This window comes from Salvelinus namaycush, chromosome 29 (assembly GCF_016432855.1).
Source record: "Salvelinus namaycush isolate Seneca chromosome 29, SaNama_1.0, whole genome shotgun sequence".
In the NCBI taxonomy this organism is placed as follows: domain Eukaryota; kingdom Metazoa; phylum Chordata; class Actinopteri; order Salmoniformes; family Salmonidae; genus Salvelinus; species Salvelinus namaycush.
The window spans coordinates 1,736,765-1,808,853 of NC_052335.1; positions in this window are offsets into that span (position 1 = coordinate 1,736,765).

Sequence of the window (72,089 nt, forward strand, 5' to 3'; positions counted from 1 at the left end):
GTTGCATTGACAGTAGCTACTATTGCATTGATTCGATCAATTTTGTCAAAGTAAAGGGAAACGTTGCTAGTGATAACTAGCAACGTTTCTAGGAAAACTACACCACTGTTCTAGGAAAACTCTAGAACAGTGGTCACCAACCTTTTCTGAGTCAAGATCACTTTGAGTCAAAATGCAAGCCGAGATTTACCGCTCATATTGTTTTTTAGCATGACTTAAAAAAAGTAAGCCTATGCAACATTAACCAATTAAAAACAGTACTGTAGCAATGATGTTTGTGCAGTGAGCTATAGGCCTAATACATTATCACCACATATTGGCTTTGCTTGAATTGCCCTGCCAGTGCATTGTTGTTCAGGCCATTTAAAAATATATATTTTTCCAAATTTGATGTAGATCACACCTGTAATAGATCCGTTGTTGTATTACTTGTGAAGCACAGCTGAGTGAGCATACATTTAAATTTTTTGCTTTTTATTTTTTATTTTACTGGGCTGGTGGTGCCTCCATCTGATGGTCAGTCTCAGCGGAGGGAGAGAGCAGCAGACTGAGGGTCCGCCTCTCAACATCCCTCCGATCTTCCTTTTCCTCCACTGACACTGACCAAAAAGGGACACCGTCTTCCAGATGGTGGCGAAACCCGAGTCGCAACCCTCTCTCTGCCAGGCAGCGTACTTTTGCATAAAGAGAGACAATGTAATCCATCAAAAAATATGATTCTCTAAGACAAATTCCAGATCCACTATTATTTAAAAGGATCAATCCTGCAAAAATCCTTCATTCTCTATCATTGAGCTCTCTCTTTTAGATTTTGATTAGGATCCCCGTTAGCCGACGCCAATGTCGATACCCAGTCCTACTGGTGTCCGACACGTAACGAAAAAGAGATAATAGATAAAAGACTTTACAATTGTCACGTTCCTGACCTATTTCTGTTAGTTTGTTGTATGTGTTAGTTGGTCAGGACGTGAGTTTGGGTGGGCATTCTATGTTTTCTGTTTCTATGTTGGTTTAAGGGTTGCCTGGTATGGCTCTCAATTAGAGGCAGGTGTTTGGCGTTTCCTCTAATTGAGAGTCATATTTAGGTAGGTTGTTTCACAGTGTTCGTTGTGGGTGGTTGTCTCCTGTGTCAGTGTTTGTCGCACCATACGGGACTGTTCGGTTTGTTTGTACATCGTTCTTTTTGTGTAGTCTATTTTCCCTGTTCGTGCGTTCTTCGTGTTGTATGTAAGTTCGTATAGTTCAGGTCTGCCTACGTTTTCATTTCGTTATTTTGTTAATTATTCAAGTGTTTTCGTTTCGTGTTTATTCCGTCTTGTTTAATTAAAATATGTCATTTCACAACGCTGCGCCTTGGTTCAATCACTACTCCTCCTCTTCGGTTGAAGAGGAGGAGGAATACCGTTACAACAATTGACAGACATTTCTAAACATTAACATGTAGTGTGTGTGTGTGTGTGTGTGTGTGTGTGTGTGTGTGTGCGCATCTATCCGTTACACATACATGTCAGTACATACACACAACAAGTAGGTCACATGGATCACATGTTGTTTTACTTATTTTTTAAAAACCAGGTTTGCTGTTCACTTCCGCTATATGAAATGGAAGGGAGTTCTATGCAATCATTGCTCTGTACAATACTGTACATTACCTTGAATTTGTTCTGGACCTGGGGACTGTGAAAAGACCCCTAGCGGCATGCCTCTCTCTTCAGTAATAGTGGAATTTTAGGATTTGGTTTGCCCAGAGGCTGCTATAGACACGACTGTGTCACAAACTCATCAGGTCCTCCATCCAGCCATTCAACAGAGAACCATACATAGCACAGAGAACCATACATAGCACAGAGAACCATACGTTCCTCCTTAGGCGAACAATCAGCCAGTGCAGACAAATAAAAATTAACATTTGAACGTCTTGGCCATGTTCTGTTAAAATCTCCACCCGACACAGCCAAAAGAGGACTGGCCACCCCTCATAGCCTGGTTCCTCTCTAGGTTTCTTTCTAAGTTCTGGCCTTTCCAGGGAGTTTTTTCTAGCCATCGTGCTTCTACACCTGCATTGCTTGCTGTTTGGGGTTTAAGGCTGGGTTTCTGTTACAGCACTTTGAGATATCAGCTGATGTAAGAAGGGCTTTATAAATACATTTGATTTGATTTGATTTGAACACAAGTACATGTTTCATAAACTAACCTCTCTCTATCCATCTATGGAGAGACAGCAACGGACAAAGGAGTGCGTGTGTGTGTGTGTGTGTTCGTATGTGTTTCATTACCCTCATTGAGTGAATAGGCATTTCACATTAGGACACTGCAACCCAGCTAGCAGACAGGGAGTCAGGCATGCAGTGGTTGCTGGTTGGAAGATCCTTCCAGGGTCTATAGGGCCAACATGCTGTCCAGACAGGACAATGACCAGAGACTGGTACTGCATACTGATCATTACCACTTGAGGCTGACTACCACACACAGACACAGACAAGGTGAGACAGAAACAGGGTTCCCTCCACCACCTGTTAACTAGGACTGGGAAATGAGCAGAGAGAGAGTGATATATATATATATATAGAGAGAGAGAGTGTGAGATGGAGGGATAGATATATATATAGAGAGAGAGTGAGATGGAGGGATATATATATATATAGAGAGAGAAAGAGTGAGATGGAGGGATATATATATATAGAGAGAGAAAGAGATGGAGGGATATATATATATAGAGAGAGAGAGAAAGAAAGAGAGTGATATGGAGGGATATATATATATAGAGAGAGAGTGAGATGGAGGGATATATATATAGAGAGAGAGATGGAGGGATATATATATATAGAGAGAGAGAGGATGGGAGGGACTGAGGGCTTTGAGGATGGGAGGGACTGAGGGCTGATGGAAGAGAGATACACAATTACACATCCATGCAAATATAGTTAACCTTGATTTAACTAGGCAAGTCAGTTAAGGACAAATTCTTATTTACAATGACAGCCTACTCCGGCCAAACCCGGACGACAAATGGAAGCGAGGACACACCCAGACACAAAGATACAGACATACACAGACACACACACACCTGCCAAATTCTTCAGAGCATCAAAGGATCTCTAAACAGCTCTACCATGCCAAAAAAAAAATCAAACTCGTTCATGAATTTACCAGAAACATCCTATTTAAAGCAATTTATATTCAAACTTGTGACAAGTGGCAGAGCACAAGGGAATTGGAGAAGAATTAGAGCCCACTCGTTGACCTCCTTCACTAATATAGACTCTCAGTAATGAGCTACATCACACACACATGCACACAAACACGACCCACATACACACTCAGGTGAGGTAATCCCACCATAAGGGCAGATGCAGGCCAGCACTAGATGGCAGCAGAGCACTGATTTCCTACACACACAATGTCCTATAGGACATTCCAGCCTGTGCCTGGAAGGGATTGTATCGTTGTGACAGGGAGAACACATACCACAGAGAAAAACTGACATCCAAAACCACAGAGCAACCTAAAGATGCACAGTATATATGTACATGTCTACAGGGATTTTCATGTGCATATAGTTGACATAGTGAGATAGTTCAAAACCACACAGAGAAACTCTGTAAGAAAAGCTATTTGGGAAACGAAAGAGCATATTTCTCCAATAAATGCAACACCACAGTAATTCAAAACGGAGAAAGCATAAGCCTAAAGCATTCATTTTTGGGGGGGGGATAAGGTGAGGAAGATCTCTGCGGCTTCAACGAGCTCCAATAGAGGTTTCTACGATACATGGTCGACATATGCTCCCCGGCACCGCTGCAAGACCCTTCCTCCTTATGTCATGGCTGCCTCGACAAACATGGTGTGTGTGAACATCACTGGCGAGGCTCAGTCCGGGCAGGCTTTACTTAGAGAGAGGAAAACAAATTACTGCAACACGCTGTTGTGTGTGTCAGTCTGGACAGAGCTCGTGTCTACCGTGCCTGGCCCAGGCACGCAGGAACCTCCCGATTTAAACACAGAGAAACGTCCTGAAAAACGCCACGTGTTTCACTGAACACATAGTCAGCACCATTGAAATCTACATAGAGATATCAGTGTTTACACACACTGGTGTTTGTCGGGGTTTGAGTGTCTGACCCCATTACTGTATAGGCCTAGGTCTTTCTCTGTGGGCATCATTGGAAGATCCTTCTATGTGGATTCAAATAAGAGGCCTTACCGCGCTCTCCCTAACCTCAGACCTCTGTCACAGAGGCTGGACTGACGTGTCATTAGAACAGTTGCAGAAACAGGGACACGTAGTGACAGACGGGACAAAGGATGACCTGGTGCGTGCCACACTGCTGAGTGGACTCAAAGCACAGTGTGGACTCAGAGTGCAGTGTGGTGGGTATCCATGTTTTCTGAAACACTACATACACAACCCCAGTCAGTAATTTTCAGTAGAAAACTGGTTTTGGCTGGTGCTGGTGCCTGGGGGCGATGTATTTGCGTGTGGCGAGAGTAGTGGCTCCCAGAGTGGATGATTGCCTGTGGTTACTGCCTCTGTTCTGTCAGACTCAGCTCCATTTCTCAGGGATCGTTTGGCCAGCCCTTCTGGAGCCCTCTAAGGCTCTATTCATTTAGTGGGGAGAAATACAGTAGCACAAAGCATTGAGGATGGAAAGCACACATTTAGACTAGTTCACCTTGACATTGCCATTTCACACTAAACCAAGAGGTTGCACTGAAATACCCATCTGAGGTAAGTCTCTCTGCTAGAAATAGCTCCAACTTGCTTTGGCAATGTAAACATGTGTTTCCCATGCCAATAAAGCCCTTTGAATTGAATTGAAGTGAGAGACAAAGAGAAAGATGGGGACAGTGACAGAGAGAGAGGAGGGGGAGAGAGAGAGGTGGAGAGGGAGAGGTGTTGAGAGAGATAAAGATGGAGAGAGAGCGAGAGAGAGGGAGATAGATAGAGAGGGAAAGAGGGAGGTAGAGAGGGAAAGAGGGAGATAGAGAGGGAAAGAGGTAGACGGAGAGGGAAAGAGGGAGATAGAGAGGGAAATAGTGAAAGAGGGAGATAAAGAGGGAGATAGAGAGGGAAAGAGGGAGACTTGAATTCCTCTTGAATTTGCAGACGTGTTGCTGTGCGTTTTGTTGCTGTGCGTTTTGTTGCCAACTTTACTTTGCTAGCTGACAACTTTACGTTTTTTTTTTCTTTTTAATTACCGTTTATATTTTTAGTTTTTCCATCGCAACTTTTTTCCCTCATTCAACTTTTTCACTCCGGATGCTTTATCTGGACATGGTTCGTCAGCACCTTCAACAGCCAAAGCTAAGTAGTAACATTAACATGATGTCTTCTAATTGCAGTCGCTGTACTCATAATATACAGGAGAACGATCGCCTTACGGCGAGGATAGCTGTGCTACAAGCCCAGCTTCAGACGCAATCGTTAGGCAAGGGTAATTTCAGTGTAGGAAAGGAAGAAACAGCGTCTGTGCCACCAGTAAGTACAGATACTAACGTTAGTATAAACCCCCCCGCACAGTCCCCGCAGCCGGACAACTTTCTCATGGCTTCTGGAGGGAAATGCTGTTGGAATGCTCAACTGGTGTCGCTCATTCAGCCGACAGAAACTTTCAACCGGTTTTCCCCATTATGTAGCGAGTCAGAGGCTGAGTCTTCTCTTGTCTCTACTCCTCCCGCTACGGGGTCTGAGACGCCGAAGGCTCCAACCATTAGCTCTGACAAATTGAAAACCCTAGTCATTGGCGACTCCATTACCCGCAGTATTAGACTTAAAACGAATCACCCAGCGATCATACACTGTTTACCAGGGGGCAGGGCTACCGACGTTAAGGCTAATCTAAAGATGGTGCTGGCTAAAGCTAAATCTGGCGAGTGTAGAGAGTATAGAGATATTGTTATCCACGTCGGCACCAACGATGTTAGGATGAAACAGTCAGAGGTCACCAAGTGCAACATAGCTTCAGCGTGTAAATCAGCTAGAAAGATGTGTCGGCATCGAGTAATTGTCTCTGGCCCCCTCCCAGTTAGGGGGAGTGACGAGCTCTACAGCAGAGTCTCACAACTCAATCGCTGGTTGAAAACTGTTTTCTGCCCCTCCCAAAAGATAGAATTTGTAGATAATTGGCCCTCTTTCTGGGACTCACCCACAAACAGGACCAAGCCTGACCTGCTGAGGAGTGACGGACTCCATCCTAGCTGGAGGGGTGCTCTCATCTTATCTACTAATATAGATAGGGCTATAACTACCCTAGCTCCACAATGATATAGGGTGTAGGCCAGGCAGCAGGCTGTTAGCCATTTACGATAGCAAATTTCAATTTACAAAAAAAAAAATGACGTTTTCGTCTTTTGAGCTTCTAGTCATGAAATCTATGCAGCCTACTCAATCACTTTTTATAGCTACTGTTTACAGGCCTCCTGGGCCATATACAGCGTTCCTCTCTGAGTTCCCTGAATTCCTATCAGACCTTGTAGTCATAGCAGATCATATTCTAATTTTTGGTGATTTTAATATTCATATGGAGAAGTCCACAGACCCACTCCAAAAGTCTTTCGGAGCCATCATCGACTCAGTGGGTTTTGTCCAACATGTCTCTGGACCTACTCACTGCCACAGTCATACTCTGGACCTAGTTTTGTCCCATGGAATAAATGTTGTAGATCTTAATGTTTTTCCACATAATCCTGGACTATCGGACCACCATTTTATTACGTTTGCAATCGCAACAAATAATCTGCTCAGACCCCAACCAAGGAGCATCAAAAGTCGTGCTATAAATTCTCAGACAACACAAAAAATCCTTGATGCCCTTCCAGACTCCTTCTGCCTACCCAAGGACGTCAGAGGACAAAAATCAGTTAACCACTTAACTGAGGAACTCAATTTAACCTTGCGCAATACCCTAGATGCAGTTGCACCCCTAAAAACGAAAAACATTTGTCATAAGAAACTAGCTCCCTGGTATACAGAAAATACCCGAGCTTTGAAGCAAGCTTCCAGAAAATTGGAACGGAAATGGCGCCACACCAAACTGGAAGTCTTCCGACTAGCTTGGAAAGACAGTACCGTGCAGTACCGAAGAGCCCTCACTGCTGCTCGATCATCTTACTTTTCCAACTTAATCGAGGAAAATAAGAACAATCCAAAATTTCTTTTTGATACTGTTGCAAAGCTAACTAAAAAGCAGCATTCCCCAAGAGAGGATGGCTTTCACTTCAGCAGTAATAAATTCATGAACTTCTTTGAGGAAAAGATCATGACCATTAGAAAGCAAATTACGGACTCCTCTTTGAATCTGCGTATTCCTCCAGGGCTTAGCTGTCCTGGATCTGCACAGCTCTGCCAGGGCCTGGGATCGGGAGAGACACTTAAGTGTTTTAGTACTATATCTCTTGACACAATGATGAAAATAATCATGGCCTCTAAACCTTCAAGCTGCATACTGGATCCTATTCCTACTAAACTACTGAAAGAGCTACTTCCTGTGCTTGGCCCTCCTATGTTGAACATAATAAACAGCTCTCTATCCACCGGATGTGTACCAAACTCACTAAAAGTGGCAGTAATAAAGCCTCTCTTGAAAAAGCCAAACCTTGACCCGGAAAATATAAAAAACTATCGGCCTATATCGAATCTTCCATTCCTCTCAAAAATTTTAGAAAAAGCTGTTGCGCAGCAACTCACTGCCTTCCTGAAGACAAACAATGTATACGAAATGCTTCAGTCTGGTTTTAGACCCCATCATAGCACTGAGACTGCACTTGTGAAGGTGGTAAATGACCTTTTAATGGCGTCAGACCGAGGCTCTGCATCTGTCCTCGTGCTACTAGACCTTAGTGCTGCCTTTGACACCATCGATCACCACATTCTTTTGGAGAGACTGGAAACCCAAATTGGTCTACACGGACAAGTTCTGGCCTGGTTTAGATCTTACCTGTCGGAAAGATATCAGTTTGTCTCTGTGAATGGTTTGTCCTCTGACAAATCAACTGTACATTTCGGTGTTCCTCAAGGTTCCGTTTTAGGACCACTATTGTTTTCACTATATATTTTACCTCTTGGGGATGTTATTCGAAAACATCATGTTAACTTTCACTGCTATGCGGATGACACACAGCTGTACATTTCAATGAAACATGGTGAAGCCCCAAAATTGCCCTCGCTAGAAGTCTGTGTTTCAGACATAAGGAAGTGGATGGCTGAAAACTTTCTACTTTTAAACTCGGACAAAACAGAGATGCTTGTTCTAGGTCCCAAGAAACAAAGAGATCTTCTGTTAAATCTGACAATTAATCTTGATGGTTGTAAAGTCGTCTCAAATAAAACTGTGAAGGACCTCGGCGTTACTCTTGACCCTGATCTCTCTTTTGACGAACATATCAAGACTGTTTCAAGGACAGCTTTTTTCCATCTACGTAACATTGCAAAAATCAGAAATTTCCTGTCCAAAAATGATGCAGAAAAATTAATCCATGCATTTGTTACTTCTAGGTTAGACTACTGCAATGCTCTACTTTCCGGCTACCCGGATAAAGCACTAAATAAACTTCAGTTAGTGCTAAATACGGCTGCTAGAATCCTGACTAGAACCAAGAAATTTGATCATATTACTCCAGTGCTAGCTTCCCTACACTGGCTTCCTGTTAAGGCAAGGGCTGATTTCAAGGTTTTACTGTTAACCTATAAAGCGTTACATGGGCTTGCTCCTACCTATCTTTCCGAGTTGGTCCTGCCGTACATACCTATACGTACGCTACGGTCACAAGACGCAGGCCTCCTAATTGTCCCTAGAATTTCTAAGCAAACAGCGGGAGGCAGGGCTTTCTCCTATAGATCTCCATTTTTATGGAACGGTCTGCCTACCCATGTGAGAGACGCAGACTCGGTCTCAACCTTTAAGTCTTTACTGAAGACTTATCTCTTCAGTAGGTCATATGATTGAGTGTAGTCTGGCCCAGGAGTGTGAAGGTGAACGGAAAGGCTCTGGAGCAACGAACCGCCCTTGCTGTCTCTGCCTGACCGGTCCCCCTCTCTCCACTGGGATTCTCTGCCTCTAACCCTATTACAGGGGCTGAGTCACTGGCTTACTGGTGCTCTTTCATGCCGTCCCTAGGAGGGGTGCGTCACTTGAGTGGGTTGAATTACTGACGTGATCTTCCTGTCTGGGTTGGCGCCCCCCCTTGGTTTGTGCTGTGGTGGAGATCTTTGTGGGCTATACTCGGCCTTGTCTCAGGATTGTAAGTTGGTGGTTGAAGATATCCCTCTAGTGGTGCGGGGGCTGTGCTTTGGCAAAGTGGGTGGGGTTATATCCTTCCTGTTTGGCCCTGTCCGGGGGTATCTTCGGATGGGACCACAGTGTCTCCTGACCGCTCCTGTCTCAGCCTCCAGTATTTATGCTGCAGTAGTTTATGTGTCGGGGGGCTAGGGTCAGTTGGTTATACCTGGAGTACTTCTCCTGTCTTATCCAGTGTCCTGTGTGAATTTAAGTATGCTCTCTCTAATTCTCTCGTTCTCTCTTTCTTTCTCTCTCTCTGAGAACCTGAGCCCTAGCACCATACGTCACGGCAAACCGGGCATGATGACTCCTTGCTGTCCCCAGTCCACCTGGCCTTGCTGCTGTTCCAGTTTCAACTGCTCTGCCTGCGGTTATGGAACCCCTACCTGTCCCAGACCTGCTGCTTTCAACTCTTAATGATCGGCTATGAAAAGCCAACTGACTTTTATTCCTGATTATTATTTGACCATGCTTGTCATTTATGAACATTTTGAAAATCTTGGCTCTCTCTAATTCTCTCCTTCTCTCTTTCTTTCTCTCTCTCGGAGGACCTGAGTCCTAGGACCATACGTCAGGACTACCGGGCATGATGACTCCTTGCTGTCCCCAGTCCACCTGGCCTTGCTGCTATTCCAGTTTCAACTGTTCTGCCTGCGGTTACGGAACCCCTACCTGTCCCAGACCTGCTGTTTTCAACTCTTAATGATCGGCTATGAAAAGCCAACTGACATTTATTCCTGATTATTATTTGACCATGCTTGTCACTTATGAACATTTTGAACATCTTGGTATTGTTCTGTTATAATCTCCACCCGGCACAGCCAGAAGAGGACTGGCCACCCCTCATAGCCTGGTTCCTCTCTAGGTTTCTTCCTAGGTTTTGGCCTTTCTAGGGAGTTTTTCCTAGCCACCGTGCTTCTACACCTGCATTGCTTGCTGTTTGGGGTTTTAGGCTGGGTTTCTGTACAGCACTTTGAGATATTAGCTGATGTACGAAGGGCTATATAAAATAAACTTGATTGATGATTGATTGAGACGGAGAGGGAAAGAGGGAGACGGAGAGGGAAAGAGGGAGATAGAGAGGGAAAGAGGGAGATAGAGAGGGAAAGAGGGAGACGGAGAGGGAAAGAGGGAGATATAGAGGGACAGAGGGAGAGAGGGAAAGAGGGAGATAGAGAGGGAAAGAGGGAGATAGATATATGATAGACAGACAGACAAACAGATAGAATTCCCTGGATTGTAACAGTAACTTTACCAGCTGAAACATTCCCTTCTCAAGAACAGAGCAAGCGTGTGTGTCTGTGCTTGAGTGTGTGCATGACTGGGCAATATCCAAATCCTATTAGTGAGAGGCTGGCTGCATGGCGTCAGCAGCACTGACAGGCCGACTGTGTCCCAGCCACACGCAGATACATCGTCCCCAGGCACCAGGACCAGACAAAACCACATACTTAACTATTGCACTGGTGAGAGACAGACCTTTGAAGCTGTGACACTTTGTTTTCTTTCTGATACTGTACATGGTACATGGTACATTGTCCAGCAGTAGTAGGTAAGGCAATACCTCTTCACTCAGTTGGCAAGCGAGACTAATCGTTCAGTATGTTCACACTGCTTATCGTCAATTATCTAAATCAGCTGACTGTGAGAGAGCTACACTCTTCTGCAACCAACTCAAGTCACGAGACATGGGACTGTGTACTGTTATCCGACCTCACTCTTCTGGGGAAACCATAAAGGTAGTAATATTCAAATCCTATCAGGAGGGTCGGGAGTTTGTGGCCTGGCCAGGATCAACTCTGAGCCCTAGCTGTATATCCTAGCCACACCTATGAGACGCACCACAGAGTTAGAGTCATAAAGGGGGTTCAGACCAGCCGCTGTGTGGTACTTCTTGATTCTCCTCAGCCTTCTCTCTGGATTTATTTAAATGCAGTGAGCAACGCTGTTGTGGAATGATTGACAGCAGCCTCTGGCCTCCTGTGCGTAGGCATGCACTCCCTGCATTAACCCTACGCAGCCCTGAGGGAGGTGAGACGTCGCTCTCTCGCTTCTCTCTTTTTCTCTCTCTCTCTTCTCTCCTCCCTTCAGCCTCCCCCTGTCTCTCTCAGGGCTGTTTAGGTAGGGTAATATTGAGCTGCCAGGAAGCCGAGACTAGTGCTGTGAACCTGACGTGTGCGAATTATCAGTTGGTCTCTGGGGATCAGAACCCACCCAGCTGTGTGTAATTAAAAGAGAAAAAAGACAGATCAAGTGCTTTCTTCAACTCCCAGTTCCAGTTCAATGTGCTGGGAGGCTGATAGAGAATCCACTGGGTGCCCTGTCTGTCCATGAGGTAGGAGGAAGAGATGCCTCTATTCTATGGTTGTCCAGGAATACGTTTTTGTACCTTATTTTGGTGCTGCATTCAGTAAAAATCTGCAGATTCAAGCCCTTATACCCCTCTCCCTCTCTATTTATCTCTCGGACTGGTGGAGGGCAATGTAAGCTGGTTTAATAATATTTGTTGAGTATTTGCATCAGCTGAATAGGTGGGATCGGAAATCCAATTCTCACCTCCTCTGTCTTTCTCCACTTTCATCCCAAATCTGATTATCCTGGGCCCACCGACAGTACTTCAGTTATATCCACACTTACTTCAGTTCAAAGACTCCAGTACTGGAGAGAGAGTCTGAGCAAGGCACATTGCTGATGTGAAATTCAGTTCACACACCGCAGAACACTGACAGAGCAAAAACAGCATGCATACCTTCCTCCCTGCGTCTGCTCTCTACAATAACCTATTTGAACTATGAGTCCCCCCGCCCCAAGGCATCCACACACAGTGAGTCGGATATTTACCATCCAAGGGTAAAGGGTCCGTATTGAATAAGAAGAGCTCATCACAGTTTACAGTGGGTTGTGCGTTTTGCATAAACCCAGTATTCCCCTAGCCTTGAGGCCGGAGAGGAGACAACCGTGGTTGGAACTGCAGTGAACCACGGAGATGAATGGTGTGTGTGTGTGTGTGTGTGTGTGTGTGTGTGTGTGTGTGTGTGTGTGTGTGTGTGTGTGTGTGTGTGTGTGTGTGTGTGTGTGTGTGTGTGTGTGTGTGTGTGTGTGTGTGTTTCTGCTGCTACTGTGACTACCATGTTGTTCTCTGTCAACAGACTGTGACATGATGACTGGGGAGAAACTACCTGGAGCACAAGGCATCAAGTGCTTTTTTCACTATCCTAGTTTTTCCTATCTTGCTATCATAACCGCATACCAATGTCTTCCTACTGGATTTTGCTGGCTCAATACTTACTATTAACATCAACTCAACATCAACTATTGTCTGCTATATGTTATATAGTCCACTTTGCAAAACATATCATCGTGATGATGTAGCATGCGAAACGTTGCTTCTTCGAAGTACAATATCTTGAAAACTTGACTGCTGACATGCAAAACATTGTGGGACTTTATTTTAACACCGGACGAATGAAAAAATGACCAACATCTAGTTTTTGAGTGGATTTTCTCTTGAACACAACCAGGAAATATTGCTAGCTGTATAATTTAAAGATGAAATACCCAGCTAACCATGGGGGTTAGGGAAACATACAGTGTATCACAGAACCTGACAAAAGTTTGGTCAGACCTATTCATTCAATGTTTTCTCTTTATTTTTTTCTACATTGTAGAATAATAGTGAAGACATCAAAACTATGAAATAATACATACGGAATCATGTAGTAACCAAAAAAGTGTCAAACAAATCCAAATATATGTTATATTTGAGATTCTTCAAAGTAGCCACCCTTTGCCTTGATGACAGCTTTGCACACTCTTGGCATTCTCTCAACCAGCTTCATGACATATCAATTAACAGGTGTGCCTTGTTATAAGTTAATTTGTGGAATTTCTTTCCTTTTTAACTTCTCTAGGATAGGGGGCAGCATTTTCACGTTTGGATGAAAAGCATACCCAAATTCAACTGCCAGCTACTCATCCCCAGAAGATAAGATATGCATATTGTTAGTAGATTTGGATAGAAAACACTCTGAAGTAGTTTCTAAAACTGTTTGAATCATGTCTGTGAGTATAACAGAACTTATTTAGCAGGCGAAACCCGGAGGACAAACCATTCAGATTTTTTGTTGTTGTTGAGGTCACTCTCTTTTCAATGGATTTTTATTGGGATTACAGATTTCTAATTGACCTTCTTGCAGTTCCTACCGCTTCCACTGGATGTCAACAGTCTTTAGAAATTAGTTGAGGGTTTTTCCTTTGTGTAATGAAGAAGTACGGCCATTTTGAATCAGGGTCACTTGTTGTGTACTGTTAGATAGAGGCGCATGACCAGAAAGCATGCTAGAGATTGTTTTAATCCTGTATTGAACACAGATCATCCCGTCTTCAATTTTATCGATTATTTACGTAAAAAAATACCTAAAGTTGTATTACAAAAGTAGTTTGAAATATTTTGGCAAAGTTTACAGGTAACTTTTGAGATATTTTGTAGTCATGTTTCACGAGTTGGAACTGGTGTTTTTCTGGATCAAACGCGCCAAATAAATGGACATTTTGGATATATATCGACGGAATTAATCGAACAAAAGGACCATTTGTGATGTTTATGGGACATATTGGAGTGCCAACAACAGAAGCTCGTCAAAGGTAAGGCATGAATTATATTTTTATTTCTGCGTTTCGTGTCGTGCCTGCAGGGTTGAAATATGCTTATCTCTCTTTGTTTACAATGGTGCTAACTCAGATAATAGCATCGTTTGCTTTCGCCGAAAAGCCTATTTGAATTCTGACATGTTGGCTGGATTCACAACCAGTGTAGCTTTAATTTGGTATCTTTCATTTGTGATTTAATGAAAGTTTGATTTTTATAGTAATTTATATGAATATGGTGCTCTGCATTTTCTCTGGCTTTTGGCCAAGTGAGACAGTAGCGTCCCGCCTAAACTCAGATTTTTGGATATAAATATGAACTTTACCGAACAAAACATACATGTATTGTGTAACATGAAGTCCTATGAGTGTCATCTGATGAAGATCATCAAAGGTTAGTGATTAATTTTATCTCTATTTCTGCTTTTTGTTACTCCAATCTTTGGCTGGAAAAATGGCTGGGTTTTTCTGTGGCTATGTACTGACCTAACATAATAGTTTGGTGTGCTTTCGCCGTAAATCCTTTTTGAAATCAGACATGTTGGCTGGATTCACAACAAGTGTAGCTTTAATTTGGTGTCTTTCATGTGTGATTTCATGAAAGTTGTATTTTTATAGTAATTTATTTGAATTTGGCGCTCTGCATTTTTACTGGCTTTTGGCCAAGTGGGACGTTAGCGTCCCACATATCCCAGAGAAGTTAATGTGTTTGATTCGAACAGTTGTGTTGTGAAAAGGTAGGGGTGGTATACAGAAGATAGCCCTATTTAGTAAAGGACCAAGTCCATATTACGGCAACAACAGCTCATATAAGCAAAGAGAAATGACAGTCCATCATTACTTTAAGAGATGAAGGTCAGTCAATACGGAAAATGTAAAGAACTTTGAAAGTTTCTTCAAGTGCAGAGCTAGGATGAACGCCACAGGAATGGTTAGACCCAGAGTTACCTCTGCAGCAGAGGATAAGTTCATTAGAGTTAACTGCACCTCAGATTGCAACCCAAATAAATGCTTCACAGAGTTCAAGTAACAGACACATCTCAACATCAACTGTTCAGAGGAGACTGCGTGAATCAGGCCTTCATGGTTGAATTTCTCCAAAGAAACTTCTACTGAAGGACACCAATAATAAGAAGAGACTTGCTTGGGCCAAGAAACATGAGCAATGGACATTAGACCGGTGGAAATCTGTCCTTTGGTCTGATGACAAATTTGAGATTTATAGTTCCAACCACCGTGTCTTTGTGAGACGCATAGTAGGTGAAAGGATGATCTCTGCATTTGTGTGGTTCCCACCGTGAAGCATGGAGGAGGAGGTGTGATGGTGTAGGGGTGCTTTGCAGGTGACACTGTCAGTGATTTATTTAGATTTCAAGGCACACTTAACCAGCATGGCTACCACGGCATTCTGCAGTGATACACCATCCATCTGGTTTGCGCTTAGTGGGACTATAATTTGCTTTTCAACAGGTCAATGACCCAAAACACACCTTTAGGTTGTGTAAGGGCTATTTGACCAAGGAGAGTGATGGAGTGCTGCATCAGATGACCTGGGTTCCACAATCCCCCAACCTCAACCCAATTGAGATGGTTTGGGATGAGTTGGACCGCAGAGTGAAGGAAAAGCAGTCAACAAGTGCTCAGCATATGTGGGAACTACTTCAAGACTAGTGGAAAAGCATTCCACATGAAGCTGGTTGAGAGAATACCAAGAATGTGCAAAGCTGTCATCAAAGCAAAGGGTGGCTACTTTGAAGAATCTCAAATATAAAATATATTTGGATTTGTATAAAATGTTTTGGTTACTACATGATTCCATGTGTTATTTCATAGTTTTGATGTCTTCACTATTATTCTACATTGTAGAACATAGTAAAAATAAAGAAAAACCCTTGAATGAATATGTGTGTTTAAACTTTTGACTGGTACTGAATGTAAGCGGTGGATGAGTGAGGTAGCTAGCTATTTTAGTGCGCACTGAGGATTCTAAACTGTATTCAAGGGCATAGACTACCATTATCACACAAATACATGCACATACATACACGCTACCACTGTTGTATAGGGCTGGACAATTTACTTGTGATTGCATGGCTGATGGGTTTGAATTGAATTGATTTGGGTAAAAGAAATAAATGACAAAATGTTCAATGTGGACTCAGAGGCTAGCACTTAAAAGTGCGATTGTTGGACTGTTCACTGTCATTACCCTCAGTCTGAATGGTCCACTGAATGACAGTTGCCATGATTACAGTACGCCACTGATGGAGGAATAGAACAATTTGAACTTTTAAGACACATCACAACATGTTTTTATTTTCTTTTGGAAATGTTGATTTTGATGGGATCTGCTGTGAGATTAATCAAAATAAGTATTTTGCCACTAGGGACTTAAATACATTATATATTTAGATCCACATAAATCTCAGGGTATTATATTTGTCAAGGGATCATCCTGTGGATGTATAATCAATGTATATATGTACACTGCTCAAAAAAATAAAGGGAACACTAAAATAACACATCCTAGATCTGAATGAATTAAATATTCTTATTAAATACTTTTTTCTTTACATAGTTGAATGTGCTGACAACAAAATCACACAAAAATTATCAATGGAAATCAAATTTATCAACCCATGGAGGTCTGGATTTGGAGTCACACTCAAAATTAAAGTGGAAAACCACACTACAGGCTGATCCAACTTTGATGTAATGTCCTTAAAACAAGTCAAAATGAGGCTCAGTAGTGTGTGTGGCCTCCACGTGCCTGTATGACCTCCCTACAACGCCTGGGCATGCTCCTGATGAGGTGGCGGATGGTCTCCTGAGGGATCTCCTCCCAGACCTGGACTAAAGCATCCGCCAACTCCTGGACAGTCTGTGGTGCAACGTGGCGTTGGTGGATGGAGCGAGACATGATGTCCCAGATGTGCTCAATTGGATTCAGGTCTGGGGAACGGGCGGGCCAGTCCATAGCATCAATGCCTTCCTCTTGCAGGAACTGCTGACACACTCCAGCCACATGAGGTCTAGCATTGTCTTGCATTAGGAGGAACCCAGGGCCAACCGCACCAGCATATGGTCTCACAAGGAGTCTGAGGATCTCATCTCGGTACCTAATGGCAGTCAGGCTACCTCTGGCGAGCACATGGAGGGCTGTGCGGCCCCCCAAAGAAATGCCACCCCACACCATGACTGACCCACCGCCAAACCGGTCATGCTGGAGGATGTTGCAGGCAGCAGAACGTTCTCCATGGCGTCTCCAGACTCTGTAACGTCTGCCACATGTGCGTGTGAACCTGCTTTCATCTGTGAAGAGCACAGGGCGCCAGTGGCGAATTTGCCAATCTTGGTGTTCTCTGGCAAATGCCAAACGTCCTGCACGGTGTTGGGCTGTAAGCACAACCCCCACCTGTGGACGTCGGGCCCTCATACCACCCTCATGGAGTCTGTTTCTGACCGTTTGAGCAGACACATGCACATTTGTGGCCTGCTGGAGGTCATTTTGCAGGGCTCTGGCAGTGCTCCTCCTTGCACAAAGGCGGAGGTAGCGGTCCTGCTGCTGGGTTGTTGCCCTCCTACGGCGTCCTCCACGTCTCCTGATGTACTGGCCTGTCTCCTGGTAGTGCCTCCATGCTCTGGACACTACGCTGACAGACACAGCAAACCTTCTTGCCACAGCTCGCATTGATGTGCCATCCTGGATGAGCTGCACTACCTGAGCCACTTGTGTGGGTTGTAGACTCCGTCTCATGCTACCACTAGAGTGAAAGCACCGCCAGCATTCAAAAGTGACCAAAACATCAGCCAGGAAGCATAGGAACTGAGAAGTGGTCTGTGGTCACCACCTGCAGAACCACTCCTTTATTGGGGGTGTCTTGCTAATTGCCTATAATTTCCACCTTTTGTCTATTCCATTTGCACAACAGCATGTGAAATTTATTGTCAATCAGTGTTGCTTCCTAAGTGGACAGTTTGATTTCATAGAAGTGTGATTGACTTGGAGTTACATTGTGTTGTTTAAGTGTTCCATTTATTTTTTTGAGCAGTGTATATGCAGTGGTTGTTTAAAATATTTATTAAAGTATTCAGACCCCTTTGCTGTTTCCACATTTTCTTTTACGTTATAGCCTTGTTTTAAAATGTATTAAACATTTAAAAACAAATATCAATCTACACACAATACCCCATAATGACAAAGCAAAAAAGGTTTATTTATTTTTAATAAATACATTTAAAAAATAAAAAACATTACATTTGCATATAGTTGAAGTTGGAAGTTTACATACACCTTAGCCAAATACATTTAAAATCAGTTTTTCACAATTCCTGACATTTAATCCGAGTAAAAATTTCCTGTCTTAGGTCAGTTAGGATCACCACTTTATTTTAAGAATGTGAAATGTCAGAATAATAGTAGAGCGAATGATTTATTTCAGCTTTTATTTTCATTTATCACATTCCCAGTGGGTCAGACGTTTACATACACTCATTGCCTATAAATTGTTTAACTTGGGTCAAACGTTTCGGGTAGCCTTCCACAAGTTTCCCACAATAAGTTGGGTGGATTTTGACAGATTCCTCCTGACAGAGCTGGTGTAACTGAGTCAGGTTTGTAGGCCTCCTTGCCCGCACACGTTTTTTTTCAGTTCTGCCCACACATTTTCTATAGGATTGAGTTCAGGGCTTTGTGATGGCCACTCCAATACCTTGACTTTGTTGTCCTTAAGCCATTTTGCCACAACTTTGGAAGTATGCTTGGAGTCATTGTCCATTTGGAAGACCCATTTGCGACCAAGCTTTAACTTCCTGACTGATGTCTTGAGATGTTGCTTCAATATATCCACATAATTTCCCTCCCTAATCATGCCATCTATTTTGTGAAGTGCACCAGTCCCTCCTGCAGCAAAGCACCCCCACAACATGATGCTGCCACCCCTGTGCTTCATGGTTGGGATGATGTTCTTCGACTTTCGAGCATCCTCCTTTTTCCTACTAACATAACAATGGTCATTATGGCCAAACAGTTTTATTTTTGTTTCATCAGACCAGAGGACATTTCTCAAAAAAATATGATCTTTGTCCCCATGTGCAGTTGCAAACCGTAGTCTGGCTTTTTTTATGGCGGTTTTGGAGCAGTGGCTTCTTCCTTGCTGAGTGGCCTTTCAGGTTGTGTCGATATAGGACTCGTTTAACTGTGGATATAGATACTTTTGTACCTGTTTCCTCCAGCATCTTCACAAGGTCCTTTGCTGTTGTTCTGGGATTGATTTGCACTTTTCGCACCAAAGTACGTTCATCTCTAGGAGACAGAACGCGTCTCCTTACTGAGCGGTATGACGGCTGCGTGGCCCCATGGTGTTTATACTTGAGTACTATATTATACTTGAGTACTATACTATACAGATGAACGTGGTGCCTTCAGGCGTTCAGAAAATGCTCCCAAGGTTCAACCAGACTTGTGAAGCTTCTGATAGGCTAATTGACATAATTTGAGTTAATTGGAGGTGTACGTGTGGATGTATTTCAAGGCCTACCTTCAACCTCACTGCCTCTTTGCTTGACATCATGGGAAAATCAAAAGAAATCAGACAAGACCTCAGAAAAAAAATTGTAGACCTCCACAAGCCATGACATTTTCTGGAATCGTCCAAGCTGTTTAAAGGCACAGTCAACTTAGTGTATGTAAACTTCTGACCCACTGGAATTGTGATACAGTGAATTATAAGTGAAATAATCTGTCTGTAAACAATTGTTGGAAAAGTTACTTGTGTCATACACAAAGTAGATGTCCTAACCGACTTGCCAAAACTATAGTTTGTTAACTTCTTGAGCCTATGGGGGCGCCATTTCGACTTTGTAAAAATGAGTTCCCAAATTAAACTGCCTCGTACTCAATTCTTGCTCGTACAATATGCATATTATTATTACTATTGGATACAAAACACTCTCTAGTTTCTAAAACCGTTTGAATTATTTCTCTGAGTGAAACAGAACTCATTCTGCAGCACATTTCCTGTCAGGGAGTGAGATTTCAGAAATCGAGGTCCCTGTTCTGAGGTCAGTTTATAAGTCCCCATGTAAGCCATCGGGCTACATGCACTGCATACGTCTTCCTCTAGATGTCAGTAAGCGGGGAGAATTTGAATGGAGTGGATTGCGCAATCTGGGACCTTATATAAGACCGTGGAACGGAAGTACCGTCCTTTTCAACGGTGCGCCTGGCGCAAGAAGACATCACAATGGCGTCCTGCAAACACTTTCGTTTTAGTAGTTCTATATCTCCGGTCATGTTTTTATTCGTTATAGGTGTTAAAGACATCATAAGGTAGTTAATTTAAACCGACTTATAGCAGTTTATAGCAGTTTATTGCGATTTTCTGGGATTTCTTTGTCATGCGCTTTCACGAGTTGGACACGTCTCCAGTGGGTGGCTATCGTTAGCTGCTATTTCGACAGGAGAAGAGGACATCTTTCAACCCAAAGACGATTGTTCTGGAGAAAGGACACCTTGCCCAAGATTCTGATGGAAGCTCAGCTAATAGTAAGCAGTCTTTATGCTGTTAATTCGTACTTATGTTGACAAATGTCAAATAATAATTCCGCCATGAATTATGGTGCGGTCTCGCTTTGGCGCACGCTGTATTGCGCAGTAACGTTAATTTTAAAAATCTAACCCAGCGATTGCATAAAGAACTAATTTGTCTTTCAATTGCTGTCCAACCTGTATTTTTTAGTCAAGTTTTGGAATAGTTACTGATTAGAATAGGTGCCTCTTCAAAGATTTCTCCTGACATTTTCTGGGCAGCTTTGCTACTTTTCTCATTGTATAACCACGATTTGTGCCGCTAAATATGCACATTTTCGAACAAACTCTATATGCATTGTGTAATATGATGTTATAGGACTGTCATCTGAAGACTTCTGAGAAGGTTAGTGAAAAAATTAATATATTTTGGTGGTTTATACGTTATCGCTATTTTTGCCTTGAATCAATGCTGTTGTGATGTTTGCTATTGTGGTAAGCTAATATAACGCTATATTGTGTTTTTGCTGTAAAACACTTAGAAAATCTGAAATATTGGCTGGATTCACAAGATCTGTGTCGTTCATCTGCTGTACGCTGTGTATTTTTAAGAAATGTTTTATGATGAGTAATTAGCTAATTCACGTTGCTCTCTGTAGTTATTCTAGTCGCTTTGGTGAGAGTTGTGATGGTGGCTGCAATGGTAAACTATGATTTATACCTGAAATATGCACATTTTTCTAACAAAACATATGCTATACAATAAATATGTTATCAGACTGTCATCTGATGAAGTTGTTTCTTGGTTAGTGGCTATTTATATCTTTATTTGGTCGAATTTGTGATAGCTACTGATGGAGTAAAAAAATGGTGGAGTAAAAAAGTGGTGTCTTTTGCTAACGTGGTTAGCTAATAGATTTACATATTGTGTCTTCCCTGTAAAACATTTTAAAAATCAGAAATGATGGCTGGATTCACAAGATGTGTATCTTTCATTTGGTGTCTTGGACTTGTGATTTCATGAACATTTTATTATATGATATCCCTGTGGCTTTAGGCTAGGCTATGCTAGTCAGCTTTTTTGATGGGGGGGATCCCGGATCCGGGTTTGGGAGGTGTTAGAGGTTAACAAGAAATTTGTGGAGTGGTTGAAAAACGAGTTTTAATGACTCCAACCTAAGTGTATGTAAACTTCCGACTTCAACTGTAAGTATCCAAACCATTTATGCAGTACTTTGTTCAAATAAAATAAAATGTTATTGTTCACATACACATGGTTAGCAGATGTTATTGCGAGTGTAGTGAAATTATTGTGCTTCTAGCTCCGACAGTGCAGCAATATCTAACTTGTTGAAGTACCTTTGGAAGCGATTACAGCCTCAAGTCTTCTGGCGTATGAGGCTACAAGCTTGGCACACCTGTATTTGGAGAGTTTCTCCCATTCTTCTCTGCAGATCCTCTCAAGCTCTGTCAGGTTGGATGGGGAGCGATGCTGCACAGCTATTTTCAGGTCTCTCCAGAGCTGTTCGATCGGGTTCAAGTCCAGGCTTTGGCTGGGCCACTCAAGGACACTCAGAAACTTGTCCTGAAGCCACTCCTGCGTTGTCTTGGCTGTGTGCTTAGGGTCGTTGTCCTGTTGGAAGGTGAACCTTCGCCCCAGTCTGAGGTCCTGAGCGCTCTGGAGGAGGATTTCATCAAGGATCTCTCTGTACTTTGTTCCGTTCATCTTTCCCTCAGTCCTGACTAGTCTCCCAGTCCCTGCCATTAACTTCTACCGATTCAGAAACCCGGATCCGGGAGCACCCCCCACCCCTCCACCAGTAAAAAAGCTGAATAGCATAGCTAGCATAGCGTCACAAGTAAATAGTAGCATCTAAATATCATTCAATCACAAGTCCAAGATACCAGATGAAAGATCCACTTCTTGTGAATCCAGCAATCATTTCTGATTTGTAAAATGTTTTACAGGGAAGACACAATATGTAAATCTATTAGCTAACCACGTTAGCAAAAGACACCATTTTTCTTTGTCCACCATTTTTTCTCACCACCAGTAGCTATCACCAATTCGGCCAAATAAAGATATTGATAGCCACTAACCAAGAAAAAACCTCATCAGATGACAGTCTGATAACATATTTATTGTATAGGATAGGTTTTGTTAGAAAAATGTGCATATTTCAGGTAGAAATCATAGTTTACAATTGCACCCACCATCACAACTCGACTAGAATAAATACAGAGAGCAACGTGTATTACCTAATTACTAATCATAAAACATTTCTTAAAAATACACAGCTCACAGCAATGGAAAGACACAGATCTTGTGAATTCAGACAATATTTCAGATTTTCTAAGTGTTTTACAGCGAAAACACAATAAATCGTTATATTAGCATACCACATGTGCAAACGTTACCCCAGCATTAATTCAAGGCAAAGAGAGGATAACGTTATCACCACCAAAATATATTAATTTTTTCACTAACCTTCTCAGAATTCTTCAGATGACACTCCTGTAACATCATATTACAACATACATATAGAGTTTGTTCGAAAATGTGCATATTTAGCCACAAAAATCGTGGTTATACAATGAGAATAGTAGCAAAACTGGCCTGAAAATGTCGGGCGCCATATTGGACAGTGATCTAGTCTAATGAATAAATATTCATAAACTTGACTAAAAAATACAGGGAGGACAGCTATTGAAAGACAAATTAGTTCTTAATGCAATCGCTGAATTACATTTTTTAAATTATCCTTACTGTGCAATACCGGGTGCGCCAAAGCGAAGCTACCCCAAAGAAAATGGCGGAATATGCGTTTAACATTTTTCAACAGAACAGCGATTTATCATCATAAATAGTTCTTACTATGAGCTGTTCTTCCATCAGAATCTTGGGCAATGTATCCTTTCTCCGGTCTAATCGTCTTTTGGTCGAAAGATGTCCTGTTGTCCCGTCGAAATGGCCACTAACGTTCGGTATGTACAGGAAAAGTGCCCAGATCTTGGAAGGGCGTCACAAAGAATTGCCTCAAAATCGCACTAAACGGATATAAATTGCTATAAAACGGTTTAAATTAACTACCTTATGATGTTTTTAACACCTATAACGAGTAAAAACATGACCGGCGATATATTACTGGCTAAACCAAAGCTTGGAAAGAGGCCAGTCCGACGTCCATCGTGCGTCAGGCGCAGGGAACAAAAGAACGGTACATCCGGTCTTTGGCCTTTTATACAGGCCCTGATTGCGCAATCGACTCCATTCAAATTGTCACCACTTACTGACATCTAGAGGAAGGCGTAGGCAGTGTTTGTATCCTCATAGCATTCACAGGGACATTAAAACTGACCTGGGACCAGAGGCCAAGATTTCTGAAATCTCACTCCCTGTCAGGAAAAGTGCTGTAGAATGAGTTCTGTTCCACTCAGAGACATAATTCCAACGGTTATAGAAACTAGAGAGTGTTTTCTATCCAATAATAACAATAATATGCATATTGTACGAGCAAGAATTGAGTACTAGGCAGTTTAATTTGGAGACGAAAAAATGCTAAGTCGAAACAGCACCCCCTATATTCGCAAGAAGTTAACAAATACCCCCACAGCATGATGCTGCCACCACCATGCTTCACCGTAGGGATGGTGCCAGGTTTCCTTCAGACATGACACTTGGCATTCAGGCCAAAGAGTTCAATCTTGGTTACATCAGACCAGAGAATCTTGCTTCTCATGGTCTGAGAGTCTTTTAGGTGCCTTTGGCAAACTCCAAGCGGGCTGTCATGTGCCTTTTACTGAGGAGTGGCTTCCGTCTGGCCACTCTACCATAAAGGCCTGATTAGTGGAGTGCTGCAGAGATGGTTGTCCTTCTGGAAGGTTCTCCCATCTCGACAGAGGAACTCTGGAGCTCTGTCAGAGTGACCATCGGGTTCTTGGTCACCTCCCTGACCAAGGCCCTTCTACCCCGATTGCTCATTTTGGCCAGGCGGTCAGCTCTAGGAAGAGTCTTGGTGGTTCCAAACTTATTCCATTTAAGAATGACAGAGGCCACTGTGTTCTTGGTCTGTGCCTCGACACAATCCTGTCTCGGAGCTCTACGGACAATTCCTTTAACCTTATGGCTTGGTGTTTGCTCTGACATGCACTGTCAACTGTGGAACTTTATATAGACAGGTGTGTGCCTTTCCAAATCATGTTCAATCAATTGAATTTACCACAGGTGGACTGCAATCAAGGTGTAGAAACATCTCAAGGATGATCAATTGAAACAGGATGCACCTGAGCTCAATTTCGAGCCTCATTGCAAAGGGTCTGAATACTTATGCAAATAAGGTAATGCTGTTTTATTTTAGACATTTGCAATAATTTCAAAAAAACTGTTTTCGCTTTGTCATTGTGGGGTATTGTGATATTATTATGGGGTTTTGTGATGTCATTATGGGGTATTGTGTGTAGATTGATAAGGCCATTTTTTTATTTAATACATTTTAGAATAAGGCTGTAACGTAAACAAAATGTGGAAAAAGGGAAGGGGTCTGAATACTTTCCGAATGCACTGTATATGCTCATAACCAAACCCCTATACATTACTGGAGGCTGAGCGCTGCCCTTGAGGGAGTGTGGCAGAGTGTGTTTGAAAAATCACAGCCCAAAATACACACACACACATATCTCTCTGCTGCTATGATAGCCACGTCAGGTCACAGACCCCATTACGGCGACAGGCTCCAATCTGGTCCAATTCCAGCCAGAGAGGACTCACAGACACATCCCTGGCAGGGTTTAGGCTCACAAAACACAGGACTCTAAATGGTCATCTCTGAGATGCAGTGGAGAGAGAGGATGGTGAAGAGATGTGAGATTTATAACATGCAGTAAAGCGTGCTGAGGGTGAGTGATAGCATGGCCTTAGCGTGAGGAAGCGCACAAATATAAATATATATATTTCATGATTTGAAAAACACACCCACACACACCTTGGCTACCACACACAGAATCACATACTCATACAACAACACACACGCAAGCTAATGGTCATACGAGCTGATAGTATACAGACACACACACACACAACCCTTCCACACAGAAACACACACACCCTCATCTATAGTAAGTGTGAGACCAGTGACAGCGGGGTGACAGGTCCGTCAGACGTCCGTTCTGATGAAATATGGATGTGTGTGTGTCTGTGTGATGCTATCCCATCTCTTAACTCCAGTCTGAAGCAGCAGAGCAGTTCCCCTTGGCTGGGTTTAATTACAGATGGAAGGATAATCCAGACGGAGCAGCCGGGGTCCGGGTCGAGACCGGCAGGGAGTGGGAGTCGGAACGCCCCGAATGCCATGTGTCGGAGAGCTTGGGAAACACCCACCTGGAATGCCGTGAGAGAGAGGGGGGGGGGAGCGTTTCGCAGCTCAGTTGGCGCAGGCGGCGTGTCCCCTCTGAGAGGTGATTGATGGGCCCGTCGCAGAGCTAGATGGGACCCTGGGGGCCTCCTTTAACATCTGAGCCTATGAGCTGACATACAGACAGGCTGAGGGCCTTTCACACATATAGCCCTCTGCCACCTCCATCGCTCCCGTTCCCGCCGCAATGCAGCCGGCCCTATTCACTCTGAAAAAGCCTCGCCACAGACTGACATGTCAGGCAGAAACGGAACGATACTATTACGGTGATAACCCTCATATTTCACAGGTGTCGTTTCCCGAGGTTTGCAGGTTTTCAAAAAGGTTTCAGGGCTAATTGAGGAGAAATTGATCATCTGGTGACTCTGGGTGAATGTGCATGTATTATAATGAGCCTCCCCCATCAACCCAGTGGCCCAGAAATTAATAAAGATTAGCTCTCTTTCTGCAGACCTCATTCTCCTTCTTAATTAAAAGTAGAAGATAAAAAAATTGGCGGGCATGTATCAGAAAACATCGCCAGGAATTCTGATAGAAAAGCTCTCCTCCACTCCATAGATGAAAGGGTGGGCTAAAACATTTGAATGCCAATGGGAAACCATTTGGATTGGCTCTGCATACTGGGAGGGTTGGGAATCCAACTCGGAGAATACTCTCACTGAGACACTGCTCTTGGCTAAATGAGTGGGCAAACTAAGCACTGTGTACTGTCTTTGTGTGTGTGTGTGTGTGTGTGTGTGTGTGTGTGTGTGTGTGTGTGTGTGTGTGTGTGTGTGTGTGTGTTTCCCCGCTGTGCTATGCTTTTCTCCATTGGGACTGAGTCCTGCTGTGCAATCATGCTCAAAGAAGCTCTTCCCTCACGGCCGTCTCTCCTCCACACACACGCATGTACAGACGCACACACACACACACACACAATTTTGAAGACAGAATGCAGAGCCAGTTAATAGTCTGCTAATAGATTTCTATTACACTGAATAGGTGAGAGAGAGAAAGAGAGAGAGAGGGGGGGGTGGCGATGTGTGAGAGAACGAGACACAGAGAGAGAGAGAGAGCGGGAGAGAGAAAGATGCCCAGGTTACACTGTAAGTATTCTCGGAGGGATTACAGTTTGATGTGTTAATCTGTTTAGGCACAATTTATTGAAACAGAACAGGGACATTCACCTGCTGTCATAAACACCTCACCTGATAGGCATGGAAGAATGGGGTCAATTTCAATTTTGTATTTTTGTTTACAAGTCTATACATTTTGCTTTCAATTGTTTGGTTTTTGATTTCAACATCCATTATTTCACCCGTCCTCGAAAATATAATGTTTCCATTCTCAACTTTATTTCTCATGTTTACAATTTATTTTATTTTGAATTCAATACATATGGCGTGAAATTGACCCCATATGGAAGTCACCATAGAACACAACAGGCAATTACAATACTACTCCCACCCACACTGCATATTACCACCATATTACCATCTATTTAAGACATAATATTCAAAACACAGTTCATTTACTGGCTGGCTAACAATATCAGTTGAAATCTCATGACATGAACATGTAGTAGAGGAGGCAACCATGTTTTTTCTTTAATTTCTCTATTTGTGCTAGTCTCCAGCGGGGCTAGTCTCCAGCAGAGCATAGATGCAACTGGAGCAGGTTACCCAAGGATACGAATGTAGTCTGGGCAGACTGGTGCTCTGAGACACAGGTCAAGGAGACACACACAGCTTTTGACACATACGTGTTAGAGGTTTTTTAAGTGTTCTCTATGACATGAGTCACTGCAGGCCTGAAGGGCTCTGTACTGTAATTGTTCAGGTTAGTACTCTGTAGCTCCCCGCTGATCTGGGATCTGTCAATATGTGGCACACCCAAAAGCATGTGCAAGATTACCACTCTTTGCTCTCCCACTGCTGATCCCCAACTGATCCTAGATGCGTGTCCAGACCAGACACGGGGAGATACAGTCCAGCCTAAGCCTAGCACAGCACTGCCATCCACACTCCAGTGTGGAGGAATCAAACAGAGACCCATCTCTCTTCAATTCACTCTGTCTTTACGCTCCAGGCTGGTTGTCATGGCGATGTGTGTGCATGTGCGTGAGTGTCTGTGTCTCTACCTATCGTTTTCTTTGTGGGAGAAAAGGCTCATATAGATCAAATACAAAAAATAGAGTATAAAGAATAATTCAAACAAAAATCTTGTGTAAAACAACTTAGGAGGAGCCGATATCAAAACTTAGTTCTCCATAGCGTTCCAAGATGAGCACACGGGTAAGCAGACACTTACACACTTGGTCCAAATCCACGCAATGTCCTTCGTATTCCTGAATGACATCTTTTATCACCCTCAAACCAGATGAGAAAGCCAAAAGCATCAAAACACCACCCAATATAATATATCAAAAACAGATGGATTCCCCCCCTCTCCTGTCCTCTCCTGCATGGGGCTTCTCTGGCTGTCTCTCCCCCTCCCTTCCTACCCCTGGTACTGTTGGGAAAGAGGACATGATCTGTGCAGTCGTGGGAGAACATCTGTGGAATAATGGCTGGATGTGTTGGACTGTGAGAGGGGAGCAAACGGTGCTAACTAACCCTGGGAGAGATCGGCTAAATCCATTCCAAACAGTCGGAGTGGCCTACAGGGATCCTCTTGTTGTCTTTTAGATGTTGAAACGGAAAATGAAAGGCTCTGTTGCAATACATGAGATAATGAGTATCTGTTTGATTAACAATGGAGAAACACGCCGTATTCTCAGAGTGCACATCATTGTTTCGTTTTCAATGGCCTTTGGCTGGCTGTCTGAACTCAGCTGCTCATGTAAATCACAGAGATGAGAGAATTCGAAAACTCCGTGAATTAGTGATCTGGAAAAGCTGCAAAGGAGATGAAGATGATATCCCTAACATCAATGGAGGAAAAACCTAGGGTTGACGGCATGAAAATACTAAAAGACAAGCTGTTCACTTGAGGAATGGTGGATTGGACAGAGACCTAATTCCCATTTTTGAATTTCCAAAAGGAGACCCAGTAACTGCTTTTAATTATTCAAGAATAGAAACTCATTATGACTGTAAATATTATGACCTCATTTAGAGTTCATTAATGGGGATGAGAGAACGTGAGGAGCTGGATGTGGATGACAGAAACAGACATATATGAAAAGAGGAATGACATGATTTCTGCTGTCTGCAGCGTAAGAGGGACCACACCTTATCGAAGCAACAACAATAAAGGACAACAAAACATGCACTATGTATTTCCCCCTTTAAAGCATGTTTCACCTTTGAGAACTTGAAAGGGAGAGTATTGAATGTATATTTTGTCATTTAAAATAGCCAGCCGAAATCTAAAACATCCCAAAGGCGGAATTACAATAACAAAGCAAACTACTTTGGCAGTGTGTGTGCGTGCAATGTATGTGTAACGGATGTGAAATGGCTAGCTAGTTAGCGGGTACGCGCTAGTAGCGTTTCAATCAGTTACGTCACTTGCTCTGAAACCTATTAGTAGTGTTGCCCCTTGCTCTGCAAGGGCCGTGGCCTTTGTGGAGCGATGGGTAACGATGCTTCGTGGGTGACTGTTGTTGATGTGTGCAGAGGGTCCCTGGTTCGCGCCCGGGTCGGGGCGAGGGGACGGTTTAAAGTTATACTGTTACATATGTGCGTGTTTGCACACATTTGTGTGTGTGTGTGTGTGTGTGTGTGTGTGTGTGTGTGTGTGTGTGTGTGTGTGTGTGTGTGTCTGTGTGTGTGTGTGTGTATATGTGTGTCTGTTTGTGTGCGTGTGTGCCAAAACAGTAGCAAACCGGCTGATTGTATGTGTCTGGGCTGTAATGAATCCCCGTGGAACGATAGTGACACATCAGCCATGCTGTCACACAGTATTGATCTGGACTACAGCTGGGATGATGATCACTACGTGTGTAGTTTGTAGGTGTGTGTGTGTTGCCATCATCTTCTCTTTCACCACATACTGTAGAACAGGGATCATCAACTAGATTCAGCCGAGGGTTGATTTTGAAAACTCTACAGCTGATGGTCAGGGGGCCGGAACGTAATTACAAATACTTTGTAGACAGAAAATGTGTCCGCAAGAAGCCCAAATAGATATAACATTTGACAAAAACATAAATTCAAACCTTTCTTTCATTTGTATACGATCACATATATCTCTCCAGTATGTGTGGGCACATACAGAAAGTCTACTCAAAGCTGCACATGTATTTTAATCAAGCCAGTTAGTCTCTTGACACCTCCCAACCCCCACCGACACACACTCTGCCTGTGTGTCAGGGTTCCTAGGAGAGTAAGAAGATAATGAAGAGTAAAAACAGTAGGAGCGTAGAGATAACCATTCCTAATCCATGTATAAACCAGCAATAGAGCCAGTGTTCTCCCTCCCACGTGCTGCATGGTGGTCCAGTAGGCCTCAAGTCCTAATGAGCTGTCCTATACCGTAGCTAGCTCTGCCTGGGCTCTGAGGGACCACAGAGGGAGACTACTGACGGACCCAGCAAGAGCAGCTGCTTACAGTACTGACAACACCATCACTCATGACTACTGATGCTGGCTCAGAACACACGCACGCACGCACGCACGCACGCACGCACGCACGCACGCACGCACGCACGCACGCACGCACACACACACACACACACACACACACACACACACACACACACACACACACACACACACACACACAATCTCACGATACATGGCCCCATTCATTCTTTCCTTTACACGGATCAGTCGTCCTGGTCCCTTTGCAGAAAAACAGCCCCAAAGCATGATGTTTCCACCCCCATGCTTCACAGTAGGTATGGTGTTCTTTGGATGCAACTCAGCATTCTTTGTCCTCCAAACACGACGAGTTGAGTTTTTATCAAAAAGTTATATTTTGGTTTCATCTGACCATATGACATTCTCCCAATCTTCTTCTGGATCATCCAAATGCTCTCTAGCAAACTTCAAACGGGCCTGGACATGTACTGGCTTAAGCAGGGGGACACGTCTGGCACTGCAGGATTTGAGTCCCTGGCGGCGTAGTGTGTTACTGGCGGCGTAGTGGGAGAACTTGCACAATTGGTGGCTGACTAAATACTTTTTTGCCCCACTGTATGTAGGCACACACACACACACACACACACACACACACACACACACACACACACACACACACACACACACACACACACACACACACACACACACACACACACACACACACACACACACACACACACACACACACACACACACACACACACACACACAGGCAAGTGCACACACTTCATCGCTCATCGCTCTGACAGATGGACGTCTGTATGATGGAAGATGACTGACAGCTGATTTAGAGGAGTCTTGTCCATTCACTAACAGCCTATAACTGATGCTTCATAGCAAAAAATATGTTTCACATCTAATATGATTGATCACAGAAAACCCAATAGAAGACTGAGTGAATAGAGACCCTCCCAGACTCTATTTTCTACCAGACACCACCGGTATAAGCAGTAATAAAGAGATCAGACTGATGCTCATGCTATGCTACCATGCTGTAATCATTTGTCATGTCAATTTGGAATCGTCTCTACCCTGACGATGACATGCTCATACATCCCAACACATCTCCCTATCACCAGTCACTGCATAGCCTCCTAATGTGTCGAACATGTTGGCTTCATGGCTGGCTGACCAATGATTTATACCCAACCCTAGCTGATGACTGGCTGAATAATGGCAATAATTGTTTTGGGTGGTAGCCAATTATTGGTTGATATGTTATTCACTTAGTCAGTCAGTCATAGTTGAGTGGTAAGTGTCAGTTAGGCCACACAGCCAGTTCCATTGATATGGAAGGCCCGTGTCTGTGTGAGGCCTTGGATGGAAATGTGAAATGTCAATGCAGTCGTCTGGTATAACTAAACTCTGCAGACAGACAGGGAACTGACTAGAGGAGACAGAGAGGAGGAGGGTGAGGCAGAAAGAGGGAGGAGTAGGGATGAGTGGGAGGGTGAGGGATGAGGAGAGCCTGTCTTCGCCCGTGGCTCACATTTAAAAAAATATATATAATTTTATTAATTTTATACCTTCCCTAAATCTGACAGCCATGCCCTTCCAGACAAGTCATGTAATGTCATGGCACCTCCCCCAGGGCAGCTAGGGTAACAACCCTCTGCTGTCAGAGGCTAGTAGAATAAATGACGGCTGATACCTCTGTATCAAAGCTCTGGAATCAAGACCATTCGGTGGATAGTATTTCAGTCGAGCCAAAGTACATGAGGCTTATCCTTCTAGACCTAGACTGACTAGTAGGTACGAAGACAAAGCTTCGTCTCACATCCCAGAGGGTAGACCTAGGGGTCCACTAACATAAAGTGTACGCTATGGAGTAATCTAAGGTTGATCATAAATAATGCGACCGGACATTCTTTGGCTTAGATAAACCAGACTATAGGGTTTAAGTGTGAGGAGGTGGTTCTGGTGATAGCCAATCCTGGATGCTTTCCCCTCTCCCTGACCAGGCTACGAGTCTGTCTGCTCTGCTCTCTGGTCACCTGTCGTACAGCCACGCACATTTTACCCTGACGCAGCAGGTGTTACTTTCTGGTCCTGATGAGGGGAGGAACACTGTTGAACCAATCCAGTGAATGTGGAGGAGGAGTTAAGATGGAGTGTCGGCTTGTTGACGTCCAAAAGCGGTAGTCATGTCACAGGCCGATTTTATGTACGACCCCGCAGAGGATGCGTACGTTGTGACAAAGAGGGTTTTGTTTACCTTAATATGTGTCCATACACAGTGCATGGACATCACAGTGCATGGACAAGCAAATGTTCCTGTATCTAATGTTGCTTTGAATGCTATTGCCGTCTTTCTCTCCTTTAAAATGTCTCTCTCTCTTATCGGGTATATGAACAACGGGAGAGATGGGTATGTGTTGATCTGAACTAAGAGGTGAGCTGAGGTCACTGATCCAGCACTTTCCCGACAGGACAGTATCAGCCACATCCTGTTCCCTTCCTCATCCACGAGCTAAAGAGAATTCACTTGAGCAGGAAATGGATGATCAAAAGTGAAATCATTACGCTCATCCAAAAAGAATCTACCTTTGTCTCTGGGAGAGGCAGTGCGTGTGTTGTTCTGCGTGTCTGTTTTTAGCTGGGAGTTGGACTGTGCTACTGCTGTCGTTTCATGTGGAATTGAATGTTAACGATGCTCTGCGTTACCCTTAATACAATGCCAGACACAACGGAACAGACTGAAGCTCAGTCCGTTATATTAATGAACCTAAAAACATAACGTTATTCTAATACATTAATAAGAACCAGCATTTAGCATTTATTACACCAATATTCAACCCGTATTATTGTCATAGCATACATGTACATTTGAGTCATTACATTCATGTCCACCGATTCAGTCCATAATCATAAATCTTGACTAACATGAATAAAACCAAGCATAACCGCGTTGCTGTATGACACAGATAGGAAGCAGCATTTACCATAAAAAAAATATTTGGGCCTTAGAGATAAGGCATGGAGCGGGGCTGAATACATGGTCTATTGTTGAGGTATGAATAGCTGTTTCTGAGGACTATCCAGCCTTTCTCCACATTCAATAGAGCCACACTGAATGGCACCGCAATTACCCAGAAATAACCTTCTTGATTGATATCTCAATTACCCAATGCCATTCTCATGTGTAATCTAGTCCTCGCACCTCTTCTCCCTCCACCCCCCCCGTCTCTCAAGAGCTACTCAGGGCAGAGATGAGGTCTTGGTGACCTTGTTTTCTCATGGCTTCTTTTAGAACATCTGCATGTCTCTCACTGTCTCCCTCTTTCATTCCTCCTCCCTTTCTCCATATGTCCTTTATTGATTCATATCAATGCCTTTATTAGCAGGAGTGTGCGGTTAATCAGACACCAGACAGATAGACTCACAATGGTACCGAACCCAACCAGGTCAACAAAAGATGGTGAGGACAGAAATAGAAGTCTATCGAAGGCTCTTACCTGAGGATGGCAGGATGGAGGAAGAGGAAGAATACACCACAGGCAGGATCCATGGACAATGCAGAGAGAGAGAGAGAGAGAGAGAGAGAGAGAGAGAGAGAGAGAGAGAGAGAGAGAGAGAGAGAGAGAAAAAAAAGAGAGAAAACAGAAATTGGTTAGTTAATGTATTCAATACGAATGGCACTGAATTGACAATCTTTGTAACCATTTAACAACTCACATTTCCATTAAGACAATTATCAAATCATTAAATCATTATCATTCAAGTGCACAATTAAGGCAGTGTTTTGACTTATCCCTGATGCTCATTTCAGAGTATAACCAGCTAATGGTTCCTGTGATTGCTAATTTATTTAAGTTAATTACAGTAATTACTCTGATGTAAGGCGTGTCAATAAGCCAATTAAAGAAGAGCAGTGTGTGTGTGTCCAAGAGATCAGCTGTGCTGTAAATGTGTGACCATAAACAAACATGTGACCAAAAATAGACGTGTCACCATGTTACTGTACATCTGAAAGCAACCAGGTCATTTTACAACCACGATATTGTTCACATTTCATATTTTGAACACGAGAAGCGCCATTGGCCAACGGTCACTGACGTTTGATTTTGTAAATAAAAAAAATCTGCCAAAAAATGTCCTGCTCCTTGACTTTTCTAAAAATGCTTGTATTTTACACTGCCCATTGGACAGAATTTTGAAGTCACAAACAGAAAAGAATTTAGAGCCTTTTTTACCACACCTATTCCCAACTTAACCCGCCAAGACAAGGTGCTGTAGGGCGTTGGTGCCCAGCCAGGCGCTAAATGTATCTCTCTCTACTCACTGAATGAACGACAAATGGATGAATAGGCAATAATTGTGCACCTTACTTCACAATTACATTTCAATTAGACCTAACTGAATGATACACAGGGTGAAGAGGTTGATTTAACTTAGAAAGACAATAGTGTAATGATGAGTTTGTGTTGTGCCTATTTATCAGCAGCAGATAATTTGACCGCGTGCTTAGTTGGTTTTATGCGTTACTTTGAAAAAGAGAAGCTGTTACGGGACTCTTTCATTTACTAGAACTCCATTACTAATATAATGTCTTGTAAGGGAAATGAAAACATGGTACATGTTGCACTAGGCCTTTAGAATAATGTGAAACGTATCCTTGACTCTATCCAGCAAAACAAATGATGCCAGCCCACTGAATGAGTGACATATGGATGGAATGGCCGATAATTGTGCACGTTACTTCACAATCGAATTGAAATTAGGCTTAACTGAATGATGAGGGTGAAGAGGTTGATTTAATGTAGAACAACAATAGTATAATGATGAGTTTGTGTTTTGCCTACTTATCAGCATTGGCACTCATGTTGCGGGTTGACTATTTGCATTGTGTGCCCCCCTCCAACCCCTCTTTTTACGCTGCTGCTACTCTCTGTTTATCATATATGCATTGTCACTTTAACTATACATTCATGTACATACTACCTCAATTGGGCCGACCAACCAGTGCCCCCGCACATTGGCTAACCGGGCTATCTGTATTGTGTCCCACCACCCGCCAACCCCTCTTCTACGCTATTGCTACTCTCTGTTCATCATATATGCATCGTCACTTTAACCATATCTACATGTACATACTACCTCAATCAGCCTGACTAACCGGTGTCTGTATGTAGCTTCGCTACTTTTATAGCCTCGCTACTGTATATAGCGTGTCTTTTCACTGTTGTTTTATTTCTTTACCTACCTATTGTTCACCTAATACCTTTTTTTGCACTATTTGTTAGAACCTAAGTAAGTAAGCATTTCACTGTAAGGTACCTGTTGTATACCTGTATTCAGCGCACGTGACAAATACACTTTGATTTGATTTGATACCATTCTCTTTTACGTTTTACTTTGAAAAAATAAGCTGTTACAGGACTGTTTAACTTACTGTAACTGTATTACTAATATTATGTATTGTAAGGCGAACAAAAACGTGATATGTGTTGCAGTAGGCCTTTAGAATAATGCAAAACATATCCTTAATCTATCCAAGTTGATGAGTGGGAAACAAACGATGCCAGTCAGCCTGCACAGCCGGCCCATCGAAACTACACCTAAACTATACCAAAACTAATTTCACACATAATAAATTAGCCTCTAGACAATTAAATTGACAATAATCTGATGAGTGACAATATTAGGCCTATCAATTGTCAAAGTGTACATGAAGAGATGGGCACATATTGTAATCTACTGATGCAGGAAAAGGAGCATCACTTTATCAAATCCTTCTTCAGAGTTGCATGCAGGTAAAGCATGTTGATTTCTATATAGTATCAGAAATACCATATTCTGCAGTTTCTTTGACACTTACCTTTGTCAAATAACTCTCAAAATTCAGGAGGTGCAGCTCTATTTTGAAATTTGACTTTTTCCAAGAATATCAGTGCTGTCCATGCATTCAACACATGACCACTCCCAAGGCAGCATTGTAAGTAAAAACTAGTAACATAATAAACTTCAAATTAAAATATGCTATTCTGTCGTCAGTGGATGAATGGGCGATAGAAACTAGATAGAAACTGATAACGGTGCATGTGACTTCAATGAACTGAATGATGAGGAAGGTGAAGAGGGTGATTGATTTGGATTGATCTGAATGATGAGGGCGAAGAGGATGATTTAATTTCGATTGATCTAAATGATGAGGGTGAAGAGGGTGATTGAATTTAGAACAATATGATGATAAAGAATTGTAGGCGTTGTGGGCGGTCTAATTACTTTATTATGAAAGTCTGGAAATTGTATATATTTCCCATGGAAGAGTCAAATCAGACACTGAGTGCAACATACAATGCGTGTGGTTCGCAATGGCAAGTCAAACCAAACGAACGGACGCAGAATTTAGACGAGTTGGAGTCGGATGGAAAGTCTTCATCGGATTCTGATGTTGACTTTTCAAGCCTCCACCTCCGATGCCTGAGCCTCGCCGCTGAAAAACCAGAGCAAAACCAACTGCCACAGTGAGACAGGAGTCTGGGAAGGTCGTCACGGTTTGGGTAGAAAAGAGTGACGAGTTTATGTGACATGCAGATGTTGCAGCACATCAGAGATTGTAATGCTGCTCATGCGCACAGAAAAGAAAACAGTACGCGGGACGTGTCTATGGATGTCCGCGGGGCATAAAGCGGAAAGAGCCTGGATGTGGAGTCATTTTGGTGCGATGACTGTGGACCCGAAGCATAAAGAGAAGACAGATTTGATTCACGCGTAAATGCACGTGTAACATGGCACAACACAGTGTCTGATACAAATCAACAAATGACTGCTTTTATATCTTGTTATGAATATATCACCACAAATATTTATTTATGAAATTCATCCGGCACAATTGTTTATGCACTGGTGCTTTTGTTTCGGAATACAGCAAATTATTTCATATTCGCACCTGGCTGGTAATATTATTTTTATATTTTTCCTTTCTACTTTGTCAAAATATGCTGTAACTGGACTTAATTAATTACTATATTACTAATCGACTCTAAGAATAAAGTAGATCAAATGGATTACACTGTAATGTTTCTATTGTAAGGGAACAGAAAATAGGATATAGGTACGTTTTTTTCGAAGACTTTGTAGAATTATACAAAACAAAACATTGACTCTAGCTAAACAAATTACACTTTAGCAGACGCTCGTATTCAGAGTGACTTACAGTGCCTTCGGAAAGTATTCAGACACCCTGACTATTCTTAGGTTACAGACTTATTCTAAAATTGATTATATATATTTTTTTCTCATCAATCTACACACAATACCGCATGATGACAAAGCAAAAACATTTTTACAAATGTATATTACAAAAAAAACTTAAATATCACATTTACATAAGTATTTTGTTGAAATACCTTTGGCAGCAATTACATCCTTGAGTCTTCTGATGCCACAAGCTTGGCACTAGAGGTCGACCGATTAATCAGAATGGCCGATCAATTAGGGCCGATTTCAAGTTTTCCTAACAATCGGTAATCGGCATTTTTGGACACCGATTGTGGCTGACTACATTGCACTCCACGAGGAGACTGCGTGGCAGGCTGACTACCTGTTACTTCGAGTGCAGCATGAAGCCAAGGTAAGTTGCTAGCTAGCATTAAACTTATAAAAAACAATCAATCTTAACATAATCACTAGTTAACTACACATGGTTGATGATACCACTAGTTTATCTAGCTTGTCCTGCGTTGCATATAATCGATGCGGTGCCTGTTCATTTCTAATCGAATCACAGCCTACTTCGCCAAACCGGTGATGATTTAACAAGCGAATTCGCGAAAAAAGCCCTGTCGTTGCACCAATGTGTACCTAACCATAAACATCAATGCCTTTCTTAAAATCAATACACAAGTATATATTTTTAAACCTGCATATTTAGTTAATATTGCCTGCTAACATGAATTTCTTTTAGCTAGGGAAATTGTGTCACTTCTCTTGCGTTCCGTGCAAGCAGTCAGGGTATATGCAGCAGTTTGGGCCGCCTGGCTCGTTGCGAACTGTGTGAAGACCATTTATTCCTAACAAAGACCGTAATTAATTTGCCAGAATTGTACATAATGTAACAGCAATATTTAGACTTACGGATGCCACCCGTTAGATAAAATACGGAACGGTTCTGTATTTCACTGAAAGAATAAACGTTTTGTTTTCGAAATGATAGTTTCCGGATTTGACCATATTAATGATCTAAGGCTCGTATTTCTGTGTTATTATGTTATAATTAAGTCTATGATTTGATATTTGATAGAGCAGTCTGACTGAGCGGTGGTAGGCAACAGCAGGCTCGTAAGCATTCATTCAAACAGCACTTTCGTGCGTTTGCCAGCAGCTCTTCGCTGTGCTTCAAGCATTGAGCTGTTTATGACTTCAAGCCTATCAACTCCCGAGATTAGGCTGGTGTAACCGATGTGAAATGGCTAGCTAGTTAGCGTGGTGCGCGCTAATAGCGTTTCAATCGGTGATGTCACTCGCTCTGAGACATTGAAGTAGTTGTTCCCCTTGCTTAGGCTTTTGTGGAGCGATGGGTAACGATGCTTCGAGGGTGGCTGTTGTCGATGTGTTCCTGGTTCGAGCCCAGGTAGAGGCAAGGAGAGGGACGGAAGCTATACTGTTACACCGGCAATACTATAGTGCCTATAAGAACATCCAATAGTCAAAGGTATATGAAACACAAATGGTATAGAGAGAAATAGTCCTAAAATTGTTGTAATTGTCATTATTACAAATAAATAAATAAAAAATTTGGCTGATTAATCGGTATTGGCTTTTTTTTGGTTCTCCAATAATCGGTATCGGTAACGAAAAATCATAATCGGTCGACCTCTACTTGGCACACCTGTATTTGGGGAGTTTCTCCCATTGTTCTCTGCAGATCCTCTCAAGCTCTGTCAGGTTGAATGGGGAGCGCACAGCTATTTTCAGGTGTCTCCAGACATGTTCGATCGGGTTCAAGTCCGGGCCCTGGCTGGACCACTCAAGGACATTCAGAGACTTTTCCCGAAGCCACTCCTGCATTGTCTTGGCTGTGTGTTTACGGTCATTGTTCATGTTGGAAGGTGTACATTCACCCCAGTCTGAGGTCCTGAGCGCTATTGTAACGGTATTCCTCCTCCTCTACAACCGAAGAGGAGGAGTAGTGATTGAACCAAGGCGCAGCGGGTTGTGATGACATAATTTTAATAAGACAAGACGGGAAAAACACGAAACGAAACCACTTGAAATAATTAACAAAATAACAAAACAAATGTAGACAAACCTGAACTATACGAACTTACATATAACACTAAGAACGCACGAACAGGGAAAATAGACTACACAAAAGGAACGATGTACAAACAAACCGAACAGTCCCGTATGGTGCGACACACACTGACACAGGAGACAACCACCCACAACGAACACTGTGAAACAACCTACCTAAATATGACTCTCAATTAGAGGAAACGCCAAACACCTGCCTCTAATTGAGAGCCATACCAGGCAACCCTTAAACCAACATAGAAACAGAAAACATAGAATGCCCACCCAAACTCACGTCCTGACCAACTAACACATACAACAAACTAACAGAAATAGGTCAGGAACGTGACATAACCCCCCCCTTAAGGTGCGAACTCCGGGCGCACCAGCACAAAGTTTAGGGGAGGGCCTGGGTGGGCATCTGACCACGGTGGTGGCTCAGGCTCAGGACGAGGTCCCCACCCCACCATAGTCAATCCCAGCTTGCTAATCCCCCTCAGAATGACCACCCCTCTCTTCCCCCCACCTAATATAGGCAACACAAAATAAAGGGACAGCTCCGGAACAAGGTAGCTCAGGACATAGAGGTAGGTGAGAATAGAGAGGTAGATAGAGAGGTAGCTCAGGATAGAGAGGTAGCTCAGGATAGAGGGGCAACTCCGGACTGAAAGGCAGCTCCGGACAGAGAGACAGCTCTGGACTGAGGGGCAGTTCTGGATTAATGGCCGCTCTGGGCTGAGGGGCAGCTCATGGCTGGCTGACGGCTCTGGACGCTCATGGCTGGCTGACGGCTCTGGACGCTCATGGCTGGCTGACGGCTCTGGACGCTCATGGCTGGCTGACGGCTCTGGACGCTCATGGCTGGCTGACGGCTCTGGACGCTCATGGCTCGCTGACGGCTCTGGACGCTCATGGCTGGCTGACGGCTCTGGCAGATCCTGTCTGGTTGGCGGCTCTGGCAGATCCTGTCTGGTTGGCGGCTCTGGCAGATCCTGTCTGGTTGGCGGCTCTGGCAGATCCTGTCTGGTTGGCGGCTCTGGCAGATCCTGACTGACGAATGGCTCTAGCGGCTCCTGACTGACTAACGGCTCTGACGGCTCGGGACAGACGGGCGGCTCTAATGGCTCGGGGCAGACGGATGGCTCAGACGGCGCTGGGGAGACGGATGGCTCAGACGGCGCTGGGGAGACGGATGGCTCAGATGGCGCTGAGGAGACGGATGGCTCAGACGGCGCTGAGGAGACGGATGGCTCAGATGGCGCTGCGGAGACGGATGGCTCAGACTGATCCTGTCTAGCGGAAGGCTTTGGCTGCTCCTGTCTGGTGGAAGGCTCTAGCGGCTCCTGTCTGGCGGAAGGCTCTAGCGGCTCCAGTCTGGCGGAAGGCTCTGTAGGCTCATGGCAGACGGGCGGCTTTGCAGGCTCATGGCAGACGGGCGGCTTTGAAGGCTCAATACAGACGAGCAGTTCATGCGGCGCTTGGCAGACGGACAGTTCAGGCGCCGTTGGGCAGACGGCAGACTCTGGCCGGCTGAGACGCACTGTAGGCCTGGTGCGTGGTGCCGGAACTGGAGGCACCGGACTGGAGACACGCACTTCAAGCCTAGTGCGGGGAGCAGGGACAGGGCACACTGGACTCTCAAAGCGTACTATTTGCCTGGTGCGTGGTACCGGCACTGGGGCCACCGGGCTGAGTGCACGCACATCAGGACGAGTACGGGGAGAAGGAACAGTGTGTACAGGGCTCTGGAGACGCACAGGTGGCTTAGTGCGTGGTGCCGGAACTGGAGGCACTGGGCTGGAGACACGCACCATAGAGAGAGTGCGTGGAGGAGGAACAGGGCTCTGGAAACGCACAGGAAGCCTGGTGCGTGGTGTAGGCACTGGTGGTACTGGGCTGGGGCGGGGAGGTAGTGCCGGAAATACCGGACCGTGCAAGCGTACTGGCTCCCTTGAGCATTGAGCCTGCCCAACCTTACCTGGTTGAATGCTCCCCGTCGCCCGACCAGTGCGGGGAGGTGGAATAACCCGCACCGGGCTATGTAGGCGAACCGGGGACACCATGCGTAAGGCTGGTGCCATGTAAGCCGGCCCGAGGAGACGTACTGGTGGCCAGATATGAAGGGCCGGCTTCATGACATTTGGCTCAATGCCCAATCTAGCCCTACCAGTGCGGGGAGGTGGAATAACCCGCACCGGGCTATGAACACGTACAGGAGACACCGTGCGCTCTACTGCGTAACACGGTGTCTGCCCGTACTCCCGCTCTCCACGGTTAGCCTGGGAAGTGGGCGCAGGTCTCCTACCTGCCCTTGGCCCACTACCTCTTAGCCCCCCCCCAAGAAATTTTTGGGTAGTACTCACGGGCTTTTCAGGCTTCCGTGCCAGACGCGTCCCCTCATAATGCCGGTTCCTCTCTCCAGTTTCCTCCGCTCTCCGAGCTGCCTCCAGCTGTTCCCATGGGCGGCGATTCACCTCCACTTTAGCCCATGGTCCTTTTCCTTCCATGATCTCCTCCCAAGACCATAAATCCTGCTTCGTGCGCTGTCCGTTCCTCCCGTTACACCGCTGCTTGGTTCTGGTTATTAGGTGGGTGGTTCTGTAACGGTATTCCTCCTCCTCTACAACCGAAGAGGAGGAGTAGTGATTGAACCAAGGCGCAGCGGGTTGTGATGACATAATTTTAATAAAACAAGACGGGAAAAACACGAAACGAAACCACTTGAAATAATTAACAAAATAACAAAACAAATGTAGACAAACCTGAACTATACGAACTTACATATAACACTAAGAACGCACGAACAGGGAAAATAGACTACACAAAAGGAACGATGTACAAACAAACCGAACAGTCCCGTATGGTGCGACACACACTGACACAGGAGACAACCACCCACAACGAACACTGTGAAACAACCTACCTAAATATGACTCTCAATTAGAGGAAACGCCAAACACCTGCCTCTAATTGAGAGCCATACCAGGCAACCCTTAAACCAACATAGAAACAGAAAACATAGAATGCCCACCCAAACTCACGTCCTGACCAACTAACACATACAACAAACTAACAGAAATAGGTCAGGAACGTGACAGCTATGGAGCAGGTTTCATCATGGATCTCTCTGTAATGTGCTCTGTTCATCTTTGCCTCAATCCTGACTACTCACCCTGTCCCTGCCTCTGAAAAACATCCCCACAGCATGATGCTGCCACCACCATGCTTCACCGTAGGAATGATGCCAGGTTTCCTCCAGACATGAGACTTGGCATTCAGGCCAGATGAATCTTGGTTTCATCAGACCAGAGAATCAGAATGGTCTGAGAGTCTTTAGGTGCATTTTGGCAAACTCCAAGTGGGCTGTCATGTGCCTTTTACTGAGGAGTGGCTTCCGTCTGGCCACTCTACCATAAAGGCCTGATTGGTGGAGTCCTGCAGATATGGTTGTCCTTCTGGAAGGTTCTCCCATCTCGACAGAGGAAGTCTGGAGCTCCGTCAGAGTGACCATCTGGTTCTTGGTCACCTCCCTGACCAAGGCCCTTCTCCCCGATTGCTCAGTTTGGCCGGGCGGCCAACGCTAGGAAGAGTCTTGGTGGTTTCACACTTCTTCATTTTAAAAATGATGGAGGCCACTGTGTTCTTGCGGACCTTCAATGCTGCAGACATTTTTTGGTACCCTTCCCCACAGTCCTCTCTCGGAGCTCTACGGACAATTCCTTTGACCTCACGGCTTGGTTTTTGCTCTGACATGCACTGTCAACTGTGGGACCTTATATAGACAGGTGTGTGCCTTTCCAAATCATGTCCAATCAATTTAATTTACCACAGGTGGACTCCAATCAAGTTGTAGAAACATCTCAAGGATGATCAATGGAAACATTTGAGGTCAACTTCGAGTCTCATAGCAAAGGTTCTGAATACTTATTTCTTTCAAAGAATTCTTAAAACCTGTTTTCGCTTTGTCATTATGGGATATTGTGTGTAGAATGCTGAGGATTTGTATTCATTTAATCCATTTTAGAATAAGGCTGTAACGTAACAAGATGTGGAGAAAGTCAATGGGTCTGAAGGCACTGCACAGTAGTGAGTGCATATATTTTTATATTTTTTTTATAATGGTCCCCCGTGGGAATCGAACCCACAACCCTGACGCTGTAAGAACCATGCTCTACCAACTGAGCTACATGGGACTGTTTAAAATGTTTTTTTTCTTTCTTTTTTCCCCCCACAAATATTTCGTCATGCAATTAATCCTTTATAATAGTTTCTGCCCTATTTATCAAGCGTTGGGGCTTATGTTTTGCTGCACCTTGCGGGTTGATGCTAAAGGGACGCCTGGCAATGTTCTCTAGTGGGTACTTGCTGTATAGGCTGAAAGGCCAGGCGGTTTCTAGTGTTAATTTGTGTTCTGTTTATCACTGTAATGTAATTAACACATTGGGTGGTTGGACAGCTGTCAGTTGAGCTGAGAAATAGGTCAGAGAGAGAACAAGTCATGGACTGTTAAATACTTTGCCTTGGACTGGCCTACTGAAATGCCTTGTGGGAATCTGAGAGCCACCTCTGTTGACAAAGTGGGCATTTTAGAGGAAATTAAACTTGGATGGCCACTCAGTCTGACACACACACACACACTGTCTGAAACACACACAACGTATGACACACACACAACGTATGACACACACGCTCTGTCTACGCGTACAACTCCACAACAGATCTCTCTGTGGGGCCGTTCTGGTGCTGCATTGGTATGGAGGCTCCTAAAAATCCTCCTCTGTATGGAGGCCCTGGAGGCCCTTGCAACCAGAGAACAGAGAACAAATTCAGCAGTATTAACATACAGGATCCAAGTGCCGGGTCAACTATTTGAAATATTTATCCAACGAGGGTCCTCAGACCTTTCAGCCCAGCCACTGAGTTATATTTCAACTTTAACCCCACGCCCCCGATACAACAGGGAGCCGGGAACACCCTGGTTAACGCACACCATCCATCCATCCGTCCGTCATTATGATAATATCACTATTTAAATGCATGAACTCACTGCTACTTTGCTGTTGCAGGCCTCTTGTGTGGAGTTGGGTTCCTAGTTTAGACAGATTTCTTTCCCCCCTGCATAAATTCAGCACAGGTCCCAATGTCACTGCTGCGAGGGGTTTTTGATTTAGTGCACATCTGTAAATAGATGTGCTGGGCTGCCTGTCTGTGCCGTCTGAAATCATTTCAAAGGTTGCTCCGCTAACAAAGCCTGCCGAGAAGTGGAAACATCCTCTTTGAAGACCAGCCAACTTCAATATGTTACGGACATTCTTCTTTATCACTGTAACACATAAGGATAACCCCTTTATGTGGAAAAATGGGCCTTCTTCCCAAAGCCAGCCTGCAAAGTCTCGAATGGAAACAATCGTCGTGGATTTCAATTTCCCTATAGGTATGATATGAATATATATTAATTTCACAAAACCATTATCCGTCTCTGTATTGTTGCGTTTCCCTGGACTGGTTCCAGAGCTGAAACGCCGCCCTGAGCGCAACACAGCCAACTGAGTTTCACGTTCAAGCCTTCTACTGTATCTGGGGGGATTTCTTCAATGGCGTCTACAGCTGTGTCGGGCTTTCTGGTGGACTGCTGAAGAAGGGAGAAGAAACAAACTGTGATGCCGAATAACATCCATATTTTACAAGGAACTTGTTCTTGACGAATCCAAAACGTTCTCCTTGACAACAGGTGTACTGATAAAATCCCCAAACAGCTCAGAAATTGTGCTTGTCCATACCATTGTAGCAGTTGGTGTTATTTAAGGGCCACATGTGTACACTGTTGACAGCTCAGTTGGGCTGTTGAAAATATGGGATGAGCTTGGCTGGGCTAGGGAGGAGAATGAGGAAGAGGGGTGAGCCCAATACTAGAGTATACGAGCCTCTCTACTCTAGCTCTCTTCTATACATCCCCTTACTCCATATCCACTAACCATTTACACTTCCACATCTGACTATAGCCACTTACCACAATACCATGGGCCTAATGTCACTAGCATAACCTCTAACCTTGCAGTAAAAATAAAATACTCATACACTGTGGGAGAACAAACGAATATTAAGGAGAACAGGAAATCCATGAGATCGGCCAAACCCACCCAACGACAAGGGAGTACTGTGCCTCCATGTACTCACGCATTATTTATTTCCATGTCTGTTTGAAACATTGACATGATACGGAAGAGTTGTCGTATGGGTTCAATTGTGTGGCCAATTGTGTGGCCTGTGGCCATACTGTAGCCTAATGACCCACTAGCTAACAGGCCTGCTGTGCTCTGAGGTATTTTGGTCTCCTTCTCCACAGGTTATAGCAGTGATGGCGCATTACTGTGGTAATACTGTGTTGTGAGGTCCAGTGCTGCTGGTCTCCTTCTCCACAGGTTCCAGTCAGGAACCAAGAAGGAAGGTCAGTTCAGTGGGAAGCTCCATCCCCAGAACTCCCTCACTCCCTACAACCACAAAATGGATTGTCACCGAGTGAAAAAGTGGTGGTATTCCTCATTCAGCGTCTCTCTGTTATTCCCATGCAGTACTATCTCATTATATTGCACAGCCAGTCAAGAGGCAGAGTGAAGATTAGGGAAAAAAAACAGCCATTTAATTCATGCTGCCACTATCAGCTCTGTCATCTGTCCACAAAGGCCCTTCCCTGAAGAGGAACTGTTATTTACAGTTGATCTGTTGGCTTCATTTCGAGGTGGGTAAAATATGCACAATCCCACAGGAGCAAATCCCCTGGCTGATTAAAGAAAGGGAATGGGGAAAAAAAGGTATATACAGTGGGGCAAAAAAGTATTTAGTCAGCCACCAATTGTGCAAGTTCTCCCACTTAAAAAGATGAGAGAGGCCTGTAATTTTCATCATAGGTACACTTCAACTATGACAGACAAAATGAGAAAAAAAAATCCAGAAAATCACATTGTAGGATTTTTAATGAATTTATTTGCAAATTATGGTGGAAAATAAGTATTTGGTCACCTACAAACGAGCAAGATTTCTGGCTCACAGACCTGTAACTTCTTCTTTAAGAAGCTCCTCTGTCCTCCACTCGTTACCTGTATTAATGGCACCTGTTTCAACTTGTTATCAGTATAAAAGACACCTGTCCACAACCTCAAACAGTCACACTCCAAACTCCACTATGGCCAAGACCAAAGAGCTGTCAAAGGACACCAGAAACAAAATTGTAGACCTGCACAAGGCTGGGAAGACTGAATCTGCAATAGGTAAGCAGCTTGGTTTGAAGAAATCAACTGTGGGAGCAATTATTAGGAAATGGAAGACATACAAGACCACTGATAATCTCCCTCGATCTGGGGCTCCACGCAAGATCTCACCCCGTGGGGTCAAAATGATCACAAGAACGGTGAGCAAAAATCCCAGAACCACACGGGGGGACCTAGTGAATGACCTGCAGAGAGCTGGGTCCAAAGTAACAAAGCCTACCATCAGTAACACACTACGCCGCCAGGGACTCAAATCCTGCAGTGCCAGACGTGTCCCCCTGCTTAAGCCAGTACATGTCTGAAGTTTGCTAGAGAGCATTTGGATGATCCAGAAGAAGATTGGGAGAATGTCATATGGTCAGATGAAACCAAAATAGAACTTTTTGGTAAAAACTCAACTCATCGTGTTTGGAGGACAAAGAATGCTGAGTTGCATCCAAAGAACACCATACCTTACTGTGAAGCATGGGGGTGGAAACATCATGCTTTGGGGCTGTTTTTCTGCAAAGGGACCAGGACGACTTATCCGTGTAAAGGAAAGAATGAATGGGGCCATGTATCGTGAGATTTTGAGTGAAAACCTTCCATCAGCAAGGGCATTGAAGATGAAACGTGGCTGGGTCTTTCAGCATGACAATGATCCCTAACACACCGTCCGGGCAACGAAGGAGTGGCTTCGTAAGAAGCATTTCAAGGTCCTGGAGTGGCCTAGCCAGTCTCCAGATCTCAACCCCATAGAAAATCTTTGGAGGGAGTTGAAAGTCTGTGTTGCCCAGCAACAGCCCCAAAACATCACTGCTCTAGAGGAGATCTGCATGGAGGAATGGGCCAAAATACCAGCAACAGTGTGTGAAAACCTTGTGAAGACTTACAGAAAACGTTTGACCTCTGTCATTGCCAACAAAGGGTATATAACAAAGTATTGAGAAACTTTTGTTATTGACCAAATACTTATTTTCCACCATAATTTGCAAATAAATTCATTAAAAATCCTACAATGTGATTTTCTGGATTTTTTTTTCTCATTTTGTCTGTCATAATTGAAGTGTACCTATGATGAAAATTACAGGCCTCTCTCATCTTTTTAAGTGGGAGAACTTGCACAATTGGTGGCTGACTAAATACTTTTTTGCCCCACTGTATATATATATATATATCTCTCTCTGTGCCCTGTGAGTCTGATAGAGAGGGCAGGAGTTATGGCATTATCTTGCTACTGTGAAACTGTGTTTCCACTGCCTCTGATATTCCCCACAGACCAAAAACCACAGAAAACGAGAAGGAAATGTGTCCCAGCTCTGCCCAGCCCAAGCCCCTGAAGGGAAGGGGAAGGGGTGGAGGCACTCTGCCACAGAGACTCTGCTGGGCATCTCTCAACTCTGACCCCTGGGTGTGACAGAGACATCAGTGAACATATGGCAGCGCTGACAGGGAGATGGAGAGAGAGAGAGGGAGAGGGAGGGAAAGAGAACGAGAGAGAGAGGGAGGGAGAGAAAGAGAGAGGAGAGAGGCGTGCCAGCCTGAGCCCTGTGGCAGTGATGGAGTGGGCAGGGCTGCCAGGAGGGGGGGGGGGGTCGGCCTGGAGCAGAGGGAAGGAGATGGAACAGCCAGAGTGACCTTCACACCCCAGTACTACACACACCAGGGAGACATATTACTGTTCTTTCAGAAAGGAATGAAATATGGAAAATAACTATATCTCTCTTAATCATTCTTTGAACTGTTGCCCGCCATTTTGGTTTTATTCAGAGTTGGAAATAACACTCCTAACCAATGAGCCTCTATCCATTGCCGCTGGGGCTGCCACACTACACTGAAACATGCACCAGCCTCATGCTGATATTCACACAGTGTAGCTATCAATCTTTCTAGGCTGGACATACCACCTCCAAGCAGTGCATAAGCTGACATTTATTACATTGAACTATTAGTCATTGTGTTTATGATTTACACATCTAATTCAAATATATCCACAACCTTGAGCACACCCTGTGCTGAAACAATACACACACAGGGATGTGTATGTGTGTGTGTGTGTGTGTGAGAGAGAGAGTATGTGTGTGTTAATCCGAGTGAATGAAAAGGAACGTTTGCTGTGTGCGTCGTCCTGTTAAGTTTTTAAATCGCATCCTCCCCGCTCTGCCCTTCATTCAAGTTCTCTACATTGTCCCCCGCTCCATTTGGTTTGGAAAGGGAAAATGCCCTCCACGACCTACAGATGTAACATTCGTCATAAGGTTACATCTCTGTTCTCAAGCGTATTGACTGTTCAGAAGGGGCTCGTGAATGTTTCATACGACTTACTGTACGAAAGCACCTCACAAAAACAATCACACACAATTAGTCCGACTCTACAGTTCCAAACCAATCAGTCAAACTATCTATCTCTTTGTCCGACTGCCTGGTCTAAAAAATAATGAAGAACATGCAGAGCTGTATTCCTTGCATGGGGCTGTGTGATAAAGAGTTGTGGGATGAGATGCTCTGAGGGAAGACAGGGCCCATCATGTTCCGTTTGTAGACACATCTAAGAGCAGGCGCAGTCCCAAATCTCAGGCCCTAGGTGTCAGACACTATCTGCACAGAGAGCTGCTGCCCAGCCAACTTACATTACATACACATACATACACATGCAAGGACACACATGGGCGCGCCCACGCACACATCGGCGCACAGACGTTCACACACACTGGCTGTGTTTTAGGGATCCTACCAAGGCATCAGCCTCGATCAACACAGCTTTGATCAGAAGAGTTCTCATCTGCCACCGTGTGGAAAAAACATAAACTCTTTTTAAACTATCCTCAGCAAAAAAAACGTTCATTAGACTTGCACGACAGACCGTTTCCAAGTTTGCGTCTGAAGCGTGCACAGCTGCACACGAAATCAAGTTGAGTTGAAAGTTCCCAGACATTGCTCGAGAGACATATTGCTAAGATCATCCCTGTTGATATTGAATGTCAAGTGACTACTGCAGCAACAGACGTCTCAAGTATGAGTTAATTTAATATAGTCTCAAGCCAATTATCTTAGAACTATAGACGAGTGTAGAAGGCTACACTCTTAGAAGAAAGGTTTGTACCCATGGGACAACCCCTTTCGCTTTCATGTAGAACCCTTTTGGGTTCCATGTAGAACCCTCTGTGGAAAGGTATCTTTAGAACCCAAAAAGGGTTCTACCTGGAACCAAAAAGGGTTCATCTAATGGTTCTACTATGGGGACCGCCGAATAACCCTTTAAGGTTCTAGATAGCACCTTTTTTTCTAAGAGGATTGTGTTTTTCCAAAGACACCCGAGTATGTTGATGAATCAGAGACAAAGCATCTCAACTTGGCAGCTGAGGAGGTCTAATGATAACATATTAGACAGCTGACACAGACTGAGACAGACAGCCTCTTCGTGCTACACGCCTGCGGCCTCCGCCTGAATCACTCACTCACTCACACACACACACACACACACACACACACACACACACACACACACACACACACACACACACACACACACACACACACACACACACACACACACACACACACACACACACACACATTGGAAACACTTCAGTCACACTTCCAAAGAGATTATCAATGATACCTACTTACCGCCACAGGGAGCATCAGTTAGTCAGCCTACTCTCTGAACTGGCGTGAGAATGACAACATTCTGTCACAATCTGTTATAATATCAAACTGTGAACAATCACACCAGATCAAAACCTTGAAGGCATAGTAATAACACCTTCAGATGACAATTTGACACAAGAAAATACAATATTTAATTAGATCTGGGAAGGGATTCATCAATCTTTCAGACAGTGGGTTTAGGTAGGGTATGAGGTGTAGCGGAGACTTCAGGGAGTCTGTTCAAGCATCCGCGTTCCAAGAGGAACCACAAAATCAAGCCTGGAGACAGCTCCTATTCTGAGAACGCACGCAGACACAACAACCTCGGGTTCCCTTCAGGCTAACTTGATTTAACACACAAGTGAGGAACAACAGCGATGGAATTGAAAGAAAGCGAGTCAGGAGTTGTTTTGGTGAAACAGTAGATAATCGACCAAACATTTCTCCTTGCAGTACCTTTTGAGTCTTGATCTCATCCACGGTTTTAGCACGATCCAAAAACTATGACAAAGGTGGCACATATGTGGTAGGAATCTGTGGTAGTTCAATACTCCTTTGTTCTTCAGATTGCACTTTAGATGCACTGTACATATTATAGTGTACCGTGTGGTTGTTTGTGAGGGTGATCATTAAGATGCTGTCTGGCTGTGTTTAAAATGTGTCATCCACTTAGTTAATACAGAAATCAATAACGTTCCTTTCCAATTGAAGGATAACTACACAAAGACATTTACAGTTGAATGGTGGTGCTGCCACTCACAATCCCCTCCCCCCCAAAAAGAAAACACACACACACAGAGCCGGCCCCAAGAATAAAAGTGACATAAGCCACTGCTTAGAGCCCCGCGGCCGCTAGGGGGCACCGACCCCAAATGTTTTTTGGGGGGGAAACTCAACTTACTGTTGAGAGTTAGAATAGTAGAATACACAAGAGGCAATTTCGAAATGTTGCTTAGGGCCCTCGAAAGTCTAGAGCTAGGGCCAGCCCTGTACATGCATAGAACAGAAAAATCAATATGTCGTGTCCGTGGCATTGGACAGACTCAATTGTGTCTAATGAATCGGTGTTTACCTGTGCTATAGGACTATGATGTTGTTCAACACCGATATTAAATTGCTTGGGATCGGAACTATCTATAAAATACATGATTTTTTTTATGTTACTGTATATGACCATGGGTGTCTTTGATGTGATTAATCTGTTTATGGACATGATGATACTCAGCCTTTCATGTTCCTACACGTGGTTGAAGCGGTCGAGTGATATCAGGTGGGGGGGGTTTCAGTCAGAGAGAGAGAGAGAGAGAAACAGCTGTGCCAATAAAGCTCAAGTATATTTAATAAGAGCTGATATTACTGGCGGTGACATCAGTCCACCACCTTAGGGCCTGGGCCTATTGACGATTGGCTATTGCATGTTGACACACAGCTCCATGGTTATTACCGAGGCCCTGCGTCAGACCCAGCAGGGCGCCGGTGCATTGTCGGACCCGGTGGTGCCGCTATCTAACTGGATGAGGGGTGACGGTGGAAGACAGACGAAGAGAGGAGCTTCAAAAAGAAAGAACCAAAACAGCTTCCTGCTGTAAAGCAGCGCCTCTCTCAATTCAACTCAATTTAAGGGGCTTTACTGGCATGGGACACATATGTTAACATTGCCAAAGCAAGTGAAATAGATAATAAACAAAAGTGAAATCAACAATAAAAAATGTACAGTAAACGTTACACTCACAAAAGTTCCAAAATATACATTTCAAATGTCGTATTATGTCTATCTACAGTGTTGTAATGATGTGCAAATAGTTAAAGTACAAAATGGAAAATAAATACACATACATACAGGTTGTATTTACAATGGTCTTTGTTCTTCACGGGTTGCCTTTTTCTTGTGGCAACAAGTCACAAATCTTGCTGCTGTGATTGCACACAGGGGTATTTCACCTAGTAGATATGGGAGTTTATCAAAATTGGATTTGTTTTCGAATTCTTTGTGGATCTGAGGCCATACATTTGGCAGGAGGTTAGGAAGTGCAGCTCAGTTTCCATTGAATTTTTTGGGCAGTGTGCACATAGCCTGTCTTCTCTTGAGAGGCAGGTCTTCTCCAGGTTCATCTCTCTGTAGGTGATGGCTTTGTTATGGAAGGTTTGAGAATCGCTTTCTTTTAGGTCATTGTAGAATTGAATGGCTCTTTTCTGGATTTCGATAATTTTGATAATCGGCCTAATTCTGCTCTGCATGCATTATTTGGTGTTTTACATTGTACACAGAGGATATTTTTGCAGAATTCTGCATGCAGAGTCTCAATTTGGTGTTTGTCCCATTCAGTGAATTCTTGGTTGGTGAGCGGGCCCCAGACCTCACAACCATAAAGGGCAATGGGTTATATAACTGATTCATGTGTTTTTTGCCATATCCTAATTGGTTTGTAGAATTTAATGTTCCTTTTGATGGTATAGATGGCCATCAAAAGGAATGGGTTCTATAACAGATTCTAGCAGGGTGAGGCTGGGTGCTGCAGACTGATCTAGTGCCCTCGCCAATTTATATATACACTGCTCAAAAAAATAAAGGGAACACTTAAACAACACAATGTAACTCCAAGTCAATCACACTTCTGTGAAATCAAACTGACAATAAATTTCACATGCTGTTGTGCAAATGGAATCGACAACAGGTGGAAATTATAGGCAATTAGCAAGACACCCCCAATAAAGGAGTGGTTCTGCAGGTGGTGACCACAGACCACTTCTCAGTTCCTATGCTTCCTGGCTGATGTTTTGGTCACTTTTGAATGCTGGCGGTGCTTTCACTCTAGTGGTAGCATGAGACGGAGTCTACAACCCACACAAGTGGCTCAGGTAGTGCAGCTCATCCAGGATGGCACATCAATGCGAGCTGTGGCAAGAAGGTTTGCTGTGTCTGTCAGCGTAGTGTCCAGAGCATGGAGGCGCTACCAGGAGACAGGCCAGTACATCAGGAGACGTGGAGGAGGCCGTAGGAGGGCAACAACCCAGCAGCAGGACCGCTACCTCCGCCTTTGTGCAAGGAGGAGCACTGCCAGAGCCCTGCAAAATGACCTCCAGCAGGCCACAAATGTGCATGTGTCTGCTCAAACGGTCAGAAACAGACTCCATGAGGGTGGTATGAGGGCCCGACGTCCACAGGTGGGGGTTGTGCTTACAGCCCAACACCGTGCAGGACGTTTGGCATTTGCCAGAGAACACCAAGATTGGCAAATTCGCCACTGGCGCCCTGTGCTCTTCACAGATGAAAGCAGGTTCACACTGAGCACATGAGCACATGTGACAGACGTGACGGAGTCTGGAGACGCCGTGAAGAACGTTCTGCTGCCTGCAACATCCTCCAGCATGACCGGTTTGGCGGTGGGTCAGTCATGGTGTGGGGTTGCATTTCTTTGGGGGCCGCACACCGCCATGTGCTCGCCAGAGGTAGCCTGACTGCCATTAGGTACCGAGATGAGATCCTCAGACCCCTTGTGAGACCATATGCTGGTGCAGCTGGCCCTGGGTTCCTCCTAATGCAAGACAATGCTAGACCTCATGTGGCTGGAGTGTGTCAGCAGTTCCTGCAAGAGGAAGGCATTGATGCTATGGACTGGCCCGCCCGTTCCCCAGACCTGAATCCAATTGAGCACATCTGGGACATCATGTCTCGCTCCATCCACCAACGCCACGTTGCACCACAGACTGTCCAGGAGTTGGCGGACACTTTAGTCCAGGTCTGGGAGGAGATCCCTCAGGAGACCATCCGCCACCTCATCAGGAGCATGCCCAGGCGTTGTAGGGAGGTCATACAGGCACGTGGTCACACACACTACTGAGCCTCATTTTGACTTGTTTTAAGGACATTACATCAAAGTTGGATCAGCCTGTAGCGTGATTTTCCACTTTAATTTTGAGTGTGACTCCAAATCCAGACCTCCATGGGTTGATAAATTTGATTTCCATTGATAATTTTTGTGTGATTTTGTTGTCAGCACATTCAACTATGTAAAGAAAAAAGTATTTAATAAGAATATTTCATTCATTCAGATCTAGGATGTGTTATTTTAGTGTTCCCTTTATTTTTTTGAGCAGTGTATATATATATATACGGTAATTTGGTAAAAAGCCAATTTGACATTTGCTAAGTACATTGTTTTCGCTGAGTACGAGTCTGTGTACGAGTCTGCTGCTGTTAATGATAATGCAGAGAATTTTCCCAAGGTTGCTGTTGACGCATATTTCCCGGTAATTATTGGGGTCAAATTTGTCTCCATTTTTGTGATCAGTCCTTGGTTCCAAATATTGGGGAAGATGCCAGAGCTGAGGATGATGTTAAAGAGTTTAAGTATAGCCCATTGGAATGTGTGGGCTGTATATCTTCTCATCTAATTTGGTATACCATCTACCCACAGGCCTTTTTGGGTTGGAGGGTTTTGTATTTTGTCTTGTAGTTCATTCAATGTAATTGGATAATGTCAGTGGGTTCTGGTAGTCTTTAATAGTTGATTCTAAGATTTGCATATGATCATGTATATGTTTTTGCTGTTTGTTCTTTGTTCTTTGTTATAGAGCCAAAAAGATTGGAGAAGTGGTTTGTCCATACATCTCCGTTTTGGATAGATAACTCTTCGTGTTGTTGTTTGTTTAGTGTTTTCCAATTTTCCCAGAAGTGGTTAGTCTATGGATTCTTCAATTACACTGAGCTGATTTCTGGCGTGCTGTTCCTTCTTTTTCCGTAGTGTATTTCTATATTGTTTTAGTGAATGCGTAGGCTCAGGTTTTCTGGGTGTCTATGTTTTTGGTTGGATAGGTTTCTCAATTTCTATTTTAGGATTTTGCATTCTTCATCAAACCATTTGCCATTGTTGTTAATTTTCTTATCTTGTCTGCTTAAATTTTTTTGATTTGATAGGGAAGCTGAGAGGTAAAATATACTGTTTAGGTTTTCTACCGGCAAGTTTATTCCTTCACTATTACAGTGAAACCTTTAGTCCAGGAAATTGTCTAGAAGGGATGGAATTCGTACTTTCTCTCTCTCTAGAATGTAATCAGAACAATTTCTCCGCCAGTTTGACTCTCCCTTTCAGAGCTCAAAGTGTGCATTCTGAGTGAGGCTCGTAGAAATAACGAATGTGGTCCAGCACCAACACACTGACCCATATAATATTCACAGTTAACAAAGCTCCTTCTCTACACCTACAGTCTTCGCTAAGCTAAAACCCATCTGCTCAAAGCATATCAACGCTTTCCCAAAGCCTAACTACAGCTACCGCAAACAACAAAGAACTGTCATAATACAATAACAAGAGGATCATCAAAACTCAAGTTCAATGGGTCATTTCTTCTAATTCTGCTCCCTTTTCATCTGCCGATAACATGGTGCTGCACATGAACTACTCTGTACCTCACTCTAAAATACATCCAAAACATCCATGAGCTGTTTGAAGTATTCATTTTGATATGTAACTTCATACACAAATCATGGCGTTCTTGATTCATTTTTTAAAATCTTCATCTTAATCATCAGGGGGGGAAATTTTCTGGAGAACATTTTTCATTTTTAGTTCAAAGTTCTGACTAAAACACTTTTGGGCAGATCCTAAAGAGGACGGTAAAAAGATACCAAAATACTGTGCAAAGAGAATGCATGATTATAAAGCATTAAGAAAACGAATTAAAAATGTTCCTAACACAAAATAATGTTTTACAACTGTTAGAAATAGTGTGCTTCAAGCTTGAATACTGGGGGACCGTTTTGTGCATGTTAATGAGTGTTGTGAGATTCCTAGCCTGTTGTCCCTGGCATAGTACTGGGTTATTATGTTATTTTAATAGCACATGTTACACCAGCGTGTTAACTGGTGCATGAGACTTGGTTGCTAATGTACAGAATCACCCCACTGGAATTGACTATTTTATAGGAAACCTCATATACACTGAATATCCTAATCAAAGCAAATGAATTTATTTCCCAACACCACCCTGTTATCTTCTCCCAACTATATATTTATAGCATTAGAGCACAGTCTATAGGGTAATTACATTGTAAATGTACGATGTCTTTGTTAGTTATTTAAGAACACAGGCCCATAAGACCATGAGGCTGATGCACCAGTGCTTCCAATATAGGTCACACACAGTGTCACACAGTATCAATTATAGGAACATAGAAGGCTGGGTATCATCATGTCCATAAACAGATTAATCATATCAAACACTGCAGGGACAAACATTTTTTTTTTTTTTACAGGCAATAAGGTTTTGGTTCTAAACTGGATCGGGACCAACGGGCCACATTCCAGAGGTATTCTGAGGATTAATCCTGCATTTCTCTCCGCTCTCCGCATCCAGCCTCTCTGCCACTCCCACGAGCGTCATTCTCTTCATTTTTCTCCTGAAGGAGTTTTCTCTGGAACATTGACTTAGTCCTGTGAAGTAATTATGTCAATAGTTGTTGTAATCACCAAGATACAAATTCCGGGGAGATGAGTCGGTCTTTGAAAACAGGTTGTTTTGTGAGGCAAAACAGAATGAAGCCTCTCTAGACGTGATTTAAAACAAAGGAACAACCCGGTGAGAACAAAGATACACAGCCAGTAATGGAAGGCTCCGTTACAGGCACAACAAGAAGAACATCCAATGTGATGCAACTCTCCTAACCTATATTTCAACACAATGCCGGGGTCCATTCACTTCAATCCACACGGACACATACTGCAACACAAACACAAGTCACCCAGCTGTCTGCTAGAGCAAACAAAGCTACTGCAATACGCTAGAGCTAGTGTCAGTCTTACACCTGGGATAACAGAGACACAGGATAGCATGAGTCTTCCAAAGAAGAGATCTCTGTGGTCAAACAACTGGTTGGGGAGAGGGAGGTAATGGGGAGATAAGGTGAAGGAGATAATATCCTCCAGCTGCCCTGGGGGCTTGGAGGGGAATGAGAGGCCAGTGATGAAGTCTACAACCCAGGCCTACTGTGTCCTCTATGGGCCAGGGTGAAAGGTAGAGATAACGGATGGTAAATTGCAATTCTCTCTGCCATGTTCTTAGAGGTGCAGGACACTCCAGAGGCAGAGGGAGCACTTCTACTGGGGAAAAAACCTGTGATGTAGGAGCCTACTCCTCAATACATACCAGTCAAAAGGGTTCATTCATTCAAGGGTTTTCCTTTATTTTTAGTATTTTCTACATTGTAGAATAATAGTGAAGACATCAACACTATGAAATAACACCTATGGAATCATGTAGTAACCAAAAATGTTGCCTTGATGACAGCTTTGCACACTCTTGGCATTCACTCAACCAGCTTCATGAGGTAGTCACATGGAATGCATTTCAATTAACAGGTGTGCCTTGTTAAAAGTAAATTTGTGGAATTTCTTTCCTTCTTAATGCGTTTGAGCCAATCTGTTGTGTTGTGACAAGGTAGGGGAGGTAGGTAGCCAAGTGGTTAGAGCGTTGGACTAGCTGAAAGGTTGCAAGATCGAATCCCCGAGCTGACAAGGTAAAAATCTGTCGTTCTGCCCCTGAACAAGGCAATTAACACACTGTTCCTAGGCCGTCATTGCAAATAAGAATTTGTTCTTAACTGACTTGCCAAGTTAAATAAAGGTATAACAAATAAAGCTGATAGCCCTACTTGGTAAAAGACCAAGTCCATATTACGACAAGAACAGCTCAAATAAGCAAAGAGAAATGACAGTCCATTATTACTTTAAGACATGAAGGTCACTCAATCCGGAAAATGTCAAGGACTTTGAAAGTTTCTTCAAATGCAGTCGCAAAAACAATCAAGCACTATGATGAAACTGGCTCTCATAAGGACCGCCACAGGAAAGGAAGACCCAGAGTTACCTCTGCTGCAGAGGATAAGTTCATTAGAGTTAACTGCACCTCAGATTGCAGTCATTTGTTCTTTGGTCTGAGATTTTTGTTCCAACCGCCTTGTCTTTGTGAGACGCAGAGTAGGTGAACGGATGATTTCAGCATGTGTGGTTCCCACCGTGAAGCATGGAGGAGGAGGTGTGATGGTGTTGGGGTGCTTTGCTGGTGACACTGTCTGTGATTTATTTAGAATTCAAGGCACACGTTCTGCAGCAATATGTCAACCCATCTGGTTTGTGCTTAGTGGGACTATAATTTGTTTTTCAACAGGACAATGACCCAACACACCTCCAGGCTGTGTAAGGGCTATTTGACCAAGAAGGAGAGTGATGGAGTGCTGCATCAGATGACCTGGCCTCCACAATCACCTGACCTCAGCCCAATTGAGATGGTTTGGGATTAGTTGGACCGCAGAGTGAAGGAAAAGCAGCCAACAAGTGCTCAGCATATGTGGGAACTTTTTCAAGACTGTTGGAAAAGCATTCCAGGTGAAGCTGGTTGAGAGAATGCCAAGAGTGTGCAAAGCTGTCATCAAGGCAAAGGGTGGCTACTTTGAAGAATCTCTTTTGATTCGATTTTTCGGTTACTACATGATTCCATATGTGTTATTTCATAGTTTGATGTCTTCACTATTATTCTACAATGTAGAAAATAGGGAAAAAAGGGAAACACCCTTGAATGAGTAGGTTTGTCCACACTTTTGACTGGTACTGTAGTCATCACAGAACACCGCATGAGAGATTAAGATTTTGTTCGGCTTCACACACGCACTCACGCATGTACCCACACACATACTCACACAGTTGCGGAATCAAATAATGATCTGTGTAACATGCTTGGCGTTGATGTCTTTTAACAGGACAGCATGCAGTACAACATTTCATTAATCTCTCTTCGATATAAAATGACTTCGTTCTAATCAACAACCGATGTGGAGAAAACAACTGTATCTGTCAGAGTAAAGAACAGTACTGTACATGCAAAACATAAACCATCTTGTCTTGAGAGAGAATTGTATATTCCAGTCGCTTCCAATCACGCCGGCAGTATATTCCTAGCAAACCAATACTTTTCCCTACAGTGGGAAATAACATCTAAAGCTAATTGTAGGGGACTAAAGCATTTTATTCGATTCCTTCAGCTGCCAACGGTCTATAAAATGTCTGGCATTTCAGCGAAGCAGAACAAACCGAGCACATGTCAGAGGAGAATCTCTCTGCATATCACATTAATGAGAGAAAACTATTATCCTATAATTTGAGTTTTTCCCCCCCCTCCTAATTTACAACGAGCTTCTACAAGCAGTTAAAGTGGTGTTTAGGTCCTATGCGTGCTCTGACATATCTAATGATGTCTGGGCTTGGCTGGATCTTTATAAGAAAAGTGTATTTTTCCAGGAGCGCTGCTACAGTACGAGGGACTATTTTCTCTCTCCCTAAGTGTGGTCGCAACTCCGGACCGCAGATTACCGAAAATGTTGCCTGGTTTAATGTGTATGTGCCCACAAAGAATGGAAAGGATAAGCACTAAATCGTGTTCCATGGTTAGCACATAATTTAATAGGAATACAGATCCCAAAGTGTCCTTGGAGATCTGGTGTGTCTGAAACATTTTGTATGAAGATCAGGGTGCTTTGGAACTCAGATTAGTAACCTATAAGTTTCTCTTTCTGTCATCTAATGGACAGGCCTGATTCTGTGGACTATCTTGATCTTAAACCAATAACACAAATTTAGTATTTTGAGGTTGATTTTACTCCCAATATGATACCATTAACACTAATACACTTTTAGAAAAAAGGGTTCCAAAAGCGGATCTTCGGCTGTACCCGTAGGAAAACCCTTTTTGGCTCCAGGTATAACCCTTTTTGGTTTCAGGTAGAACCCTTTTTGGTTCCATGTAGAGTCCTCTGCAGAAAGGGTTCTTTATGGAACCCAAAAGGTTTCTACCTGGAACCAAAAGGGTCATTATACCTGGACCAAAAAGGGCTTTTAGAAGGGTCCTCCTATGGCAGGGTTTCCCAAACTCAGTACTCGCGACCCCAAGGGCTGCACGTTTTGGCTTATGCCCTAGCACTACACAGGTGATTCAAATAATCAACTAATCATCAAGCTTTGATCATTTGAATCAGCTGTGTAGTGCTAGGTCAAAAACCAAAACGTGCACCCCCTTGGGGTCCCGAGGACCGATTTTGTCAAACGTTGTCCTGTGGGGATAGAATAAACATTTTAGGTTAAGAGTATAGGATTAGCCTGGGCAAAGTGTTACAGGAGGTGGAGAACACGCCTAGTTAACAGAGAGCTGTACATTATCCAGCCTGTGTGCCTCTCTGATTTGATGTGTCGTAATACAGCACAACACAGCAGTTCAAATAGCTTTGTGAGGCTAAATTGGCCCAGGTGGCCATCGATCAGTGGACGTGCATTACAGGTGACAGCACCATCTGCCTCCACTAGCTCCCCTACCCCAGCTGCACTTACCTACGCACACGGAACGAGGGAGAGCTGGACATTTCAAATGTCTGATTACCGCTAGTTTTATTCATTGCTCTGAATCCTAACAGCAGATTCATATGTTAGAGGCTATCCATGTATTTCAAATGATAAAGGATGATTTTCCTATGAATATTTATTTAACTTAAAGAGGGAATATAAATTCCAGTTGGTAAGCCTTGCACTGTATAAGGTCCATACTTCACCACACTTGCAAATGTATTTCTTTCTCAATGGGTTGTAACAATGCATGTTTCTTAATGCCTTGTCTCATTCCGATGCAACATGTATGAAGAGAGAGGTCAGACGGAATGTAACCTCTCCTGCTACACTCTGTAGTATTCACTCAGGCATCCCTAGACATAAATCTATTCCCTTACCTGGAGCTAAAATCGTAATGTTATTCTCCATCCAGGCAGCGGCGGCCACGGCGGAGAAAAGTATTTTCATTTTATTATGTTTCATCCATCGTCCGTCCGCCCCCCCCACTCCAGAAGTGTCTGCTAACATCTGTGCTCCTATAACAATGTGTCGGTGGCAGTAAGTGGTTGAGATACAAGAACAAGGTTGTCCCTCATGGCAAATGGCAGTTTATCAAGGCTGCAGTGCAAGGTGTATTGAGATCTATGAGAAGACAGTTTTACAGTTTGTTAAAATGGCCTATAAAGATAGAGACACAGCTATGGCTGCCGAGCCATAGAGACACACAAAACTATTTCCAAATGAGTGGGAGAAGCTTAGAGGATGGGAAAAATTAAAGTACCCCACTTTACATGTAGTCTATTGTGCGTACAGATGTAGGATCTTAATTTGATCACCCTGTTGCAGGATAACTTTCCTGCAATGTAGGAAATGTAACACTTGTAGTGAGGTTTAAAAAGGCTTCTGAAGTGTGTAATATCCACTTTGAAATTTCAGACTTGATTTTCCCTTCTACATCCCTCCATGAATTATAATCCACATAATAATTACAATTTTCTGTTGCTGCAGGATAATTTTCCTGCTGTAGCAAACTGGCTAAAATTAAGATCCTACATTTGTGTGAGTGAGAATTCATTAATACCGGTGGTGCTTTCTCCCAGTATACTGTAGAAGGCCTTGTGTCAGGAGTGTGCGGAATCAGAGAGTAATCACAATTACCAGGAAACTCATGAATATTGAGCAGGTCTGCTGGATTAAGACTGGTGCACACGCCATGGATGGCTGTTAAACTCATTAAAAACCTAATGCATGTATTCACATTTTCCTAAAGGTTTCAAACTCAACCTGAAAAGGAAGTCTGACTGAATAGCAACTCAGGTCAAGGTTCAAATCAAAAGACAAACAACAAAGGAGAAAATATATTTAATTATTATCCCCTGATAAAAATTGTCACAAAATAAAACTGTCTGGTTCTAACGTGGGCAATAATTGTTCAAATAAAAGTTCACAAAAGTTAAAGAAGCTGTACAGTAGAGAGTCTGAATCAGAATTTAAAGCCAACATCAGAGAGCTTGGCCCCCCTCTAGCTACAGTATAAGGCCTCAGACGCCTGCTGAGCTCCAACAAAGAGTTGCGTCATCTTCAATTAAGATGATTGTGTTGTTAAAGAAGCAGTCAAAACAAGCAGGGAAAAGAGCTGTTCCTTCCATAGAAATTTAAAAAAGCACATCAGACCACTGCAATTTGCTCATAGCAGACTTGGCCTGGAACTTGGAAGCGAAGTGGTTGTTGTTGCCATTGAGGAGATACTAGAGACACTAGCCTGCCCTCATCCCAGATCTGTTTGTGCTAACATGCATGACAATGGCCACAGCAGTTAGTAAGACAGCACAAACAGATCTGGGACCAGGCTAGTGAGACACTGCTGAGAGCTGATGTCAGACATGGCTCTGAATGGCTGTCACTGTGTCTGGGCTCCAGTGGTACACATACAGACCCTGCCTGGTTTAGTCATGCAGTGATACAGCAATTGCTGCTTGCAGGTGCCATATGAAGCCAGCCTGTGTATGTCCTTGCATTCCTCTAAAGAATCAAAACTCACAGGAGAGATTTTAGCAAGCAACGCCAGCTCAATAACCTCTGCTGATGTGGAGGGAAAGAAGTTTGAAGTCAGATACTGTAGAGCCAGCATAACCCTTGTTGGGAGAATGCAAAACTCAAATCATATTGTAGGTTACCCTCCCCTCTCTTTGGAGTCAAAACAATCTGTACGATCTGACAATATGGTAAAACCTCCAAGATATGATTTGATGACACAAAGGGTGAGCCAGAAAACCAGAATCCTTGTATTGTAAGAGTACGCTTGCAAGAAAAAGCAGAAGAAGCAGCATCTCTCATCTTCTCCATCCCTCTATCTCTATCATCTCTCATCTTCTCCATCCCTCTATCTCTATCATCTCTCATCTTCTCCATCCCTCTATTTCTATCATCTCTCATCTTCTCCATCCCTCTGTCTCTAGCATCTCTCATCTTCTCCATCCCTCTATCTCTATCATCTCTCATCTTATCCATCCCTCCGTCACCAAAGTACGTTCATCTCTAGGAGACAGAACGCGTCTCCTTCCTGAGCGGTATAACGGATGCTTGGTTCCATGGTGTTTATACTTGCGTACTATTGTTTGTACAGATGAACATGGTACCTTCAGGTGTTTGGAAATTGCTCCCAAGGATGAACCAGACTTGTGGAGGTCTAATGACTACAACCTAAGTGTATGTAAACTTCCGACTTCAACTGTACGTGAAACCCCCTCCCTGATGTAGGCTGTGTCCATGTCCGTCATGAAATGAAAGATGAGAACTGGCAAACCTGGAATTTAGAAGTTATTTTCCTGTAACACTTGTTTTTTTTTCTTTTTCATGTTTTTGAAACCCAAGCCCTCCATAGGCTACCCCTACCCTAGGCCTATTATAACGAAGTCTGGTTCAACAGCAATGCAAGTCAGTGTTTTTTATGCTGACGATTTTATGATATCATTACATTTTACATGTATATATTGTTGTTAAAAAAACAACGACTGATTGGTTTTAATAAAAAAAACAAAAAAACAAGCAAACTTATTAGAATGATTCACTGTCCTGGTTTCATGGTGAGTACGTCCATGGTGCACATGCAAGGCAACTTCTAGTGAAGTGTGAATGCGATTTGTAAAATGGTTCCAATATGATAATAGAAAACATTATATTTGGGATGAGTATAAAGATGAGTGGACATTCTCCCTTTCTCTTTAATCTTTGTCCAGCTACTGTGAAAAGTTTGGATGTGCGTAAGACCTCTCCAGAGTCTGCGATGTTTTAATATTATATGCCCATGGAAGCAATTATGGTGCCTGTAACTGTATTTAGACATAGCCTATTGAACACAAGTTGTTGTTTCATTAAGTTTAGAATGTGATGTGAATTATTCGCTTTTTAGGCCTTATCAATAATGTATTCTTGCTTATTGACTAAGTTTGGCATGTTCATGCTCAGCCGTAATGCATTTTACAGTAGGCCTAGCCCCTATATCAGTGTGAATGCTATGTACATATTTCCACATTGAAGCCATGCAATTGCTTAGAAACAATGAGGACTGCAAACAGGTTCAAGTTAACATATTTAGCAAAGATGGGATAGGTCTACATTTTGTTATTTTGTTTCTAGAAGCTGTTTAACAAACTATAATGGACTAACATTAGAATTGGGATTGATTTCAAGGCAATGCATAAAAGACTGTAAATACACAACTTGAAGTAACCACATATTTAGCTACGGAGCACGTGGCCAAGCCTCGACACACCCATAACTTGATTATTCATCAAAACCCAGCCTTTTCATGCCAACGCCAGCGCCGATAATTGTGAAAGTAGCTCAAATATTTTACACACTCCCAAACCAGCCAGCTCTTAGATTTACCAATGTGTTAGGTTGGTTAAAACAGAGCCCCCTGAGTCCGCACACAGGTCAGTCACACACACACACACACACACACACACACACACACACACACACACACACACACACACACACACACACACACACACACACACACACAGCTCTCATTGTGCCAGCACTAAGCAGCTTCTGGCACTACTATTGTTTGGTAGAGGTGAGAGATTGGAGGTCTAAGAGTTACATACACAACCGGTAAAATGTTTTAGAACACCTACTCATTCAAGGGTTTTTCTTTTTTTTTTACTATTTTCTACATTGTAGAATAATAGTGAAGACATCAACACTTTGAAATAACACATATGGAATCATGTAGTAACCAAAAAATCGAATCAAAATATATTTGAGATTCCTCAAATAGCCACCCTTTGCCTTGATGACACCTTTGCACACTCTTGACAATCTCTCAACCAGCTTCAGCTGGAATGCTTTTCCAAGTCTTGAAGGACATCCCACATATGCTGAGCAGTTATTGGCTGCTTTTCCTTCACTCCGCCGTCCGACTCATCCCAAACCATCTCAATTGGGTTGAGGTCGGGGGATTGTGGAGGCCAGGTCATCTGATGCAGCACTCCACTCTCCTTCTTGGTCAAATAGCCCTTACAAAGCCTGGAGGTGTGCTGGGTCATTGTCCTGTTGAAAAACAAATTATAGTTCACTAAGCCCAAACCAGATGGGATGGCGTATCACTGCAGAATGCTGTAGTAGCCATGCTGGTTAAGTGTGCCTTGAATTCTAAATAAATCACAGACAGTGTCACCACCAAAGCACCCCCACACCATAACATCTCCTCCATGCTTTACGGTGGGAAATACACATGCGGAGATCATCCGTTCACCCACACCGCATCTCACAAAGACACGGCGGTCGGAACCATAAAATATTAAATTTGGACTCCAGACCAAAGGATACATTTCCACCGGTCTAATGTCCATTGCTCATGTTTCTTGGCCCAAGAAAGTATATTTTTCTTCATGGTGTCCTTTAGTATTGGTTTCTTTGCAGCAATTCGACCATGAAGGTCTGATTCACGCAGTCTCCTCTGAACAGTTGATGTTGAGATGTGTCTGTTACTTGAACTCTGTGAAGCATTTATTTGGGCTGCAATTGCTGAGGCTGGTAACTCTAATGAACTTATCCTCTGCAGCAGAGGTTACTCTGGGTCTTCCATTCCAGTGGCGGTCCTCATGAGAGACAGTTTCATCATAGCGCTTTATGGTTTTTGTGACTGCACTTGAAGAAACCTTTAAAGTTCTTGACATTTTCCGGATTGACTGACCTTCATGTCTTAAAGTAATGATGGACTGTTGTTTCTCTTTGCTTATTTGAGCTGTTCTTGCCATAATATGGCAACTGATTGGCTCAAACGCATTAAGAAGGAAAGAAATTCCACAAATTCCCTTTTAAGAAGGCACCTGTTAATTTAAATGTATTCCAGGTGACTACCTCATGAAGCTGGTTGAGAGAATGCCAAGAGTGTGCAAAGCTGTCATCAAGGCAAAGGGTGGATATTTGAAAAATCTCAAATCTAAAATGTACTTAGATTTGTTTAACACTTTTTTGGTTACTACATGATTTCATGTGTGTTATTTCATAGTTTTGATGTCTTCACTATTATTCTACAATGTAGAAAATAGTAAAAATAAAGAAAAACTCTTGAATGAGTAGGCGTTCTACAACTTTAGGCCGGTAGAGTATCTATGTTCTGAACTTTTGCCCCTGCTAGATGTATAGGTTTACAGGGCACAAGGCATCAAACAATGGAGTCGTTAGTTCGACTGTACCTGAGAACTGAAAACGTCCTCCAATGTTGACCTGACTGAGCGATAGCATGCTGCGCAGAATGAATAAAATCCACAATGTACATTTGTTTTCATTGGTGACAAATAGCATAACATTGCAGCTGAACTATGAGAGAGCTTACACATTTAGACTAAGACTGCAGAGCTTAAAGAGAAGCTTAGAGAAGAGCAGCCATGTGTAGCTGTCCCAGTGTGGATGTCTCTCTCAAGACATGAATTTGTTTGGGTTAGGTTAAGGTGTGGAAAAGTAAGAGGTATCAGCTACCAGACTGGGTTGGATAGCAGCCTGGTCCCTCTGTCACAATCAATCAGCATATCCATCGCAGCTCTGTGGTGATAGCCAGTCCAGATCCAGTGTGAGCACCAGATATAGCCTAATGGGGCCCATGCTGTGGATGGAAGTGGCAGCGTTCAGTACTATTGTTGCACTGCTCAAACTGTATGTTTTGACTGAGCTGGGTGTTGTGACTGACTGACTGACTAACTGGGCTAAAGGTTTCACTCTTTCACACACTACATGGCCAAAAGTATCGTCGAACATGTCATTCCGAAATCATGGGCATTCATATGGAGTTAGTCCCCCCTTTGCTGCTATAACAGCCTCCGCTCTTCTGGGAAGGCTTTCCACTAGATGTTGGAACATTGCTGCGGGGACTTGCTTCCATTCAGCTACAAGAGAGTTAGTGAGGTCGGGCACTGATGTTGGGCGACTAGGCCTGGCTCGCAGTCGCTGTTCCAATTCATCTAAAAGGTGTTCAATGGGGTTGAGGTCAGGGCTCTATGCAGGCCAGTCAAGTTCTTCCACATCGATATTGACAAACAATTTCTGTGTGGACCTCGCTTTGTGCACGGGGGGATTGTCATGCTGAAACAGGAAAGGGCCTTCCCCAAACAGGAGCAGCTCTACTGCAGCAGGGCAGAAATTTGGCCAAATGACTTGTTGAAAAGGTGGCATCCTATGACGACACCACGATGAAAGTCACTGTGCTCTTCAGTAAGGCCATTCTACTGCCAATTTTTGTGTATGGAGATTGCGTGGCTGTGTGCTCGATTCTATACACCTGTCAGCAACGGGTGTGGCTGAAATAGCCGAATCCACTAATTTGAAGGGGTGTCCACATACTTTGAATATATAGCGTATGTATTCTTCTATCTTTCCCTTTCTCTCTCTCTCTCTCTCTCTCCCTTTCTCCCCATCTGTCTTTTCCCTCCAATGATCTTTGGGTGGATCAATATTTCTGTAAGCAGACAGGAGCAGAATAAATACGTGTGTGATAGGTCAAACCAGGGGATCAGCTGTGTATATACAGAGCTATGGCCTAATATCGGGAGCCTCAGGGCTCTAAAAGTCTACTGTGCTCACTGGTCATGTATCTATCTGTTGCAGAAGGGATTAAGTCATGTATATGAATGTAAAGGCTGTTTCCATGTCTGTATCATTCAGAGAGGTACATGTAGACTGATGGGCTATCTCAGTGCGATCACAATACTCAGTGTGACCACAATACTCAAGTCCAGCAGTTTAGGAGAAATACACACACTTGTTATTTTCTATACCTACTACATCCCCCTTAACACACACTAACACATAAATCACACACACATTCACCCAAAGTCACCCAGACACACACACCATCCCAGGGGATAAAAGTATACTGTAGTTTGTAGACCAATCCTTTTCAAAGGGGTTCAACATCTTCCCTTGGTAGCCAGGGCAGACTGACAGCCCTCCACAGATCTTTCTCTAATGAGAGATTCACTGTCAGCAGACAGGCAGAGAGAATGCCCCGACAGCAGAAACTAACAGAGTAGAGTTTGATGCACTCGCTACTTTCTACCTGTACTGTCTCTGCATGCTGGCTCAGCATTTGTTCGTAGCTGATACCCTATAAGGTCTTCATCTTGGGAAACTGCACTGTGGAAAAGGTCCAATGATAGGCCTACTACTTCATAACTTTGAGCCATTGGTTCAACCTGATCCACTGCATGCCTGCTAACTGATATTGTCAGATGAAGCAAAACTATTGGTCTGAAGTACTGGGTAAAATATTGGTATGAGAAAGACTTATGCATGTCTCCTTAGAGCAGGCCACCTTCTGTACATCAGTGTCCCCACAGGCCGGTGTGCCTTTACTATGTTGGTGGGATCCGTATGATGTTCTACCCCTTAAAGTGAAACACAATAAAAATCATTCATTTTCCATTAGCGTTATTTTGTTGTGCTGTGAATGGATTTGACACGGCTGCCTGCAGTCCTGTGTCCTCCGGTGGAAAGGGAAGCGACTCACATTATTGGTCGGCTCTGCTAACTGCTCTGTCAGCACATAGTGATAGGGGGAAATAATGGTTTCCGAAAAAACCCTCCCTCGCTTCCAAGAAAATTGACCATGGATTACATAAAATGTCTCATTGTGGCTTGTTTCGCCTCTCCTAGCCAACAGTGATGGCTATCAGGATATTTGGTTGGAAAAGTCTACCGATTTCCACACCTCAGTAAATTGAATCTCTCTTCTGTTACAAATGTCTCAAAGTAGTTCTGAGTAGAACCACATAATTATAGAGTGTCACAGTCTGCAGTCAGAGGCTCCCAGAGGCAGAAGGATGCCCATGCATGTCTGGACCACGAGGATGATCTCACTGGTAAAACTCTCTCTCCCAAGACTCTTTGCAGCACATCTGGGACACATTACTGGGGCAACCACAAAGAATATCAAGGCCTTGTTGTGTGTATCAATATGTCGCACTCCACCCCTTGTCCCCTACCCAATCGATGCAGGTTACAAACCCCTACATCTTCTCACACACCTACTGTGTTACTCCTCTCCTAGTGGGAAGAGACCACGTTGATACAAAAAAGGTACAGTGATACAGTAACTGAATTTAAGATGGCGCCATAGACCATGGCTGACATTTTACATTTTCCCAACCAATTGTGCTATTTTGTTAGCTATTTTGTTCGTTTTTTAGCGTAACTTATTTTTTAACTTATTGTGTACATAATGTTGCTGCTACCGTCTCTCATGACAAGATAATAACTTCTGGACATCAGAACAGCGATTTCTCACCGCGGACTGGAAGAAACTTTTTCCTTTGACGAGTCCGATGAGAAGGATATACTGCTTTCACTGGAACAGGCCCAGATCTCAGCCTTTTGCGTGAAGAACAGATGCAGGAAAAGTGGCCGCAGATCGGGCAGCATTCTGAGAATCCGTAGGCGGGCTAGTAAACTCCCACTGCCATCCGTTCTTCTTGCTAACGTGCAATCATTGGAAAATAAAATAGTTTACCTACAAATAAGATTATCCTACCAACGGGACATTAAAAACTGTAATATCTTATGTTTCACCGAGATGTGGCTGAACGACGATACGGACAATATAGAGCTAGCGGGATTTTCCATGCACCGGCAGCACAGAGACGCTATCTCTGGTGGGGGTGTGTGTCTATTTGCCAATAACAGCTGGTGCACAATGTCTAATATTAAATAAGTCTTGAGGTATTGCTCGCCTGAGGTAGAATACCTTATGATAAGCTGTAGACCACAATATCTACCAAGATATTTCTAATCTCTATTATTCGTAGCCATCTATTTACCACCACTGACGAAGCTGGCACTAAGACCGCATTCAACCAACACTATGAGGCCAAAAGCAAAGAAGAAAATGTTCATTCTGAAGTGGTGCTCCTAGTAGCCGGGGACTTTAATGCAGGCAAACTTAAATCAGTTTTACCACATTTTTACCAGCATGTAACATGTGCAACCAGAGGGAAAAAAATTCTAGACCACCTTTACTCCACACACAGAGATGCATACAAAGCTCTCCTCCGCCCTCCATTTGGCAAATCTGATCATAATTATATCCTCCTGGTTCCTGCTTACAAGCAAAAACTAAGCAGGAAGTACCAGTGACTCGCTCAATACGGAAGTGGTCAGATGACGCGAATGCTAGACTACAGGACTGTTTTGCTAGCACAGACAAAAATATGTTCCGGGATTCATCCAATGGCATTGAGGAGTACACCACCTCAGTCATCGGCTTCATCAATAAGTGCATCGATGACATCGTCCCCACAGTGACTGTACATACATATCCCAACCAGAAGCCATGGATTACATGCAACATCCGCATCGAGTTAAAGGTCTTACGTACACCTCTGTGAAGAGGGAACGCAACACCCTGCTACAACTCAACTCTCCGTGAAGCGAAAGAGGTATGGACTGTAGGTGCGAGTAAGGATGACAAAAAGGCAGAATTGACCGTACTAGGATTTATTTCCTTTACATGGTAATATGGGGAAAAGGGGCTGGACGGAACCAAAGCAAAGAAAGTAAATGTCAAAGCTCCCCCTCTCCTATCTAACCTGCCTACCCACTACTTACCTAACTTAGCACCACCTGGTGCACTAACCAAAATACAGGGGGTGGTCCGCCCAGGTCTTACCTAGTGTGCCTAGACAGTGAATATACTACGGGTATATGTATGCCCGCGGGCCTCTTCCCAAAGTGCCTTCTCCTTCCCCCCTGGGAACAAATGAAACAGAATAACAAACAATCCACTTCACAACAAAACTGAGAAAACTAACTCAGGTCACTAAAGAAGCTCTGACAAAGCAACAAACACAGAACATAGCAAAGCTGCTACCAACAACAACTAACACAGTGCATACTCACGACCAACATGCTATAACCCCTCAGCCATAAACCTCTCTCTCAGCAATGATCTATATAACATTCAATCTCAGCCTACAATGATCTCTCTCTTACTCTCTCTTCTGAACAGAACACTGGCTTTTATATTTTCAGGTGGCAATGGTAATTAGAAACAGCTGCTTCTTGACGAGGGGGCGGGGTCAGCTCTCCAATCATCAATTGGGGCCGACCAATCAGTTGCTTGGGGAGAAATTCCAGGAAGCCATCTCCTGAAACACACACTCAAATAGAAACTACCACAGAAACTGGGGAACATAACAAAAGGCTAGAGCTGCCGCTATCAAGGAGTGGGAGACTAATCCGGACGCTTATAAGAAATCCCGCTATGCCCTCAGACAAACCATCAAACAAGTAAAGCATCAATACAGGATTAAGATTGAATCCTACTGCACCGGCTCTGGCGCTCGTCGGATGTGGCAGGGCTTGAAAACTATTACAGACTACAAAGAGAAACCCAGACGCGAGCTGCCCAGTGACGCAAGCCTACCAGACGAGCTAAATGCCTTTTATGCTCGCTTCAAGGCAAGCAACACTGAAGAATGCACGAGTGCACCAGCTGTTCTGGATGACTGTGTGATAATGCTCTCGGTAGCCGATGTGAGCAAAATCTTTTAACAGGTCAACATTCACAAAGCCGCTGGGCCAGATGGATTACCAGGACGTGTACTCAAAGCATGCGCGGACCAACTGTCAAGTGTCATCATTGGCATT